Here is a 72089-nt window from a genome sequence, read left to right on the forward strand (position 1 = left end):
GAACAATATACACAATACATGGGAAAAATGAAGAGTAATTGCTACGACTAGAAGCGAGTGAACAATAAATAAATAAATAAGCCATAATCACATAGACATGTACATAGTGTGCAATATCTATACATTGCATACACACACCTATAACAAATGGTCCATGCTACTATTCCACACGCACACATACAGTGCGCCCATCCCGTCCCCATATATGAACCCTTTGTCGTCATGGTGTGAAAGACCGCTCTCAGTTGCAGTGCACAATGTATCTCATGGCCTGACAATCAAGGGACTGTTTGGCGCACCAAGTGCACAGACTGCCATTGCGCACTTCGATTGTTAGAGCCTTGAAGGCCACATGGTTTACATCCTTTGGCAGTCTTTGGGTAGAGACTGTATCTACATGACTAATGTACAGTTCACACGTAAGTGCCTGGCAAAACGTTCGTCAAACCAATTTCTCTGTAATTCTCCCATTCTACTCTCGAAGAACATGCGAGAGAAACGAAAACTTAACTTTTTCTGTGTGAGCTCTGATTTATTTTCTTTTGTTACAATGACCATTTACCCCTATGTATCTGGGTTTCAACAAAACATTTTCGCATTCTGGGGAAAAAGTTGGAGATTGAAATTTCGTGAAAAGCTCTCACCGCAACGAAAAGGTCTCAGTATTTTAACGATGCTACCAGAGCTCGTGTGTCATACACTGTGTGATCAAAAGTATCCGTACACCTGGCTGAAAATGACTTACAAGATCATAGCGCCCTCCATCGGTAATGTTCGAATTCAGTATGGTGTTGTCCTACCCTTAGCCTTGATGACAGCTTCCACTCTCGCAGGCATACGTTCAATCAGGTGCAGGAAGGTTTCTTGGGGAATGGCAGCCAGTTCTTCACTGAGGAGAGGTATCGATGTCGGTCTCTGAGGCTTGGCACGAAGTCGCCGTTCTGTAGAATTCAGGTCAGGACTCTGTGCAGGACAGTCGATTACAGGGGTGTTATCGTGCAACCACTCGGCCACAGGCCGTGAATTATGAACTGGTGCTCGATCGCTTTGAGAGATGCAGTCGCCATCCCCGAATTATTCTTCAACAATGGGAAGGAAGAAAGTGCTTCTGTGCTGTGATAGTGCCACGCAAAACAACAAGGGGTGCAAGCCCCCTCTATGGAAAACACGACTACACCATAACACCACCGCTTCCGAAATTTACTGTTGGCAGTACACTTGTGACAGATGACGTTCACCGGGCATTCGCCATACCCACACCCTGCCATCGGATCGCCACATTGTATATCGTGATTCATCACTCCACACAACGGTTTCCCGCTGTTCAATCGTCTAGTGTTCGCGCTACTTACACTATGCGAAGCTAGGCGTCTTTTGGCATTTACCGGCGTGATGTGTGGCTTATTAGCAGCCGCTCGACCGTGAAACCCACCCCCCGCGTAACTGTCATAGTACTTGCAGTGGATCTTGATGCAGATTGGAATTCCTGTGTGATGGTCTGGATAGATGTCTGCCTATTACACATCACGACCACCTTCAACTGTCGGTGGTCTCTGTCAGTCAACAGACGATTTCGGCCTGTACGCTTCACGTGTCCCTTGACGTTTCCACCTCACTATCACATCGGAAACAGTGGGCCTAGGGATGTTTAGGAGTGTTGAAATCTCTCGTTCAGACGTATGACACAAGTGACAAACAATCACCTGACCACGTTCGAAGTCCGTGAGTTCGAGGAGCGCCCCATTCTCTCTCTCACGATGTCTAATGACTACTGAGGTCGCTGATATAGAGTTTCTGGCAGTAGGTGGCAGCACAATACACCTAACACGAAAAACGTATGTTTTTGGGGATGTCCGGATACTTTTGATGACATAGTGTATCTAAGGCACTATCTTCCCTACTACGTGATAATATAGAACGAGCTTCCCTTCTATAGACTTTTTCAATGTTCTCCATCAATCCTGTATGGTAAGGATCCCTCACTGCACAACAATACTCTAACAGAGGACGGACAATCATAGTGTAGGCAATCTCTTTAGAGGACACGCTGCATCTTTTATGTGTTCTACTAATAAAATACAGTCTTTTGTTTGCTTTCGTCACCACGTTATGTACGTGATCGTTCCAGTTTAAGTTGTTTGTATTTGTTATTCCAAGGCATTTAGTTGACATGACAGTCTTCAGGCTTTTGTGACTTATCATGTAGCCAAAATATGGTTCCTTTTAGTGCTACGGATGACCTCATACTTTTCATTATGTAGGGGTCAACTGCCACCTTTAGCGCCACACAGATATATTGTCTAACTCATTTTGGAATTGGTTATAGTCTTCTGATGACTTAAATCGACGGTAAATCTCAGCATTATTGGCGAATGATCTAAAATGGGTGCTCAAATTATCTCCTAAATCATTTATATAGATTATAAACAGCAGGGGGCCTATAACACTTCTCTGAAAAACGCCAAGCATCACTTACGTTTTATTCAAGCACTATGCAGCATCTTTACGGCGTGCATACACTTTCGGCCTGAGCTCTGCAGACTCCACAGTCTGCGACCAAATGGCCTTGTCTTTCATGTCTTGAGGTGCAATACCGTAAGGATTATTAGCTACATGTCCAGACGTGATGAATAAGTTGAGATGGTACCTTTTTGCTTCATATGGATCGCAGCCATTCACAAAGTAGATCAAACTGTCTGTATCTATATTAAGTAACTTCAGTTTGGCGATGTTTGGTTTCAGAAAACTCGTAAAGGAAGTGGGACAGGTTGAGTTTCGAAAGGTCCAGTATACACGTATCTATACAGACAGGTTCCATGAACTCCGCTGAAACCTTATCCATCGGCAAAGGAATCATATATGGAAGACAGTGGCCAACAACAATTTTGTCTGGCGATGCAATCTCTTACGCCATAATGCCAATTCCAATGGTAAACTAAATGAATTTCATGATACTTCCATAGTTTTCCCCAAAACTGAATTGTTTGTTAACTTAAAAATCCTTTTCAAAATGAGAGTCCTCTTTTTGGTACTGGCGCCTACATATTGTTCCCAGTGTGACTGTTCGAGGCAGACACTGTGGGTGACATTAATAAGCTTCATTTCCAAACTGAGGCACTACTGATGGTTTCTGCAGTGCATGACGTATCTGTTTTTGTTCTCCAGTGTCAAACCCTTTGGGACGAAACCATTGCATGTGACAAGTTTCTCAGTGAGTAATCATCTCACAGGATTATTCCCCAATGAATGATTAGACTTGGTTAAGACTGGAATCGTATGAGCATACAATTTGATATGCTTTGGATCCAGAGGTAATGTTACTTCTTACCCTTGGGAACAGCAAAAGGTCTACATGTTTGGGGCGCTGACTGGTTACTTTTGAAAAATAGAGGGGTCCAAATACCATATGCTTCATATCTCTTATGTCCTACAGAGAATGCTCTTCATCTTCTTCGTCTTCTTCTTCTTCTCTGGCTTGCGATTTTATGTACGTGCAGTCTGTAAACATGAACTGAGTAGTCCAGATTTAGCATCCCTAATTTTGGCAGGTCCTGGAGTTTAATGGGGAATGCTATACCAGCGAATTTATAATGCTCAAGGATATTAGATGTTTTATATGTAATCATACGCTCTCCATATTTTGAGTAATTTCTATCACAAACTGAGAGCTACTGTGAAAAACAAAATTTATCCCCTTTAGCTGTGTTTTGCACATTAATACATTCTTTTTAGCGACAGAATGTTTTAGAAGGAGGATAAACCTGGATGACCAAATTACTGGATCACGGACAAGAAAGTACACATTGAGACAGAGTACACTACTAAGAGTTTTACCACAACTGTTTCCTATATTTCAAAAAAAATGGAGTAATGTGACACACATGGTAACTGTTCTTAACCAATCTGCAGTTGATTCACCCAGTGAAATCACACCACTATCCCTCCAAATTAGACGATGGACTTTTCCTGAATATCAGCTTCTTTTGAGGGGAGTGAGTTTGCAGTGTAACCGCACTGCACTTCATTGCAGGATACCACAGGTCGTTGACGATTCTGGGAAGCTCACTTTGCGGCAGGCATGCATTAAGAAAGTTTTAAGGGCTTCGTAGTTTTCTAAGTGAGCTTGCAAGTTGTGACCCCAAAAGTGATAGCAACCACAGAATAGTGCTATGTGGGCGTGTGATTTACCTGATAATTGCAGGGGACAGACTGCTGGGATGAAAGCACTGAGTACAATTTGAGGATACACAGAATTAATATTCATTTTCAGTGCGATAGGGTCCGCAGCTGCGATGAATTTTTTGAATGATTTCTTGAAGACCTCAGCTGCCATTTACTTTATTTCCTGAACGATTGTACAATTTCAGCCTTAGGCCATTTTCAGGTATCTAAAACGGAAGTTTCATGCATTGTATTCATTGGTGACACTTGTGATTTTGATGTAGGAACCAGTCATATCTGTAGATATACTAGGGGCATTATAACTTACTTTACGGATGATTTTCTTGGTAACAGATTATGTCATATACGTCGTTGTTCCAATGACATCATATCATGCTCATAAATTAGTTCGAGGTGTTGACGCTAGCCCGCATCTCGTGGTCGTGCGGTAGCGTTCTCGCTTCCCACGCCCGGGTTCCCGGGTTCGATTCCCGGCGGGGTCAGGGATTTTCTCTGCCTCGTGATGGCTGGGTGTTGTGTGCTGTCCTTAGGTTAGTTAGGTTTAAGTAGTTGTAAGTTCTAGGGGACTGATGACCACAGCAGTTGAGTCCCATAGTGCTCAGAGCCATTTGAACCATTTGTTGACGCTATTTTAGGAGCACGTTACATTCGAGCAGGTGTTGCAAAGCTCTTATTTATAACGTACTTAACACTAGGAAGATTATAATTATTTTACAGAATTTTGCTACTTAACCTGCATATGCTTTTGTTCTCAGTTATATTTAATTATCTGGACACATATTCATATTTTTCGTAAAATAACGACAGCAGACATAATTAGCGATAACTAGTCATGCCACCCTAGATCACACAAGTTCGCATATTTTCATTCTGTGTTACACAGACTAAACAACTTACCAATGAAAAAAGAAAATATTGAGAAAGAACTAGATCTTCTCCGGAATGTAGCTATAAGAAATGGTTATCCTAAAGAGTTAGCAGGCACGTTATCCAAACAGGAAACCAACCAAACACATGCCAGTCTCATAGACTAACTGCTCGAAAGTAACGTGCTCTTAATATAGCGTCGGCGCCACATAATGTCACCCCAAAAGATCAGGGAACCTCCACCTTGCTGCACTCGCTGGACTAAGGCGTTCAACCTGATCGGGTTGCCTCCAAACACGTCTCCGACGATTGTCTGGTTGAAGGCATATACGACACTCATCGGTGAAGAGAAGTGATGCCAATCCTGTCTATATGTACCGCGCCACATGGTTTCGTGGTTGCAAAGATGGACCTTACCATGGACGTCGGGATTGAAGTTGCGCATCATGCAGCCTAATGCGCAGAGTTTGAGTCGTAACACGATGTCCTGTGGCTGCGCGAAAAGAATTATTCAACATGGTGGCGTTGCTCTCAGGGTTCCCCGGAGCCATAATCAATTAGGTAGCGGTCGTCCATTGCATTAGTAGCTCTTGAGCTGCCTGAGCGAAGCATGTCATCGGCAGTTCCTGTCTCTCTCTGTATCTCCTCCATGTCCGAACAACATCGCTAATGTTCACTCCGAGACGCCTGGACACCTCCCTTGTTACGAGCCCTTACGGGACACAATGCGGACGCCATCGAACTGCAGTATTGACCATCTAGGCATGGTTGAACTACACAAAACACGAGCCGTGTACTTCCTTCCTGGCGGAATGACGAACTGACCGACTTTCTGACCCCGTCTGTCCAATAGGCGCTGCTCATGCGTGGTCGTTTACATCCTTGGGCTGGTTTAGTGACAACTCTGAACGGTCAAAGGGACTGTGTCTGTGATACAATATCCACAGTCAACGTCTGTTCTGGGAACCGGGGTGATGCAATACTTTTTTTTGATGTGCATACACTTAGCAATATATCTTTCAGATTTCCATATATATATATATATATATATATATATATATATATATATATATACATATACTGAAGAGTCAAAGAAACTAAGAAACTGATACACTTGCCTAATATCGTGTAGAACCCCGCAAGCACGCAGAAGTGCCGCAACGAGAAGTGACATGGACGCGATTAATGTCTGAAGTGGTGCTGGAGGGAACCGACACCCTGCAGGGCTGTCCATAAATCTGTAAGAGTATGAGGGGGAGAGGGGGGGGGGTGGAGAAGAGAAGGCACGTTGCACGACTTCCCAAATATGCTCAATAATGTTCATTTCTGAGCATTCTGGTGGCCAGCGGAAGTGTTTAAACTCAGAAGAGTGTTCCTGAGGTCACTCTGAAGCAATTATGGATGTGTCGGGTGTCTCATTATTCTGCTGGAATCGCCCAAATCCATCGGAATGCACAATGGACATGAATGGAAGCAGGTGATCGGACACGATGCTTACGTACGTGTCACCTGTCAGAGTCGTATCTGGAGTATCATGGATCCTATATCACTCCAACTGGTCACGCCCCACTCCATTACAGAGTCTCCACCAGCATGAACAGTCCGCTGTTGACATGCAGGGTCCATGGATTCATGAGGTTGTTCCCATAACCGTACACGTCCATCCGCTCCATATAATTTAAAACGACGCTCGTCCGACCAGGCAACATGTTTCCAGTCATGAAGAGTCCAATGTCGGTGTTGAATGGCCCGGGGGAGGCGTAAAGCTTTGTGTCGCGCAGCCATCAAGGACACATGATTGGGCCTCGGCTCCAAAAGCCCATATCAATGATGTTTCGTTGAATGGTTCACACGCTGACATTTGTTGATGATCCAGCATTGAAATCTGCGGCAGTCTGCGGACGGTTGGACTTCTGTCACGTTGAACGGTTGTCTTCAGTCGTTCTTGCAAGATCGTTTTCCAATATCGGAGATCTCATGTTTTACCGGATTCCTGATATTCACGGTACACTCGTGGAGCGGTCGCACGGGAAAATCCTCACTTCATCGCTACCTCGAAGATACTGTATCCCGTCGCTTGTGCGGAAAGGAACACCACGTTCAGACTCACTTAAATTTGATAACATGCCATTATAGCAGCAGTAACCGATCTGACAACTGCATCAGATCCTTATTTTCATATATAGGCGTCGCCGACCGCAGCGCCGCATTCTGCCTGTTAACATATCTCTGTATTTGAATATGTATGCCTATACCAGTTTCTTTGGCGCTTCAGTAGTATTAATATTCAACTGAATCTTGATTTAATATTAAAACCTTCTTCCTTTAAAGTATTAGACTCACATAGTTGTGCTATAATTACCTGTAAGGAATGGACTCAATTAACTTCATTGAGATGTCACAATCAAAGGACTACGTGCCTTTAGGACTTATTAAAAGCCTTAAAGTGACTGACTAATTTCTACCAAATCTTTGATGTCCGCACAAATCGTAACACAGTCTCAAATATAAAACTGTTCAAGCACAATGTTTAAATAACAACCAGGTCATTGCCAGAGCAATTCAACGAGGCTGGATGACGCACTAAGGCGGCAACCTAACCAGTGCCAAGCAAAATAATTTCAATGACATAAACGGTGTGGAGCACGAACCCACTTGAAGGTCACATCTGCAGCAGCAGGCAGGTCACCATTTAACACCATCTCCAGGCGGCAACAGCAGAAACACAGGAAGGTAGCAAGCGTTGCACCGTCCCCATGACAGTAGGTGCAGGCAGGCACAAATAGCAACTGCACGTGCTTCGTGACCACTGCCAGACCCCAGTTCCACTAGAAGGAAGACCCCCACACAGCGCTGTACAATGCAGCCAGGCCGCCACTTGTTCGCTACGTCAACTAACTGCAGCAATTGCTCTGTACCAACTCATCCCTTGCTGCCCAGCATACCCTCTCTTCAAGTGGTGGCCAACCATCCCCAGGGCTCCTCGCAGGCAGATACACTCAAGGCGATAAAAAAAAAAAAAAAACAGCAGGCAGTTACAGATCAGTGATCATTAACAGGGCAGGCTGGTGGTCTGCTGTTATGTACAGGACAGTGATGGTCCAGGGTGTAGGGACGTGGCACAGATCGCAGCAGATGTGCTGGTGTTGTCGGTCTGCACTAGGACGCTGCTGCTGCTGCTGATGATGATGATAACGATGATATCAACAAGTCTGGTCATAGTGCTGGTGACAATTACAAATGTGCGGGTGTTTTATATCCATACCAGGATGAAAAAGACGTCGATGAGCAGTTGCTAAGTGCTAGTTTTGTCAGCCTGTAAAAGGATGATGATATCGTCAATGGGTCTGCTTGCAGGTATGGTGACGATGGCAAATATTCCAATATTGCCACAAGCTCACCTCCAGATGCTTCTATCACTCCTGCAGATGAAGAATTAACAATAGAAAGTATTAACAGGTGATCTGCTGGATTTGTTACCAGTAGGTTTGTACAACACATAAATGTTATGGAGATCCTTTGGGAACCAAAACAAGAATCACTACAGGGAAAGTGACGTTCTTTTCGAGAAACAATATTGAGAAAATTTAGATAACCAGCATTTGATCCTAACTGCCGAGCGATTCTACTGACACCAACATAAACTGCTCATGAGGATCATGAAGACACGATATGAGCAACTAGCGCTCATATGGGGGCATACACAATTTTTTTCCTCGATGTATTTGCGAGTGGACCAGGAAGGGAAATGACTAGTATTGGTACGGGGTAACCTCCGCCACGCATCGTACTGTGTCCTGTGGAGTGTCTGTGTAGACGTAGATAGATCATATGTGTGATAGAGACATATACAGATGTCAATAACAATAATACTAATAATAAGAATAATGGCAATTGCCAGTGTTTAGGCGGCGAATCATGTATGTTGGTGTAGCTACATGAGGATTTCAGCCACTCATCGTTCATAGCACTGATAGAAATATGAACTTCAACATTTTGTCCAGATTGGCATCAATGTCCTGTTCAACGAGAGCAGGTGTGGTTTGATTCGAATTAATGACTTCCAATTATTCATGCAGCTTGGCATAAGCATCATTCTCAATATGAGTGAGTGTTTATCGACCCACTCCACAGATGGAGCAGTGGGTACTTCCTTCATTCCATTGTTGTAATTTTGTTGAAGAAGGGAAAGCTTTACTTAGATAACTATTTTATTATTATCCATGCACGCAGAGAGAGATTGAGACAGAGAGACATATACTTACATTCAAATTCAGGGTCGTTTAGTGAGGGCAAAGGCATGATCCCATCTCCTTCTCCATAATGGGCATGCTTGCTAGCCACATCACACTCCTCTACAGACCTGCATTTCATCTTTCGAAATGGTGTCTCCGAGCAGATTGTAAACCTAGTGATACCACTCAGCAAAGAGCCTCTTTTATATAGACTACAAGATCCTGCCTATGAGTTGAAAAGTGTGAGCCTGAGGAGATAATTTTTGAACTCGCCAGCAATGGTAAGCTAGCAGTTAATCCAACCACGCCCTGCGGCAGCTGGCCACAGCAGGCAGGACAATCATCAACTTTCGAGAGACAATACTGCGTATGGGCGGTAGCTGGTGGCAGAATGCGGCTCAGTTCAAAAATGTCTCTGAGCACTATGGGACTTAATATCTCTGGTCACCAGTCCCCTAGAACCTAGAACTACTTAAACCTAAGGACATCACACACATCCATGCCTGAGGCAGGATTCGAAGCTGCGACCGTAGCAGTCGCGCGGTTCCAGACTGAAGCGCCTAGAACCGCACGGTCACAACGGCCGGCTGCTGCGGCTCAGTGACTGGCGTGCTGTGGCCACGTCCATGGTCCCCTTCCCAGAGGGTGTGCTTCCGTTAATGTGCAGAAAGGACGTTATGAAGCAGGTACATTTCGCAGATGAGGTATGTCCTTTGTTTCACATATTAAATTATTGGGATTTTTCTCCACACGCGATAGCTCAGATGGGTTCAGGCAACAGGTCGCAATCGACCATCACTAGTTGGAACACCATACGGAGGAGACATCTAAATTTACGCATGCTTCACGAACTGAACAGGCAGTATATGAAGAAAACGAACCTGAAAACGCCTGTAAGTGGTGGAGGGGTTGAATAAATACCAAGTTTTTGTTTATTTTAAAGAAGATATTATTTACTGGTAACTTGGCTTACATGTATTATCTGAAGCATACATAAAACCAGTTCTTTTGTATTCTTCACCATACAGTAATCTGAGTCGTCTAGTTGATGGGCGGCTGTACTCTTCGAGATTTCTAATTGAACATTCTTGAAAATTTCACGCAACCACAACGCTTCTCCAATGTGCTGCAAGTGTGTTAACCACACTAGTCTTTTTTAGTCTTGCCACACGTTACTGTGTTGAACAGTTTCAGCAAGGCTACAGTTGTGGATAAGGTCGTCAATACACGTACACAGCTGTTAAATGTGAGGAATGCAACATGCTTAAAATAAAATCATTAACACGCATCATAAAAGCCTTTTACATCCACAGTGATGAGGTTTCATCATGGAATGCCTCAGGTGTAAGCAGTACCTCCAAATTTATACTTGTCACCGTACGATTCCTCTGAGAGCTAAGTAATTTATCATATGATCATGCAACAATAATGCACACTGCAGTTTATGAGGAGAAATTGTTTGATGATTCTAATTCAGTAGCGATATCTGTAGTTCTTGATTTGTTACTTTCGTTTTGCTACAAACAATTGATCACGACAACTGGCTTTAAATCATTAAACTGCTTTGGTTCGAACATGCATCCAAATTCATTGTCCTCATCGTATGACGAGCAAACCTTTGAGTACACATCGTATAGTAGGCCTATATAGTTATTTTCATAGCCAAGCTGTAGACAATTGTACGAGTAACATACAGAATTCAAGTGTACTTTTGCACTGTTTAACATACAGTTGTTGAATATCCTGGTATACTTTTCACAGTTCTCCTCCTGTCTGTTTTCAGTGTCAGAATAATTAAGTGAGGGATTTCTAGTTGAATTGATGTCTTAATCACCCAACACTATCTTCATGTTGTCGCTAGTACTGGATACTCGTGAAGTTCACTCCACATGAATGTATTCAACGCAGCTCTATTCCCTTTTTGCCCCCTCTTGAATGTAGGCATTACTATATGTAGTAAGTTATATGAGAATCGGTTCTATTTGGCGTTCACAATGACGTGTCTATCGGCCTCAAAGAACCACATGGAGATTACGAGTGGGACACATTTAAGTCATCACTTATCAATTCACCCAGCAATTTGTACAAATTTAGATTTAATGCAGTAGAAAAGTGTGTGTCCGAAGGTCGATGTGATCCCGACGTCTATTGTACCATCGACGTTGATGTCATTAAGTTCATATCTTGTTTCTTGAAACAGAAAGGTGAATTTATTTCGAATAAGTTGCTGCTGTAGGGGATTCTTCATAAATTTGCTTCCAGGTATAGGAAACTGTTGCTTGGGAGTATTAAATTACTTGGTTGTTGAATGGGAATCCTTATCTCGTTATTATTATTAAATATTGGCGAAACAAAATGTTTGTGGCAGAAAAATTTCTGGTGAGTGATCCGCCTGACATATTGTTTGTAATGTTACGTCAAGTGACATCATTACACAGTTCCGACGCTATCTAAGAAACTCGTAGTTCTTGTGTGTTATCATGTTGTTCTTCCACTGTGAAGTGGCCTACTCACGGTTGTGTACATTTGTTTTATGCTTTATATGGATGTTGCTTCAAGTAAAAACATACTATGATTTCCTCTCCTCAAAACTCGACAACATTTCCGTTCTGCCCGCAATCAGTACCGACAATGCGACGCACCAGTTGTCAGACATGTGATATTTTTACCACAATCTGCTTAGGGGGTACGTCACACCATTATCAAGTGCTATACTACAACGAAACATAGGAGTACTATACCTACACCTACTGGCAATCATGTACAAATATTTATATAGACCCATGTATAATAAAACATAAAACTTTTAGGCCATTATTTATTTGTTTATGTATTTATTGCTTATTTAGCCTGACCAGATTAGGGCTACAAAGCTCTCTTTTACACCTGATCAGGAACAACACATAGCAAAGATACTGCAAAACATTCCCAATAATGATGGTAATAATAAGGCAAAAGGGTGACGAGATTGAGCTGCACTGTGTAGGAGAGAGATGGCTATTGCGATAGAAGGTGTCTCTTGGAGTTTGGAAGGAATTTAATTTCTCTGATATTTTAGTGGAACATTGTTCTAGAGTTTGGTTTCTGATACAGAAAATGATTTAGGGGACATTTCAGTGTTGTTGGATGGTACGGAGAGAATTTTACTTTTTGAGAACGAGTATTTGTGCTGTGCTGTTCGGATAGCAGAATAAGAGTTGAAGACAAATAGGAGTGCAATGATTGAGAAAACGATAGAGCAAATGTATAGTATGATAGTCCCTATGCTTATCAGCACACAGCCATGATAATTGTTCATAAGATGGTGCGGTATGGTAGAAAAAGCACATGTCACTATTGTATCACACACAAGCATTCATCACAATTACAGGCCTGCATGAGCTTTCGTATGAAACTATTTGGAGAATTCCATCACCACAGTCAAGTAGGGGGATTTTAGTATCTCTATAAGCTGTCAAAAGTAAAAATCAAGCAGAATTATCAAACATAGCACTGTTCGTCAGATATCTCATACAGGGATGTTACACTCCTGTAAATTATAGGCAACCGCTTTCACCTACCAAAGATATTACTTTCCTGCAACTGATATGTCATAGCCTCCAATAATGTTACTGTTTATCATAAAACCTATGATCATGAAATGTCAAGTCCAAGTAAATTCTAAATATCCATACTACACATCTGTTGCAATGTGTGCATCTTCATAGAATGAGCAACCGAAATCATTAATATCACATCTCTCAAAGAGGCTACTGTCCGTCGTAAAACGGAATGGTTATGGGAATAGACTGTGTATTAGCAGGGAAGATGATGGACATCCTCTTGAAAGCACAACTGTTATAAAGAAAAATTTTAAGTAACGTGATAAAATACATATGTACTGATACGTTGATGATATACGGTGTATCACCGATATGGGGAACAAATAAATGACTTAGCGATTGACTTTAATAAAATCCTTAAGATTAAAATATTTACAGTAGAGCGAGAGCAGCAGGGAGTTTTAAATTTTCTTTAAATTTTCTTGATTTGAGCATCGAGATTAACAATAACAGGCTTGAGATACATTTACAGGTGCAGTAATTGAGACCTCATGCTCCCCCCCCCCCCCCCCCCATAAATGTAAATAAGCATTCTCCAAAAATGTTGTGCTCAAGGCCAATCCCATGCTCATAGTCCTGAGAAGAAGGATGAAGAAATGAAATCACTTAGGCAAATAGTGGTAAAAATTGTTTTGATGCAGATTTAACAGATAGGATGGATGCAGCGGTAGGACATAGAAATCAAAGAAACGAGAATAATCAGCGGAAATATAGTCATACCATGTTGGGGGATTATCATACATAAATTGGCGAGGCAATTCAGCAAAAAATCTAGTGATAAAAATTGCCGTCAGGGCCGATAATAACTGGAGCAGAGACTGAAACATAACAGTGGCACATGGGAGAAGTGGTTAAAGGAAGTAGGAATTTATGAAATAACAGGTCAGAAATGTGAAATGAATTATGTGGAGAAGGCAGGAAGAAACTTTAATGTAAGGTTTAAAGAGCATGTTGGTAAGGACGTGGCTCTTCAGTGGTGGTGAAGCAGGTCTGAATGAACAGCATTCATTGGGTAACATTACAGATAACATGAGGGTATTACAATGTGAGGCTATAAAGGGTGCCTGTTGTTAGATTTAGAGGAAGTGGAGGTTTTTTCTGCTTTAAGGAAGAAATGCGGCAGCTTATTAAATAAGAGGTTAAAAGTGTCCAAGGGAGTATCCTAGCCCGCTTGAGCGATGTATTCCTTGGAAGCAGCCACCAACTTATTTCAGTTAGCGGCGTTAGATTTACTGGTTTTAGCTGGTCGTTCTATATGATGCAATGTAGTGCTAGGAGTACATAATCCTTTGATGAAATTAAAACGAAGGGTGGTAACATTAAGAGTGCAAAGGGAATTCCACTGATAAATGCAGAGGCGAGAGTGAATAGGTGGAGAGAGTGCATTGAAACCTCTATGAGGGGGCTTGTCTGATGGCGTGATAGATAAAGAAACAGGAGTCGATTTAGAAGAGACGGGGGATCCAGTATTACAATCTGAATTTAGACCTTTGGAAGACTTACGGTCGAATAAGGCAGAAGGGATGGATAACATTCCATCATAAATTTAAAATTATGGCAAAAAATGACTACTCGCATTGGTGTGTGGAATGTATGAGGCTAGCAATATACCATTAGACTCTGGGAAAAATATCATCCGCAAAATTCTGAAGATTGCAAGTGCTGACAAGTGCGAGAATTATCACACAGTAAGCTTAATAGCCCACGCATCCAAGTTCCCGACAAGAATAATATACAGAAGAATGGGAAAAGATTGATGATGTGTTAGATGACGACCACTTTGGCTTTTGGAAAGGAAAAGGCACCGGAGAAGAAACTCTTGTGTTAAGGTTCATAATGGAAGCAAGACTAAAGAAAAATGAAGACACCTTCATGGGATCTCCCAACCTGGAAAAAGCATTCGACAGCATCAAATGATGCAAGATGTTTGAAATTCGGAGAAAAGTAGGGGATAAGCTATAGAGAAAGATGGGTAATATACAAAATGTACACTCGACAGCGCAAATAGTGGGCCACCCCTGAATTCCAATGTGTAGATGGTGCCTGAATGTATGCAACCAAAATAGCATAGCTGTGTCGCAGGTCCTCTAAGCCCCCTGCAGTACAGTCGTTTGATTGTGCATAAGAGAGTGCTACAGAACACTGCTCTTTATGGCACTCAGTTCAGATGAAAACCAATACTGTCATACAACAAATATTAGAAAACACGTCATTAGAGATGAGGCAGTCGTTAACGCTTGTAAATTAAACTTCGTTACAACGAGTGACACATCAGAAGTCTTATCACACTCATCAAATGACGTGAAGAGATGTTGTTCATGATCCGAATTTTAGCCGACTGTTAACCAAACAAAGGTTGCATGTCTGATAGAGACTCGACTAGGCACAAATAGACATAAAATATCGTAGTGTTCACCAGTATTAGTTTACAACACCGAATGTCCAAACCTGAAAATAAATGGCGATGCGATTAGCACTGCAGCGGGAACCCCATGAAGATTACACTGCCCCTGAGAAGTAACCACGAAATATATGTAATGGAGGGGCAATAGCGCCCAGTACCCACTTGAATTGCTATCTGAGCACAATCAGATGTTGGATGGTAAACGCGTTCACGAAGAGCTTGATACTGGATGTGAAACGACGATACAAAATGATGCAAATGATTTTTGCCTGATAAGGATTCGAATCCGACAGCTTTCGCTATTGTCTTTTAGCCACAAAGAGACATGAAATCTTTTTTGTTTCTTCACCAGTAGCGAGATGTGCACATGTTCGTCTGGACGTAACGCAACGAATAGTTCCGTGCTGCCAGGGTCTCCAACCTACTCATATCCTCGTTGTTGACGCCGTACAAAGAGGTTGTCAACTATCAAATTCTCTTTCGCTAGTAGTTAGGATCGCGCAGTTCGCAGAGACCCGGAGAAGTTTGGGATCATGAGGAAAGACCGAAACGATGGGACAGTGTCATCTCAAAGGGTTCACATTTGGAGAAAAACTGGGATTGGAGCCAACATTTTCATAATCTCAGGGTCACTTAAAATAATAAATGAAGGTCCTATGACGTTGTATGACGATTGGTACGTGAACTAAAATAATATTACTAGGATAAGAAATCTTACTAGAGACAGAGTTTGTGCAAACAGTGACTTCTGCCTCTGACAACAAAAACTAATCCAACCCTGTTTCAGTCAACGTCGAATAGACATGTTTAATGTTGATTTGGAACCACAGCACAGTCCCACGTTCTTTACTTGGCCTTGACTGGAGGTGAAGAGGGTGTGTTTGCGGCTGTTAAAAACTGGTACCCCCAGCAGGAATCGGACCCACATCTTAGCCATTACAGGCTAGCCTCAGTCCAACAAACCACCGAATTTCGTATTTGTTAGTATTTCATTTTTTGTCATAAAGGGGTAAGAAGTACATAGTGCGAGAAGTCTTGACTTCCACTTGAGCTGCTGTTGTGGATAACCGATTTCTGGCCTAGCAGTCAAAGCCATTTAGTACGAACGCGAAGTCGTGTATCAAACCCATCCTATTCCTTCTTTTAAGCCATATTCCACCTAAGAGCACCAGGCTGACCAAAGTACAGACACAGTTTCGTCCATCTTCTAACCAGTCCGTAATAGAAAAATCTTGTTGAAACATGTTCGTGAAAGGGCTTGCGGGTGTCTGTCGTGGTAAGACCAATTTTAGCAGCATCAGCCAGCAGTCCCTTAATACGGCCCGGCATCAGCCCAAGTGATGGCGACGCATCGGACATAGAGCCTATGATCTCCAGCTGACTTTTGTGGACTCTGATTAGCAAGTATAACGTCATGTAAGTTGCGTATGATATAACACTGTGTTTCGGCATGCTCCGTGGTGATTTTCTATAACATTTTGATATAAGCGTATTTAACTACGGTTTATTTTGTTCAAGTTTATAGTACAGCTGGTACCATGACAGCTTGAATATTTCTCATTTTTGATGTTATGGGGAGCGTCGTTTATGAATTATAAAACGGAGTCTAAAACTAAGTAAAGTCTATCGTTTGTGACATTGTGTTCTGTTTATGTTTAATAAAAGAGTGCAAGCAGTGGAGGCAAGTCGAAACACCTGTCTGGAGTGAGGGCTATCGAGAAATTCAAGTTACATCGTTTCAAGTACGATCGTTTTGACTTAAATTAATCACCACATTCAGGAAGACAAACAGCCGTTGATGAAGGACCTTTCTGTGATTTGCTACTGTGCTCAATGACAGTGTATCTGAAAACTGGCAAGTGTGACGACCAGTTGACCTTCCTGTGACACTTGCCTTCAGCAGTCATATCGAGGTTCAAGGAAGAAGGGTTACTGTACAACGTCTCGTCGCAAACGAGATTGGACGCGAGCAGAATCTCGAACTGGGAAGGATGGGGAGGAAAGTCGTCTGTGCCATTTCAAAGGGTTTATCCTGGTATTTGCCGTAACATATTTAAAGAGGTCACTGTAAACCTAAATCATTGCGGCCTGATGGTGATTTGAAATATTGTATGGTAACTTCATAAGGAGAAAATTATGGATAAGCAACAAACAACATTTTCTCAAACGATGGCCTGTATCCGACCACAAAATGTATTGTTACCGATATATATCTGTTGGTACAAAAAAGGTATTTTGTGTTATGTATTGCTTCTTCGGGGTATGTCCTTCGTAGTTGAAATTTTTTGAGAACAAGAGTAATGACTTTTGACAATCTTCAGTGCTGCTGCATAATTGACTCATTAGTAGTTGCAGATCGTCTATCGAATTTACCGCTTCTGTTATTTGAGGTGGCAGCATTTTTCTTTAAGCAAAATGAGCAGTGCTGTCACACAGTACCACACGCACACAACACTAATGTATTGTTTCCTGTCAAAATATTCCATGAAAGGTGTTACAAAATAACCAGGCTTCAAACATCAGCGGAAAACAACTTTTATCATGCAAGATGGTGTTTGCGTAGATGTAAGTTCACTATATTTAAAGATTAATCACAATCTAAGTGGAATTTATTACTTCTGAGCGGGTTCTGGGCCACCGATACAGAATTATTATTGCAATAATGACCATCAAGATTTATGTCTGTATAAAATTTCATTTTAAAACGGCAGCTGTAATATTTCACTAAGATGGCAGCTTACATAAAACAGTCCATTATCGATTCTCCTTCAGGCGCTGCTTCACTACTAACAAATAATATATATCAAATCTTTTTTGCACCTTTACTATATGCATTAACATTTGAAAGTATTTCTCAATGTTAATCGCTTATTATTCGGCATTTACCAATAAACCGCGCAGCAGATCAATAGCGTTAGTGGCTGCGCTTCATTGTAGCTGATCAGAAAACTTAACATTTATACAGGACGGGAATCATAATGAAATAAAAGTCCAAACAAAGTGCATTCATTTCAATGACACAGAAAGTCTATTTTTCAAATATTACTTAACAGTATAATACAGTTTGTTACAGACAGACCTCTGTGCTACGAGACATCGATAACACCTGATCAGTGCAACGGTTCGAACAAGAAGAATTATTCTAGAAGAATCACAGATAATAAGAGACGGAGATCTTTATAGTCTTTTTCCACGGCTATTGTCTGAGATATAATTTCTTACAGAATATTAAATTGTTCATTGACAATAATTATTTATTACCGATGAAGTCCTTCTTTTAATTAATATCACGAGTATGTCATTCGCACTCCACACACACGCTATCACGAATACGATTCTGAAAAAAAAAAATTATAGTCGTGGATATTACACCATCTCAATTAAACATGAGATCTTTTGTCATTGTAAAGAAGCTTCACCGGACTACAACATAAATACGATAATGTAACTGTGAGAGTAGTTGCTAAACGAAAGACAGGTAAAAGAGCACTCAGTGGTACAATTCCCTTAACAGGTTTGTGTAATTCAGTAGTAGTTCCTTAATGTTTTCTACTTCTTACCTCTAGATCTACGTGTTACTGAACGTAGCGAGACGTCTTAGATGACACAATTCTAAAGTTGCCGTTATAGGTGTTTGCAGCTCAGTCTCGCGCTAGTTTGGAACTGAGAGCTATAGCCTCTTAGTCTTCACAGTTCATCGATATTTTCATGGAGCAAGAGACCAACTGCAGCGATAATCGCCTCCTCATTGCCCTTGTGGTCGCTAATACAGATCATCCGCAAAGTAGACGACTTCACCCCGCAGGGTTTCGGCGTTTAGAGGACCTGTGACACAGCTACATTATGTTGGTTGCATTCAGATAAGCATTAACAAAAAGGGCATTCCTGGCCAAGAGAAATTAACTAGTATCAAACGTAGGCCTCAATTCGGGGAAGTAATTTCTGAGAATGTACGTTTGGAGCACAGCAGTGTGTGGTAGCGAAACATGAACTGTGGGAAAATACGAACAGAAGAGAATCGAAACATTTGACATGTGATGATACAGGAGAACGTTGAAAGTTAGGTGGACTGATAAAATAAGAAATGAGGAGGTTCTCTGGAGAATTTTCGAGGGAAGGAATATATGGAAAACACTGACAAGAGGAAAGGAGAGGATGGTAGGACATCTGTTAACACATTAGGGGATAACTTCCATGGCCCTAGAGGAAACTGTAGAGGGAAAAATGTGTAAAACGAGAAAGAGACTGGAATACATCCAGCAAATATTGAGGACCTAGTTTGCAAGTGCTACTCTGAGATGAAGAGGTCAGCACAGGAGAGCAATTCGTGGTTGGCTGCATCAAGCCAGTCAGAAGAGTTATGACTTGTGTCAGGTGTTGACATATAATGTTCAAATTTTCAACGGAAACCACCAATGGTACTGAGGGTTGTGACAAATCCATTGCAGGAAAGGTCAAAGCAGACACCTGTAGTTTACACGTGAGTACTGAGAGGATAACATGCCAAAATGAGATGTCCTACGAAAAATGTTATGTTTGACATGCATGTTTGCTGCTGTACTAATTTTGGCAGTGTGTAATGGCATGGAAGTCTTAAGGTGTTCCACCGGATGATATAAATATTATTATATCGTTGTCAGTATATTTAGTACTGCAACGTAGTGATTTCTTTCCTTATTTGTGGCACTTAATAATAGGATGGTATAGTCCCGAAAGCTATCCTGATAAACAACTGGCGCATTAAATTCTCAGCACCAATTCATCAGTCACAAATAAATAGTTATACCATGGCTTCGCAACGTTTAATGTGATCCACAAAGCTCAACTCGAGATGATCTAATGTCTGAACAGTCATTGGGAGTATAGCAATTGCTTGTCACCTCAACGAAATTGTGTATTGGTTCTCTGTAGGGCAGAGTCCATAGATTGTACGAATTAATCTGTCGTTCAAATACAAATTACTTGCAGTTTTACACTCGACATTGATTGTGCTAACTGAGAGTATATCCACAGCTTGATGCTTGAGAATCTCAATAGTGGTCCTACTGAACTTTCCTGGCTAAAATATATTGTCTGTTTCCTCAGTTTTATCTCCGTTTTAAATGTATGAACGTGTGCACGTCGATCAAACCCTTTCACAGAGCGTTTTACAATTGCATTTAGATCATCAGTATCATATGAGCCAGTGTGTTTCCAGAACTTGGAAATAGTTTATTGCTCACCTTGGTTACTTTAGGAATACTCTTGCATGTTTTCAGACTGATGACCGCTCCCCCTTGCTTAGATATATTGGCGTGGAGTAATTAGCATATAATATCGACGATCTTTATTTTTTTCTGACGAAATTAAGTAATTTTTATTTGTAAGTAGTATTTTCAGTAGTAAAGTTAGGGGATCTTTTTTATAAATTGTCCAAGTCCTTTCATGTACTTTTTTAAATATAATTCTGGATTATGCCTTTCAGCCTCCTGTAGTTACTCCTCTGTGTTTGTGCATTCTTTACTGTTCAGGCTAACACAGCCAATCCTCTTACAAATGAAGCAATTGCTGATAGCTCAGCAAGTACGGGGTATTTCCTCCACATGTCTTAGGGTGAGGTGGTACTGAAGGTGTTTTAACACGCTTCTTTCTTCTCACTACTTTCTGGTTCAAGGCACTTGCCACTGCTGCCATCACTGATCGGATGCACGTTTTTAAACGTCCTACAGGTTTTTTCTTCTGTCTCTTCTGTGTATCATGAGCTGTGTTATAATATGTCGGAAATTTATTCCAGCGCCCTATTTAAGTTTGGCACGCATTGCTTAATCAACTGTGAATGCTGCAATATGTTGTCACCTGCATATGTCACTTTATCGACATGTTCGTTTGGCATTTTCAGGTGAAATCCGGTCGGTGGCGTGACGTCCTGCAAGACCTTTATTTGCAGCATACGCTAAATCATATTCATAGCAGGTCTCGTCTAGTAGATATCCCTGTCACCACCACAAGTTAGACACTTCTTCAGTTTTGGTGTAGCTCCACAGTGATCAGGAATATGCAGTTCAACTGTTAACTTATCGAGATAACTGCGACCACCATGATGCACTTTCTAGCACCTATTTATGCTGTTGCAGAGTCTGAGATTTGCAAATCTGTTGTATACAACATTGCGAGTGTTTACCCAACTGTTGCACCGCAATTTAAAGCCAAGCGATTTCACTAAGGCCTTATTCCCTTGATGTCTTATGACATGCTCTGTGGTAAGTCCCATAGAACTTAGAACTACTTAAACCTAACTAACCTAAGGACATCACACAGCAAAACACTTCTGATTCAGAGCTTTTCTTTAATTCTTATGTGTAAAACCTCATAGTAATTCCTTTACCTGCACCGTCCTTTGAGATGTAAGTTTTTGGGTATGGGATTGTTTGTTGCACTTTTGACACTGTAGATACTTTCATTGACGAGTTCAACAGACAAGATTTCTGAAACATAGTCCTGTATTTTGAAATATGTACCAAATCATCTACACTGAATTTCTCCTTGGATGGATCCACCATTTTAATTTGACAGTATACTGTATTTAGAATCTCTTTGTCATAAACTTCAATAGGTTTCATTTTAATCATATGATGTTTGGTTCAGTTATACTGCCCAGTTGTTTACAGAACAATATGGAGCCATTTTCATGAACCAAAAATATTAATTCACAAACAGATATGGTTTTTTTCCTCTTCTGTTCAAAATTTTGAAATACTTGCTCTCATGAGGGAAAAGTATCGAGTAGTGGTTTATTCCATACAGCTCGATTATTTTCTTGAAATACCCATTGTAAATTCACCCCATAGTCGGTTTGAAGGTTATCAGGGAACCAATTTATCCCCTCCTGCAGCAATTGTTCAAACACTTGTGCAGCTTCCTTCTCAGTCATTGCCTTCACAGCTAGAGCCCAGGTGAAATTGGAATACATATCTGTAACCATTAAAATATATTTGAAACCTTTACTCACCCATTAATACTGTCTCATATCTATGAGATCTGCTTGCCATAAATTGTCCATACGTCATTGTCAGGCGTCTATGTGGCAATGTTTTGTGCACTGGCCTGTGGAGATAATGAACCGCTGTTAATACCTGTCTCTTGAAGCTCTGAAATGATTGATATTATTTCATTCGTGTGAACTGTATTTCCTGTGGCCACTGATGCTGTGAGCAGTTGTAAGTACGCTATAATTTCATTGTGGTTGTCGTAGTAAATACACTCCAGAAGTAAATTACTCAGTCTTAAGCTATGTTCATCAGTTATACCTAGTCTAATCACATTATTGTACTTCCTACTGTTTGAAGCTTTTATTCATCCATTTGAGGTGTTGTTTCGCCTATGTGCATTTGTCGTACTCATTGTTTTGGCATACGTTTGTATCTCTTTTGGGAAAAACTAGCTGTGGTTCGAATCTCTTAAGATTATTAGTTTCACTAAACCAATAGCTCTCTGAAATCCCTTATCCTCAACGTGTATTACATGCTTGTTTAAGTATATCAGATGCTTTTGAAGCATGTATGGTTGATCATGGCTCAAACTGTACATTACATCTACACTGCTAACACAGTGATGGTTAATGCAAACGATAATTGTATATCCTTCTCTTCCACCTCCTCCTCCTCTTCCATCCCTTCTTCCTTCCATCTGCTATGTGTGTGTAACCTCCCCCTCACTTATCGACCTTAATGACACTGAAAAATTAAACCACATGTACCTAATGGAAATTTGGGAAAAGCAATCGCCACCGAAGTTAATCTGTCGGTAAAGAGGGAGGAAAGGGTTACATCTAAATGAAAGGAAAAATGGAAATGAAACAAGTGGAAACTAGTTTTGAAAAGGGGTAAAGTTAATAAAGAAAGTAAATGTGCGGTCGTTACGTTAACAATTAACTGGAGTTAATTAGATATTTGAGATTTGGTGAAAATTACGGTCGCCAGTCCCATGGACAACTACTATAATAACTGAAAATGAAAGATTAATGTACATATATTTAGCACTAAAAGTATGGCAACTGAAGGTTGACACGTGTTGTGTGAAAACGGAATGTTTGTTAGAAATAATAAATTTCGCTACACTCTGACTTAATTTATCAAAAAAAAAAATTAATAAAACTGGAAAATTGAAAGTTAATTTAGTGACTGAAATTAATAGTGAACTTTGTTTCTGAAGCATTACGAAATTCAATAAAATAAAGTTAGTCTTGGGCTACCTCAACAATCATTTCAAAAGCTACTTGAATCTACACAATTTAGAAATAAGAGATTTAACTTTGAACTTGAATTAAATTATTCTGAACAATTAACAATAGTAAAATTTAGTACGTACCAAGCTGAGCTGCAGTCACAGATAAGCTAAAATATGGTAACAAAACTCGCACTCTTAATTTGTGCTTGTGTAATCTAAATATTGTAGCCAGTTATGAATACTTTAACTGAACTTTGAAATTAAAGCAGTGAAATGGAATGATATTACTTTAATGCTGGCGTTTGAATTTCAACGACACTCGGGTTCATTCTGGAAAAGGAAGGGACCCTGCTTGGTAATGCAATTGGGACAATGAGCAACAAAGGTTCATGCTACGTTGCTGTAATTTGTTTTAGGCAAAAAGAACAGTTTGAAAAGCTGAGGTCTGCCATACAGTTCTGAAACTTTACGTGCTTCCAGTCTTCCTTGTTGGTTGATTGAAGGTTTGAAGCTGTCGATCGAGGAGGTGGCGACAGTCACTCATTGTCGGCCGTCGCTGTTGCAGAAGCTGGATGTTGGCGCGCCTTCTCCTCGACACGGTCACCAGGCGAAACGGGCTCTTGATGTGCGCCAGCTAATGCTTCCCGTCCGAGACACCGTGTCAGAAACTATCATAGCAAGTCGAGCGCAATTACATGCTGCCAAACCCCGAGAGCGCGGCAACCCGCGGGAGCGTCACACAACACACCTGCTCCACCGCCCTACTCCAGCGAGACTCCTCCTGCTTGAGCTCCACGTGGCAGAGTTAACACTACCAAAGATCCTAAACACTTTGGTTCTCCACACGACCTATCGATGTAATCGTTCGATAGCATAGTTTCCCTAGGCCAGACCCAGAGTAAAAATACAAATGATATTTACAAAACAAACCAATTATACAGAGACATAAATGCATAAATATATATAAATAGTAAAACAATTACAATATACAAAGACACAGAAACGTCATATCTTCAGGTAACAAAATAAGGAAAAAATTTGTAGTACAATAGATGGAAATAGGAGGATATGCATTTCCGGCATTACATGTGGGAGCTGTTTAATGCTTTCGTTACTGATTTAAACGTTTCAGAGAGAAAATGATATCTCTCCAAGTGTCCTAATTTTAGCAGCTGTAATTTCCAATTTTCCTGCAGCACGATGACTAGCATTTTGTAAATATACCAGAGCATACTAAAGAGGTTTTGAGATGGTATGCAACTTGTGTGTTCCGGAATAGCTGTGATGATGAGTTGATGTCCTCTTAACTCTTCTACCTCAGATTCAGGGCGATGGAATCGCTCATTTGTGTTCTTCATCATGAATTCGTGCAATACGACTTTCATAGCTATTCCGTTGATAAAACCGTCAAGTTCCATTAATTGTACATTGAGACTTCCGTTAACTGCTTCATTTTTTTTCTCAACATATGGCTCCTATCGCTGGATTCTAGTATTCATCTGTTCCATCTTAGACTCATACATCTCATGTTTCGCAGCTGATGCCTTAACAATGCTATCCAATTCTGTTAACCTTATGTTGATTGCTTCGACATATGCCTCGCGTTGCTGCATTCTCTCATTCAAATGTTCCACTTTGGATTCATATGTCTCGCTTCCCGCAGCTGTTACCAGATAATGTTCATTATGTTGGTCTTGTGCAGATTCCATCAAGTTTTCCATCACTGTATAAACGTATGTTTGACCTGCGCACAAATTCGTTTTATGTCATCAGTCCCTACATGTGCTTGGAAAGTATTTTAAAATCACATTGTACTGTCTGAAAGCAAAAACAAGGTTTCAGTTATCCCTTACCAGCAGCTTAAGAATGCTTGAATATGTCTGGCTCAAATAGAAGACATCGAATGATGGTCAAAACAACACTGCTTCTGTATCTGATTATAGTTTTTCTCTGCAATATTGTCAAGTATGAAAACAGTGTTGGCCTTTACTTTTCAGGGGGCAGGATATCACAGCTTTCGGTAAATGTCTGGAAGGTTATTCCACCAACACTGCGCAAAATCTCCTGCAACAGTTGGTATTTTGGTTGAAATAATGTTTTTGAAATTGGTGTCACGTCAGTAGGATTCGTTATGAACAGGAAGGCAGCACAGAGAGTAAATTGTTGTGAATAGTTCAGTGACAGGGTTATTCTTATCACAATCGACCGCAAACCAACGCCGATAACAACAATTTGGGGATACATTCCGATGTCGCGAGCAGCAGATGAAGAGATAGAGAAAGTATATGAGCATATTGAATGGGTAATTCAGTACATAAAGAGAGATGAAAATCTAAATATGATGGCTGACTGGAATGCGGTTGTAGGGGAAGGAGGAGAAGAAATGGTTATGGGAGAATATTGTCTTGGTAATACACTCCTGGAAATGGAGAAAAGAACGCATTGACACCGGTGTGTCAGACCCACCATACTTGCTCCGGACACTGCGAGAGGGCTGTACAAGCAATGATCACACGCACGGCACAGCGGACACACCAGGAACCGCGGTGTTGGCCGTCGAATGGCGCTAGCTGCGCAGCATTTGTGCACCGCCGCCGTCAGTGTCAGCCAGTTTGCCGTGGCATACGGAGCTCCATCGCAGTCTTTAACACTGGTAGCATGCCGCGACAGCGTGGACGTGAACCGTATGTGCAGTTGACGGACTTTGAGCGAGGGCGTATAGTGGGCATGCGGGAGGCCGGGTGGACGTACCACCGAATTGCCCAACACGTGGGGCGTGAGGTCTCCACAGTACATCGATGTTGTCGCCAGTGGTCGGCGAAAGGTGCACGTGCCCGTCGACCTGGGACCGGACCGCAGCGACGCACGGATGCACGCCAAGACCGTCGGATCCTACGCAGTGCCGTAGGGGACCGCACCGCCACTTCCCAGCAAATTAGGGACACTGTTGCTCCTGGGGTATCGGCGAGGACCATTCGCAACCGTCTCCACGAAGCTGGGCTACGGTCCCGCACACCGTTAGGCCGTCTTCCGCTCACGCCCCAACATCGTGCAGCCCGCCTCCAGTGGTGTCGCGACAGGCGTGAATGGAGGGACGAATGGAGACGTGTCGTCTTCAGCGATGAGAGTCGCTTCTGCCTTGGTGCCAATGATGGTCGTATACGTGTTTGGCGCCGTGCAGGTGAGCGCCACAATCAGGACTGCATACGACCGAGGCACACAGGGCCAACACCCGGCATCATGGTGTGGGGAGCGATCTCCTACACTTGCCGTACACCACTGGTGATCGTCGAGGGGACACTGAATAGTGCACGGTACATCTAAACCGTCATCGAACCCATCGTTCTACCATTCCTAGACCGGCAAGGGAACTTGCTGTTCCAACAGGACAATGCACGTCCGCATGTATCCCGTGGCACCCAACGTGCTCTAGAAGGTGTAAGTCAACTACCCTGGCCAGCAAGATCTCCGGATCTGTCCCCCATTGAGGATGTTTGGGACTGGATGAAGCGTCGTCTCACGCGGTCTGCACGTCCAGCACGAACGCTGGTCCAACTGAGGCGCCAGGTGGAAATGGCATGGCAAGCCGTTCCACAGGACTACATCCAGCATCTCTACGATCGTCTCCATGGGAGAATAGCAGCCTGCATTGCTGCGAAAGTTGGATATACACTGTACTAGTGCCGACATTGTGCATGCTCTGTTGCCTGTGTCTATGTGCCTGTGGTTCTGTCAGTGTGATCATGTGATGTATCTGACCCCAGGGATGTGTCAATAAAGTTTCCCCTTCCTGGGACAATGAATTCACGGTGTTCTTATTTCAATTTCCAGGAGTGTAGATAGGAGAGAAAAAAAGATTGAGTTAAAAGATTAATTGAGTTAAAAGACTAATTGAGTTAAATTTCAGCAGGTAACAGCGAATACTCTGTTCAAGAATCAGAAGAGAAGGAGGTGTACTTGGAAAAGGCTGGGAGATTACGGTTAGCCTTCGTCGTAAGGCAGAGATTCCGAAATCAGTGTCTAGCTTGTGGTGGTGACGGGGTTATCTACTAGACGAGACCTGCTATGAGTATGATTTAGCGTATGCTGCAAATAAAGGTCTTGCAGGACGTCACGCCACCGACCGGATTTCACCTGAAAATGCCAAACGAACATGTCGATAAAGTGACAACATATTGCAGCATTCGCAGTTGACTAAGCAATGCGTCCCAAACTTAAATTGGACGCTGGAATAAATTGGATTGTAAGACGTTCCAAGGAGGATGGTCAAGATGAATCAGGCACAAAGAAGTGGGATACGGAAATACTAAGATACGAACAAAGGTTCCTGAGGCTACAGATATGGCAATAATGAATAGTGCAGCAGGGAGTTCAGTTGAAGAAAAATGGACCTCTTTAAAATGGAAACCATCGAAGTTGGAAAGAAACACGTAGGTACAAGTAAGGTAACTGCAAAGAACCCTATCGTAACAGAAAATATACTTCAGTTGATCGATGAAGAAGAAAGTAAAACAATGTTCAAGGAAATTCAGGTACACAGAAATAAAAGTCACTTAGGAATGAAATGATGTGAAGGGAAGCTAAGGCGAAATGTCCCCGTGAAAAATGCGAAGGAATCTACGTAGAGATATTGTTCGAAGGACTGATTCAGTGTATAGAAAAGCCAAAACAGACTTCGGTGAAATTAAAGGCAAGGGTGCTAACATTAACATTGCTATGGGATTTATACTGTTAAAAGCGGAGGAGAGAGTGGATAGGAGGAATGAGTACATTGAAGGGACGACGTGTTTGATGACGTGACAGAAGAAAAAGGAATCGATAAGTAAGAGATAGAGGATCCAGTATTAAGATCGGAATTTAGAAGAGCTTTGGAAAACTTACGTGAGTCTGGCGATATATAGTCTGACTTTCGGAAAAATACCATCCACCAGATTCCGAAGATTGCAAGAAATCAGAAGTGTGAGAATTATAACACAGTCAGCTAGTGAAAAAAAAAGACAACATACAATATGTACAAGAGCCAGACGGGATTAATAAAAGTGGAGGACCAAGAATGAAGTGCTTGGATTAAAAAGTGTCTAAGACAGGGATGTGGTCTTTCGCCCTCAGTGTTCAGTCTATATACATCGGAGAAGCAATGACGGAAATAAAAGAAAGTTTCAAGAGGGGAATAAACATTCAAGGTTAATGGATAACAACTAGATAAGGTTTGCTGACGACATTGCTATCCTCAATGAAAGTGAAGAGGAATTGCAGAATCTGCTGAATGGAATGAACAGTCTAACGAGTACAGAATACGGACTGAGGGTAAATCGAAGAAAGATGAAAGTAATGAGAACTAACAGAAATGAGAGCAGCGAGAAAGTTAACATCAGGACTGGTGACCACAAAGTAGATGCTGCCACCTAAGCACCAAAATAACCCATGACGGAAGATATCGAAAGTTGAATAGCAATGGCGAAAAGACCATCCCGGCCAAGAGAAATCTACTAGTATGTAATGTAGAGGAAGAAATTTCTGAAGATGTACGTCTGGAGCACAGAATGTTAGTGAAATATGGACTGTGAGGCCCCGGAACAGAAGAGAATCGAATCATTTGAGATGTAGTTCTCCGCAAGTACGTGGAAAACCGGGTGGACTGATGAGGTATGGAACGAGGTTCTTGACAGGACCTGAAAAAAAAAATAAACGTTTGGAAAACACTGACACGAAAAGGGACAGGACGGTAGGACACCTTTTAAGACATCAGAAAGTAACTTCTATGGTAGTATATTGTAAAAACTGTAGAGGAAGACAGATATTGGAAAACACTCAGCAAACAACTGAGGACGTTGGCTGCAAGTACTACTCTCTCTTAGATGAAGAGGCTGCACAGGATACGAAGTTGTGGCAGTTCGCATCAAACCAGTCAGAAGACTGGTGACGAAATAAAAAAAATTGCAACCATCACTTGATCCGTGGCAGAAGACCGGCCTCTCTTTCGAGGTGCAACGTGCTACACGACCGACAAAGCGTGGCTTAACTGTTCACGTGTTACATAAACAATTCTCGAAATATGTAGTATTGCTGCGCATAAAATTCTATAATTGAAGAATTAACAATATATCCCAAATTGCTTTAATATACTACACAGCAATTAAATGTGTAGAACGCGAAATATTTACTAACAACAACAAAGAGTGGAGAAAATGGAGTAAATTTCTTAAGGCGGCCTCTAGCGGCATTACTTCATGTGATTGTTAAGATCAGTCACTAGACTGAAGGACCGACCAAAAACAACATGTGTTCCTTGGGTACACTATCCCCTAGGTACAGTACTCTCCCCTGCTAGACTCCTGCCAGTCTGGTTAAAATGGCCACTTCACATGTGCTTCGCTGTTGCTATAATTCACAAGGTGCCAATGGACCCCACAACGGGCTGTTATTTTTGTCTGGCAAAAATAGGTTGAACCAACTCGAAAACAAGAAAAACCGTACATTGTCCCAATTCAGCATCTGCTATTAAGACGTCTATGTCGCAGCGAAGAACTCCCGATTCCATTGCATCCTGAGAATGTGACAGCTCGATGGGACGGATACACTGGCGGGGATGCGGAAGACAGCGAAGGAGATATACTTGCCGATCCAGTGCCTAAAGACCACTATCAAATGTGTTACACTTTTCGTGCCATGGAGATTTCAGCGATCTTGTTCGCGATTTGAACTTTTTGGAAGCAACAGTCCTAGCGTTCAGCTTCGTTTTTAAAAGACTGTAATCGTTTTCATCACGATATTAAAATGAGTGTTTATCTTGTTCACCACGCTGTTTTTATGAATTTTTCTCCAAGGCAGGTGACCTAGATTTTAGTATTGATATTACGTCCACCATGGATTCTCATGGCCATGATTTCATTGTAAATAAGTAGTGTTTCTTCATAGATTCCAGCAAGATTAAAGCGAAAGCAGCATTTCTCCAAAATGTGAACAAATTCCTTCTGTTCCGGTAGCTCGTGCAGTTGAGGAATATAGTAACTTTAAACTGTTACTAACCCTCAACCAGTAGGGGTCACACAAACTGAGAGCTCAGACTATTTGGAATTATTCCCGGCATGCAGCTGGGGCACAAAAACCAACGCTGCTTTCAATGTAAATGAGACAGCAGAAACAGAAAGGGACTACCATAGTGGAAAAAATTGTCTGCTCGGATGGAAGGAAGGAAGACTGCGTTTAACGTCGCGTCGACATCGAGGTCATTAGAAACGGAGCACACTTCGGATTGTGTAAGTGATGGGAAAAGAAATCGGCCGTGCCCTTTCAAAGGAACCATGCCACCATTTGCCTGGAGCAATTTAGGGAAACTACGGAAAACCTAAATGTGGAGGGCCGGACGCGGGTTTGAACGGTCGTCCTGCCGAATGCGAGTCCAGAACGTTAACCGCTGTGCCACTTACCTCGGTTGTCTGCTCGGAATGAACTACTGCCTGTGCAGAAGAATGTGGCGAACCTTCTTCTTGACTCCAAAAATATGTCTTTACCTCCTCTACACATTAAATTGGGTCCGTCAAATGTGAAACCCATGGAAAACCCTTCATGTGAATTAATGTAGTTGGGAGAGAATTTTCCAACGACCATTAAAGCAAAAATAAGGGAAGGATTATTTGTAGAATCGCAAAGTAGGACATTAAAGTATGATGAAAATTTCTTTGACTTACTGAATGACTATGAAATAATGACATGGCTCTCTTTCGCAATTGCCTGCAAGAACCGTTTAGGCAACTGTAGTGCAGAGAACTACTGCAGTATTCTATAAGGTGAGCCCAGATGAGAAAGAGATTAGGCTATATTTATTGACTTTCTTAACGTGTCCATACATTTATTGACTTTCTTAACGTGTCCATACAGCTATCTCTAAACTATAAATTCCTGTTTTGATGATTCAGAGTGGACAGTTTGATTTATACTGGCTCAACAATGGACCGATTCCGACATAAAGCAAGTTTGACAACCACAGTATACTGAAACGACAAGACGAAAATATAATCCAGGACATACCGAAGTACGACACTGTACAAATACTATAGATAATGAAATAAGAAATTACACGTCTCGGTTGCTACACTTATGGGATACTCACAATTCAATCCACGTTAATCACTATGTATCTAAATTAGCAATAACATGTTCCTATGTATTTCATGCAGGAACTATTTCAAATAAAGATATTTTAATAACAATATAATAGTTAAATTTCACTTCACATGGAACTAGTCCTTAAATTCAGTATAGATACTCCTGGGATGCTGACGGAACCAGTTTCCCACGGTGTCCTACACTTCCTTGTCACAGGTGAACCTCTGACTTTTCAGAGTTTAAGTGGCCGCAGATAAGCGACTCTTAATGTAACATATCGTGGCGGTAAGGAGGCTGCCACAAAAATTTTTCAAGGAGCTCGAGGATCGTGTTGGCTACATGTGTTCTAGCGTTGTTGTCCTAGAGAAGCACCACTCCATTCGAGAACTTGCATATACACTTGTTCTTGATGGGCTGTTTGAGCCCCAGAAATGTGTTATAATACTGTTCATCGTAGCCAGTCGAGTAGAGGTCCTTTTTCTTCGAAAATTGAGTTTCACTTTTCCGGCCTTCGGGACAGACTGAGCTTTTCCTGGACGAAGTGAGTCGGGATGCCATCACAGTATGGTCATCCGTTTGGGAGGTCGACGCAGTGTCACCACTTTTCATCACATGTCACAATCTGAGCAATGAAATGCGTTCCTCGCTCCACGTTCCTCAACAAACGAGAAAGGCAAACAACAATTCTCGCCGTTTTATGACTGTCTGAAAGATTGATGGACGTGCACTGTGCACAAACAATGCTGTAACGAAGCTTCTCATGGAATATGTGCTGCACAGTTCTTTGCTTATTGGCAGTGGATCAGCAACGTCACGATTCGTCCGTGCGAACTCTTCTACAGCCGAAATCGTGGCACTGTTGGTGACAATCGCGTCTTCCCAGAACGCGGAATGTTCTGATGTTTACATGTCTCGCCTCAAACGCTAGCACACTCGGTATTTGTGCACCGTGCGAGACATCGCTCGCCGTGCGATAAATTTGTGAAACATACTCCACTTCTGTGCGAAGAATTGATAAGGCTTCTTTGTGCCGATCTGGAGAAATACTTCATGCAACTCTGCTACAGTGAAGGTCACCTTTTCAATAGGGCGTACATTATACAAGATACACTGAGGTCATACTTCTGTCTGGGGTGTTAAGAGTCACAAACTACTTTTCTTGAGTGATAAATTGAACTTTCTCACAGATAAACTTAGGCCTTGACACCGTTAGCGCTGAAAATGTAGAACGGTCCTTTAGGACATTTTTTGACTGGAAATCCGTCATCAAGGGGAAGTATGTTGTCCCACTGACGCTGGCTTTTACGAAGCGACGTTTATGAGGGAAAATATCGCAGAAAATCGCTGTGGAAATACTTTTAAGTTTGATTGATTTTCTTTGCTCCTGCTCCTCGTTTCTTTGGCCCATTTTTGTCCGGACAGAGAGAGCTTTTTGCTGTTTGTGTTTGGAAAATGATACATAGGTTGCCACAAAAATTTACAAAAATTGTTATACGTTAAAAGTGAAGACACCATAGAAATTCGAAAATTAGGTATGAATTCAGGGATGTATTTTCTTTCAGAAAGAGTGTACATTATTCTTGTGCCCAGGGTTTCAGTTTGTTAAATATTACTGGAAATGCCACTGCCCTAGTGTAGGCCAGACCAAATATTAAGAAGTATTGGCTGTGGACAGTCTGTACGTAGTATTGGAAAGAGGAAAAGTCCTCGTTGATAACAAGTTGTCAAACAACAATATGGTCACATTTGTAGGATAATCACTTTCATCAAAATATCAGTTTTAAATTTTGGATTTAATTTTAAATCATATTGGCAAATATATTAACGAGCCTTACTATGCTAACTCCGAAATGAGACGCCAAGCCAGAGAAAACACAAATACCAAAATCACATAAAATATGTGTAATCAAGAATTGTAAATCAAATATTTGAATTCACCTGGGATACATTAAATAATATATTTCTTGCTTACTTTCTTACTGTTTTGACTATCTCTGAACAATTCAAAACAAATGTGTTAGACAAGATTTTAGTCATGAACTAGTTCGCTAGAAATTATCTGGCATAGCTTTTGTTCCGGCGTAACATCAAGCGCCGGCACTTCGGGCTGCAACGTGGAGCGGCACTACACGAAGAGAATATAAGCGCCGCTCCAGTCGGTCTCGGCCGCACTAGAAGACGGGCGCTAGAAGACGAGCTGTGATATAAACTCTATACCAGTGACTTATGAACTTGTGTGATTTGCTTGCAATTGTATACGTCGAAGGACATTGATTATTTGCATGTCGCCATTTACTTGCGACCCGTCTTTGTAGAAACGCAAAGTATTGTCAATTTAACTTATTGTAAAGAACTCCATTAATAAGATTTTCTTGAATTGTTGTCTAGCTATCCGAGAAAACAGCTTCCTAGGCACCCTAAATTAGACGAGTGGGCAGGATCTCACTACTTTAATAGTATTAAATTTTACTTTCACATGAAATCCACATTGTATGAGTACATAGGAAAACGACCGTCCATTAAGGCAAGAGGATTGAAATTTAGTCTACATAACAACTACTTACGTAAAGGAGTGAGATTTGGAATCAACTAAATATAGGAAAACGCCGTCATTATTAATTCAAAACTACTACGATTATTGGCAAATATTTTTACATACTTAATAACTTCGAAATTACTACTGATACTGTGAAAGCGTTTGCATGCTCTCGCTAATGATCTATAGCAGTCAGTCACTGCAGCAGCCGACTTCGAAAAGAGGGAAGGTGACGACGAAGTGTCGTCTCTACACAGTGATGACATGAGGTCCAATTTTGTTGCAGATGGTTATCGATCACATGACATTGCTTATAGCTGCTCGCACCCTTCAACATGTAGATATAGTCATGTTTGCATAATTCAGTGAACTCTTGCCGTCCCAGGGCCGGCAAATACTGAATGACGCACAGAATCACGGGCAAGTGTCAGCGGACATTTACTCTGCAACAGAAGTTGTTCCCCATGACATAGTGTATCGCCCCTAGGCGTTTGGTGCAAAGACTTAGAAGCACCATGTACCTAATTGCGTAATCCTACCTAATAAGGCAGCACCTGAGCAAGAATCAAGTGCCAACAAGTGCGACGTATCTATAAATCTAACTCGACACTAAAGTTGTGTGAATCCATTGATTGGAAATACAGTCAGAATAGTGAGGAAAAGCTCAAAAACAAACATGACGTACTTCAGGAATGAACTTAATACTGTCTGACAGATATAGCAGGAATGCAACAATGAAAAAGAAAATGTACAGTCCAGTGTCAAGTGTTCTCTAACAAGTTCCTGCCGAGCCCCTAACCAAACACCGGACTCCAATTACGGCAGTACCTAGTCACTTACCGCGCACCAAGCGGTGCCGTAAGTCAATTACGGGAACGTCCGTTAGTTACGTAAAGGTTTTTCCTTAAAATTTGGACTCTCTTCCCCCCACCCCCTCCTTGGTTTGGTGAGACGTGGTGGGACCCCCCTCCCCTCCCTCACATGAGGTAGTCGGATAAAAACACTAAATAAACGATTTCTTGTTTTAAACATTCGTTAAAACACTTACTAAACAGTGTTTTTAACACAAGATAAAAACGCTTCAGTTTAAACGTGCTGACCATGAGTTGTAATAGGAGTGACAGACACAGAGACGGACGGACAAAAAGGCTCTCCGAAGATATAATTAACCGTTTTAATAGAACCTTTAAAAATTGACCTTTTAGTGACATATTATATACATTAAATATGTTTGAACCTTTAATTACTTTTCACATGAAAGACAACGCTGGTTGTACCATCCTTTGAACCATATCATTAGATAGCTTTCCAGTCTCTTGAATTATACGATCACTAAGAGAATTCTTGTTGGTGAATTTCATCTTAGCTTCCTTCCACAAATGATTAACGTTTTGTTCGCACATGTGTTTCGACTTGTCAGTATGCCGCTGAACATGCCCATTGTGAATGTTTTGATAGAAATTCATTTTGTACACAATAACGTCTGTTTTATATGCGCTGCAGAATATCAAGACTGACTCACTGACTGACACGCAGTAATTTCGACTCACTGACACATGCAGTAATTTCGACCTGCAAGGCAGAGAACTTCCCTAGTGAAATCCGACACTTGTGGGACAGTTCCTTCATTTCGGGGAATCTTGAGCGTGCACACCTGTAAAGCATTCAGTTCTATTTAGAGAGGCCATAAAGATTGTTGTGCGCTTTAATATTGCCTGCTGTCGGATTAATTTTATAAAACAAAATGTTATCCGTCATGATAATGTGTATTCCGTGAATTAAAAAGTGGACGTGAGATTCACAACCCTCGCCCTTTAAATGAGATTCTGGGGGATTTTACCCGACCGCATTTTGAGCTCACGTAATTAATGGATGCCCCCTTACTTGCGTGCGGGGCTTAGTGGGTTAGGTGCGCTATGCGGGTAGCGGAGGCGGCAGGCGCCGACCATATGCTGCGATGGGGTGGGGCTGGCTAGTGTCCGCTCCGGCGTTAAATTCTGTTACGCTGCGTGCCGGGCCGCACCGGCCGACGTGTGGGCGGCAGTATCGGCGATCCGATAAACCCGGCTGCCACGTCACGCGTCAGGCTATTACGAGTCAGAGTAGCGAATATCTGAAGAAGATGGCGTAGGGGTTAAGGCTGCTAAACAAACACTACAAATCTGACAGTCAATTATAAAATCGATAAATCATACTTTTGTACCATAGTAATGCTCTTCAAAAGAGTTTGCGGTGTAAGATGCTACCTAGTACCAGCGTAAATCTCGCACTGTAACCTCCCCTCATTACTAATCAGTTAATGCAATAATATGACCATTGTCGTGTATGCCTATTGCACTTAATTTTGGATGAGGCTATCGTCTCCGAAGAAATTTTGAACGGTTAGGGGAGAGAAGTTCTAAAGAACAACCTATAATACTCCTGCCTTTCTACGTATTTGAAATTCCGTTAAATATTGCCATCATTCAAATAAGATCCTGTACCAAGTGACTCAAGGAGCACACAACAACACTAACGGAAATAATAAAGAAATAATTAATACGGTCGCCAGTCCAGTTGAGCACTTTCTGTCCACTATCTGAATAACAATGCGGATAGCAATGAATAAATGAATACGTAACCGTTTGGCTGTACGTGTGGCAACAGAAGGTGACACACGTTTCTGACAGTACGATTCTGTAGGAAATAATAAAGAATAAAGAAAGCTACTGTCTTACAACGTTAATGCTCAGATAAGTCAATTTGGAAATAGTTTTAAATAGGTATTAAGAGGTAAATGACTGACTGGAAATAGCTCTTCTGTTACAACAATAATGTACGCAACTTCAAATTAACGTTAACTTAGGTGCGTTAGATTCCTGGACATGCCAAGCAATAGATAGTACTGTAATTACTATGAACATTTACTGGAGCAAATGAGCAACTGTTGGCTTTCAACAAATTGACAACGCCGAAATACGAACCATGCCAGTAAACGATAGGGTTATTGCAATAGACAGGTATGAGATATGTGAACTTAATTTATTCCTTGATTTGAGATTATTAGAATTGTTTTATAGTTGCTTTTGAAACGTCCCCTTACAGAAATTTGTGAATTACTGTACTGGTAAACCCCTTACATTATTTGATTTTCAAACAGCTGAGCAGAAATGAACGTACTCAGACATATCTCTCTTTACTTATTCTGATCAACACTAAACTGACACACAATATTTTTAGCGCAACGCAATCTGACTTTCAATAATCCCTACAAAAGGATGGCCGTGACTAACAATAACCTATACCTTTCATGAATCACTTACCTCACAAAAATTTCGTTACTCGAACTACTGCAATACAGCGAGGGTCAATACTGCCAGCTAAATAAAAGATTCTAACTACTGAAGGCACTAACTACTGATAGGCGTAGTTAGCAAATGAAAGATTTTGATAGAGAACAAACAATGTATTTACCTTAATAATGTTCAAAAGTCATCATATATACAGGGTGCCCGTATTCGCGATGTGATTGACATGCGTAATCACACTTCCATACGTATCAAGAGGTCCGAAACGAATAATACGGTCTGCTACCATCCTGCAGCATGGGGTTCACGCCTGAGCCTCAGGACGTGCGCTAGCAGCGCATGTCGGGTGTTTCAAGCGTAAACTTCGCGTCTCAATATCTCGGGATGTAATGGGAATATTGCGATGCAATCAACGCCTTTGTGTATGTGCTTCGTCATGCTATGGACTGCTGAAGAATAAATATAGGAGGTCCATTAAAAAAAACATAAGTTTGTGTTAAAAAATACATATGCTTTCGTTTTAGAATGTTTCCAAATATGTACATTCATTGGCCCCAGCCCTACATTGATACCGGTGAAAGTCGTTTTCCAATAGCTGCTAATGTTCCAGAGATATTTTGGGTGGACAAGATAGCTGGGACACCCTGTATATCAGTTCATGATATCCAATATTACAAATTTACTCTTTCTGATGGACACACGTCCAGATCGCCCGCTCTCAAAATTCTGCCATCTCTCTCCCCACATGCACCACTGCTGGCGACTCACCTCCAACTGCGCAACGCTACGTACTGTTCACATCCAACTGCCCAACACTACAATAGCAAATATTCCAACAACGCAAACCAGCCACAGACTTCACACAGCACAGTCAGTGATTTTCATATAGAGCGCTACGTGGCGTTACCAACATAGAAACCTAAACAGCCTACTTACACTTTGCTTTGCTTTCACTCAGTTAGCGAGAATGTTTTAGGCTCTAGATCTTGATGAACAATACCCACAATTTACTGAGAGTTAATTATTAATGACTTTAAATTATCATTTTCGCAAACAAACAAACTATGCTCTTTGCCGGGCGTGGTGGCCGAGCGGTTCTAGACACTACAGTCTGGAACCGCGGGACCGCTACGGTCGCAGGTTCGAATCCTGCCTCGAGCATGGATGTGTGTGATGTCCTTAGGTTAGTTAGGTTTAAGTAGCTCTAAGTTCTAGGGGACTGATGACCTCAGATGTAACTCCCATAGTGCTCAGAGCCATTTCAACCATTTTTTTTTTTTTTACATTCAACGCTTATTACTGTTGTGTACGGTTTCGTACACAGCAGTAAGGAGAGGTGGGCTACAGAGGGGCTCGGGGGCTGTCGTCATCGGGAAACTGAACAGGAGGAGAAACGACTAGCTAAGCAGTTAACACACCCAACAGAAGGTTTATTAGCTTGTATACTCCAAACATATGAACACTCATTATGAATGATGCGACAAGAAATGGACCCCAACTGTGGGTGTCACAAAGGATGCAGCATGAACAGAGGTCTCGTAACGTAGTGGCCCCAAGAGCACGTGGTCTAAGCGGCTGTTGCCGGCCGTCCTGTACTGCGGTGGCAGAGGGCGCTCGAAGTACAGAGCTGCTGCAGGTGTGCGTGCCCGCTGCCGGCGTCTTACGGAAACTTGCAGTTCCGTTGCTACGACGCTCGTGGGGTGGTATCGATATGTGATACCACAATTAACAGTGTAAGTTTCGCTGAGAATGCCTCACAAAGTTGCTAACGTGAATGGAAATAAAACAGTCCCACAATCTGTTGCAGATGTTAAGCCGCCGTCTTCGTTGTCGTCTAGAACGGTCCCATTGCTCCAAGCAGTATTGCGGGTACTCCTTAATTCGCAATGACCAGTTAGGGAGCAGGATCTTGAAGTTATTGGAGCCTCTTACATCTGTTCGTACTCGTCACGCTTTGGTCCCTCGCTAGTAACAATTGTGACTCACATAGGTGTTACATATCATGGCACTTTCGTGTGTTCACTCTCACATCTGACGACTCGGTAAGTGTCTTGAGCGCTCTGTTTTGACGTCATACTCGCGTCCAGAGACAGCACTCCCACACAAGACTTTATTCTCTGCCAACGACATTGCTTTTCCCAACTTTCCTTAACGGCATTAATCGAGAATAAATACATCGTAACAAATATAAATTATGCAGATTACAGCACATATTCTGATTAACATGTACACTATGTGATCAGAAGTATACGGACATCCCCAAAACCATACATTTTTCATATTAGGTGCATCGTGCTGCCACCTACTGTTAGGTACTCCATATCGGCGACCTCAGTAGTCATTAGACATCATGAGACAGCAGAATGGGGCACTCCTCGGAACTCACGGGCTTCCAACATGGTGAGGTGTTTGGGTTTCACTTGTGTCATACGTCTGTACGCGAGATTTCCGCAGTCATGAACCTCCCTAGGTCGACTGTTTCTGATGTAATAGTGAAGTGGAAACGGGAACGGACACGTACAGCACAAAAGCGCACAGGCCGATCTCGTCTGTTGACTGATAGAGGCCGCCGACAGTTGAATAGGGTCGCAATGTGTAATAGGCAGACAGTACAGACAGTAACATCCCTGTAATGTACTGGCTGTAACGTCACCGGTTTTTCTAGCAGGTAGTTGATAGATTAGTACTGATCGGTCCTGCGATAGTTGTAGAGCGATGATACTGTTATTAGGTAAAGACGACGTTACAGAAAACAGTGCTGAACTGGTCGACGTGTGCATGATATTTATGTTGCGGCCAGATGTACTAAGCGTTGCTTCACGCAGTGGAGAATGGCAAACCAGAGGCACGCCGGCGACCGAAGCGTTGCGAAGTAAGCAGACATAGATAGCATTGCTGACAGCAGCAGTCTACCAACACACTGACGTAAGGTCGCACACAGACCGAGCGCCGAGCGAAGTCTGGAGAGTGCTGAGTCAGGGGAAGTGAGGCCAGCACGCTAAATTACGCTGCAACATACTACGGGAGTAATAACGAAAAGCTGCCAACGAGGGTAAGAAACGTCCTCCTGCTGGATATAAATAGTGGAGCGCAGGCAGCAACGGAGAGAAGCCATTAGGAAGCAGTTCGGACCCGAGGACGGATGTGGTCCGTGTCCGAATGTTCAGTCTTCATAGGTGACGACTTCGTAAGTCTGTTCCAGCTCGCAGGAGTCATCCATTCGCCGCCAGATGTCAACTTCAGCTCTGGAGGTCGGCCCGAGGTCGGTTGGCACCGTGGCTGACTAACTACAACGAGAACTTCCAGCAGGACCGGCCGCAGCGCGGTCTCGGTCACAGGCGCCGCCGGGGACTGACGCCCGGACTCCACGGCAACCCGGCCCCACGGCGCGTGGTCCGTCCATGACGGGAGCTCGCGGACTTCTCGACTGACGGCTTCCCAGCCGCTGGTGCAGCAGACGTCGGCAGCTGACCTCGCGGCGACGGGTTCGTCTCAACCACAGGGCATCCTGGCTTCAGTGGAGCACTGGTGGCCTGAGGCTTCCGAGTGTGATCAACGGCGCGCGTGGCGCGCGTTATCGGAGAATCTACACAGCAGCAGCCAGGCGGAGGGATCCGCAGGGCTGGCCAGCGACGACGAGGGAGAAATTGTAAAGAAAGTTCAATAAATAATTGTGAAATTCCACGCCGTCTCAGTCTTTGACGCAGCCACTGTGTCTGCTGCTAACAAGTGGTGCAGAAGTCGTAACCTCATAACATTTACTTCACCAGTTGTGACCAATATTACGCTACTCGTCGTAATTAACTCGTTTATATTCGATGGTTTAACAGTTGCTGTTAAAATATTAATGATAAGTTCAATTCAGTTCCACCGACACCAATTTCCCCATAGTTTGGTTGTAGTTTCAAATCTCTAATAAGTCATAACATTGAGATTGCTTCCTAACGTCAAAGAGTTTCTATATATGCGCCGAGCGCTTCAGTCAAATATTATCGCAGTTTTGTGTCTAAACAATTTTGTAATTTGGAATCACAAATGCGTAAATTGGCACGAAAGGGTGGTTTATTTCACAATAACAATCACTTCCTAATAAGGCCGTGAGGTAGAAGCCTTCCCAGGTGGTGGTGGTGATGGTGGTGGTGGTGGTGGTGGTGGGTGGGGGGGGGGGAGATTTATAAATTATCTGCTTTAAAACTATTGCCAAGTTCCAGAGTCCATTTGCAATCACGAATGAAGTTAATTGTCTATCACTGTTCAATGCCTAACTAGAGTTCGAGTTATCTAATTAAAAAGTTCACTTCAGTCTAATATGAGGTAGTCCTCTATCTGAATTCTAAAAGATGTTATAATTGGAGTCAGTGTTTCGTTTCACTGCGTCATAGTAGATCACAATAATTATCAATCCTCGAAAAACAACCTAACCGCGCCTACGTATACGAGTATTCAAACAAGTCTGACCAGCTGCGGCTAACTCTCGTCACGTAGTGACAATGGATCAAATTTTCCTTTGCCATTACTCACGACTCTCAAAGAGTACTCACACGAAGTACTCTTTGAGATCGTTGGTCCTACTTTGCTAATTTTAATTATAATGTTTTTGTGATTAACTTTTATTTTGAGTTTGAGTTTACTGAGATTCTATCTTTCTTTTGTAAGTTGATAAATTACTAAGTATAAGGTTCTTGTTTCAGTTACTGGTTATTACGCAAATAATAGTGTTAAATGCAACTTTGGTTACTTGTTCACTTTTCATGGAATTTGGAACTTATTTTGGGGAAATTTTTGGGGAATTGGTTGCTATTTTTTCTTTTTTCATTTTTCGTCCGAGTAAGTGGCGTTGCATGGCCTGCACAGAGTCCTGACCTGAATCCTACAGAATGCCTTTGGGAAGTTTTGGAATGGCGACTTCATGCCAGGGCTGAGCGACCGACATTGATACCTCTCCTCAGTGCAACACTCCCTGAAGAATTGGCTTCCATTCCCCAAGAAACCTTCCAGCACCTGACTGAACCTATGCCTGCGAGAGTGGAAGCTGTTATCAAGGCTAAGGATGGGCCACCACTATACTGAATTCCAGCATTACCGCTGGACGGCGTCACGAACTTGTAAGTCATTTTCAGCCAGGTGTCCGTATACTTTTAATGACATAGTCTAAAAATTTACAGAATAAAACATGTTGATCGTATTTACAGTAAACATAATGGGCAAAACTATTACGTAGCACATCTGTATTATAGTGTAACAACATTACACCCGGAAGGTGACCCTGTGTGTATAAAGAACCGTTGACTGCTCTTATAGGTAGTGACGAATAATCTCTGACACTTCAAGATACTGTTGTGCAGATTTTAAAATAGTAACGCCCAAAATGACCACTTGGTAACGCAATCTGAGTGAAAAATAAGTAGGAAATGGTCATGCAGCATACACTTTCACAAATTCAGTGGAACGAAAAGAAATGAGGCTCTGCATATATTATACGTGTAGACAGCACGAAAATTAACAGGTTCGTGAATGCAATAAGTTACTGTGAAAATGTGTTAGCATTCAGCCTATAGCGTCCAGTTGTGCAATGAGGCTGTCTCCCCTTTAGTGTACACAAATGCAGAACGTAGAACGTATTTAGTTATCAGCGTGACGAGTTGCAACCATAATTCACTTTTACATGACATTGCATCAGATACACGAGCGAACACAACGTAATCCCTCATTGCAGTAGACAGCAGACGATCTGCCTTGTATCAGCACCTGAAACCTAATTAGGCTGCCGAGAGATTCTGCTTGTTATTGTTTATGGTTCTCACTGCCGGCTCTGTAGGTGAGTCTTTGTTCATCAGGCTGACCGAGTAGCGTAGTTAACTCTTGCAACACATTGCTGCCTACCAGAGTGGCACTTTCAAATGCACCACATACAAAGAATCATATGGTTCTTGAAAACTAAAATTCGTAAGACGCGAGTTTAAGAAAACTTTGAAGGCAAGATAAAAACGTTATAGCCTCATTGGGATATTGCAATCAACATTCAACTTAACAAAACAAAGCAATGGTATCTGAAATTTGTAACTCTCATTTGTTGAAAAATTAACCTCACACTTCAGAAAAAGTTAACATTGATGAATGTAGAAGAGAATGGAATTAAATAAAGCAGTTAGTGATGCAATAACCAGATTCCAAACATTTAGTGGTAGCAGACTCTGAGGGCATATTCCACTGTTTGGAACCACGCGATCGTCTACCTAAATAATGCAAGCAGGCACGCCCAAGCTAATCTCGTCACATAAAACTAACATTCATCATTGTAAACAAATTGAACTGGTCTCACCCACTCGTTGTCCACTGCAGTGTTTGACCAAGAGTGTAGCCTCGGCCACATAAAGGCAGTTTCTCCTTCAACATCAGAAACTTAACATGAACTGGTTTATCGACAACAACATATCATATCCAAACAACGAGACCAAGAGCAATTACAAATTACCTTCAAACAAGTAAGACCATGACATGGGATAACAGGACGTGGGTATCCAGGAGTGGTGAGAGAAAAAAAAATTCTCACAACATCCAGCCTGTACACGCCAGTAATACGTACTCATGACAAACAGTATACAGATGTATGAAATAAGTGAGTACAATCACTTGTTTTACAGAAAGTAAACCTAGTTAAATAATTTCAAAAAAGACGTAAATACTACTAAACATGTACTATCTCGCCAACAGCCACGCACAGCTGGGCCCCACGTTACGCCTCCACTGGGCGTTCACTGTACACAAGGCGCGTGCCGGCCGTTGTGGCCGTGCGGTTCTAGGCGCTACAGTCTGGAGCCAAGCGTGCGCTCCGGTCGCAGGTTCGAATCCTTCCTCGGGCGTGGATGTGTGTGATGTCCTTAGGTTAGTTAGGTTTAAGCAGTTCTAAGTTCTAGGGACTGATGACCTCAGAAGTTACGTCGCATAGTGCTCAGAGCCATTTGAACCACAAGGCGCGTCGCGCCTCTGGACAGGGCGCTTAACAAGAGATAAATACAGACTTATTCCATTAGAACTACTGATGGCCTCGGGAGAGCCAGTCATGACAAAACTCCACCATCTGGTGAGCACGATGTATGAGACAGGCGAAATACCCTCAGACTTCAAGAAGAATATAATAATTCCAATCCCAAAGAAAGCAGGTGTTGACAGATGTGAAAATTACCGAACTATCAGTTTAATAAGTCACAGCTGCAAAATACTAACGCGAATTCTTTACAGACGAATGCAAAAACTGGTAAAAGCGGACCTCGGGGAAGATCAGTTTGGATTCCGTAGAAATGTTGGAACACGTGAGCCAATACTAACCTTACGACTTATCTTAGAAGAAAGGTTAAGAAAAGGCAAACCTATGTTTCTAGCATTTGTAGACCTAGAGAAAGCTTTTGTCAATGTTAACTGGAATACTCTCTTTCAAATTCTGAAGGAGGCAGGGGTAAAACACAGGGAGCGAAAGGCTATTTACAATTTGTACAGAAACCAGATGGCAGTTATAAGAGTCGAGGGGCATGAAAGGGAAGCAGTGGTTGGGAAAGGAGTGAGGCAGGGTTGTAGCCTCTCCCCGATGTTATTCAATCTGTATATTGAGCAAGTAGTAAAGGAAACAGAAGAAAAATTCGGAGTAGGTATTAAAATTCATGGAGAAGAAGTAAAAACTTTGAGGTTCGCCGTTGACATTGTAATTCTGTCAGAGACAGCAAAGGACTTGGAAGAGCAGTTGAACGGAATGGACAGTGTCTTGAAAGGAGGATATAAGATGAACATCAACAAAAGCAAAACGAGGATAATGGAATGTAGTCTAATTAAGTCGGGTGATGCTGAGGGAATTAGATTAGGAAATGAGACACTTAAAGTAGTAAAGGAGTTTTGCTATTTAGGGAGTAAAATAACTGATGATGGTCGAAGTAGAGAGGATATAAAATGTAGACTGGCAATGGCAAGGAAAGCGTTTCTGAAGAAGAGAAATTTGTTAACATCGAGTATAGATTTAAGTGTCAGGAAGTCGTTTCTGAAAGTATTTGTATGGAGTGTAGCCATGTATGGAAGTGAAACATGGAGGATAACTAGCTTGGACAAGAAGAGAATAGAAGCTTTCGAAATGTGGTGCTACAGAAGAATACTGAAGATAAGGTGGGTAGATCACGTAACTAATGAGGAGGTATTGAACAGGATTGGGGGAGAAGAGAAGTTTGTGGCACAACTTGACTAGAAGAATGGATCGGTTGGTAGGACATGTTTTGAGGCATCAAGGGATCACAAATTTAGCATTCGAGGGCACCGTGGAGGGTAAAAATCGTAGAGGGAGACCAAGAGATGAATACACTAAGCAGATTCAGAAGGATGTAGGTTGCAGTAGGTACTGGGAGATGAAGAAGCTTGCACAGGATAGAGTAGCATGGAGAGCTGCATCAAACCAGTTGAAACGTCCCCATTGAACATTTATACACGACTGTCCTTAAACTGATACACAATATTTTTTTTTAGCGCAACGCAATCTGACTTTCAAAAATCCCTACAAAAGAATGGCCCTGACTAACATTAAACTATACCTTTCACAAATCACTTACCTCACAAAAATCTTCGCTGCTCAAGCTACTGCAATACAGGAGCGCCACTACTGCCAGCTAAATGAAAGATTCAAACTACTGAAGGCACTAACTGCTGATAGGAATAGTTAGCAAATGAAAGATATTAATAGAGAACAAACAATGTATTTACCTTGATATCATCATGTATAAATATAGCAGTTCATGACAAATTACAAATCTCCGCCATCTCTCTCCCCACATCCACCACTGCTGGCGGCTCACCTCCAACTGCGCAACGCTACGCGCTGTTCACATCCAGCTGCCGCTGCCTAACACTACAATGGCAGACAACAATGCAAACTAGCCACAGACTGCACACAGCACAGCCAGTGATTTTCATATTGAGCGCTACGTAACGTTGCCAATAAGAAAACATAAACAGCCTACTTACATAGAGAAAACATAAACAGCCTACTTACATAGCCCCCATGCTCCCCACAAAAAATTTTACAAATTTTTTTTGGGCAGTGGCCAATAATGATTTGATAAAATTTTTCATAATTACAATAACAAAGATATCCAATGCACACACTTATTGATATAATGTTGGTCAAAAGCTAAAATTTTCTCACAGTCCATAAAGACAGTCCTGATCATTCATCATAATAGTAAGTACAGTTTATTTTCACAAAGTCTCATTAGTAAAAGAGAATGCACACAGTGGATTTCCATGCAGTCATGAAGAAGTAGTGGTGTCCTTCCAACGGAAAGACAGTGCTGACTCTTGACATGCTGACAGGTAATGGGCCACAATGGAGCCAACCCACAGCAGAGTCATTCGAAGTTTTGAAGAATATTGGTAGGTAGGTCATCACAGAGCAGACCCACTGGAGTCTTGGTAGAGATTGTGGTATTGGTGGGCCACCAGAGGTGCAGACCCACTGCAGTCCTTGTAGAAATAATGGTATTGGTGGGACACCAGAGGTGCAGAGCCAGTGCAGTCCTTGCAGAAATAATGGTATTGGTGGGCCATCAAAGATGCAGATGCACTGTAGTCCTTGTAGAGATGGCCAGCAGCCATCTGTTGCAATTGTGCAGGTGCACATTCACCATCAAAGAGTCTTGCGGAGAATATAGCAAGTCCATGAACCACCACTTGTGCACTCACAAAATTTTTTTGAAATGTCCTTCGAACCGGCAATGCTGTTATCCAGTCCCTTGCTGAATTATTAACACACGTGCAAACACTATCAGTCCCTACTTCTCACATATTGTCCATATACTATGACCAACAGAAACATGTGCAGTGAAATGTAACTAACAAGTTAATAATATCATGAACTGGTGACAATTACAATTTAATAACATAAGAAGACAATTACAAAGGTACAAAAACATCATTAAAGAACATAATAGTACAAATAACATTTGTAGTAATATGGGCTTTACAAAAGAATCGAAATAACATATACATCAGTGTTACAGGAATTATGACATGAGTACATACATAAAAGATCAGAGTAACTTTCGAAACATCAACTTCACACATGAGCATTAAACAGAACAGAATTAATAATATCTAACATCTTTACAAAGTAAATAACATATTATTAATGCCAATTATATTCGAGGATAACAGTATTCCTCATCATAGTGAATGTAGCTTAATATTAAAAGAAGAAAAAAATTCTATGAAATTACACAGAGACGGGAAGAAAACAAATACACAAGGGTACACAAACACATAGCGGAATAACACCAATAGGAAAGGACAGGGTTCGTTTTCAGTGTAACATGTGGTACTGCAGTCCAACCCAAAACTTCATATATCTTTCCTCTTATTTCATCCTTTGTTTCCACCAAAAAAATTCTCTCTAAGCATGCTTTCTGTATTTATATGTTCACACATTTCTCACCTCAACATTTATTTCCAAGAAAATCCTACCTAAACCTGTTTTCTGTACCTTTTTTTTTTGTATAACTTCTCTATGCATTTCTTCCAATTCATCATAACTCATTCTCTTAGAGGCTACCCCCTCTTAAGCTAACTTAAATCTACTGAGCTCAGATGCTAAAGTAAGGAACGAGGCAATACAGCAGCACAAAATAAGTAACACAAACAACAATGACCAAAAAAAATGGAAAATTGCAAAGCAAGCTACAGTAAATCTAAATTACCAAGCAATGCAACATTACAACTAATATGAGCCAATGTGCAGCAACAATAAAAATAAATCAATAGTAAAACTAGCTTAACAGAGTAATACAAAGTGAAATTTAGTAGCACTATGCCTGGCAAATAGCAGCAGAAATAACTTATATCTAAACATGACATAGCTCCAGCAGAGGAAAACATTACACTAAAGACAACAATGCAGATAAGGGAAATGTATATTCACATCTTAATGTCTACATAATTAAAGTGGTGCACCACAACAACTGATTGTAAAAGGAAATATTACCATGTACCTGAAAAGAAAATTATGTGTTACTGTTACTAGTTCCTTCTTATTGTTCTTTCCTTTCCAAGTGCTCCTTTTTAAAGAATGTGGATCATAAAATAATTATTTAATAGATCTGTTGACAGAAAGTGTTCACATTAGTAAATGCATTTTATTTTATAAAAGCAATGCTGCAACACAGCTGGAAACCAGATATCAAATGAAATAAGCAATTATGCAAACCAAAGCATAAAAATATCATTCAATAGTCATGTGGCATTTCGTAAGTCAGTAGCTCTCAACTCTCATAGAAAGACACTTGTCATAATCAGGTGTGCAGATGTACGAATATTTCCCATCAATTCATAAGCATTTCAGTAATTAGCACAAAGTACGAGTAATCATATGTTGTCAGGTAATGAGCGTGTAATATTTGCGATGCTTTCTACAAAGGAATGTCAATAACAAGGTTAATGGAAGTAATGAGGGTGTCGCATTTGCAATATTTTCTCTAAAGGAATGTCAATGGCGAGGATAAAGGCCTGCCATTTTTCCTTTTTTTTTTTCTGTGCTTCCGGAAAGGCACACCCTAATGGCTTGTTCTCCAGGTGTTTGACACAGCTGCGTGCCCACGACGCATTACGTGCAGGTGGTCACTTAACTTTCTTACGGAAATATTTACGACACCAGTTTCCGCTACAGTGACAGTCTCGCATAAAAATATTTCACAGGTCAAGAATTAGCGTTGCAAATCTGTAGAAAGAAAATCCTATGAATATAAGTGTCCAAATAAAATATTCATCAGCATTGTGATACAGTCATGCATTTACGCACATTTCATAACTCTTAAAGTACGATTCTTGGTTTCCAACAACCTTTTCCACATATCAGAGTCCCTAAACACTACTCATTATTCCTTACCTCATTATACATATACATATTCGTCGACACTTCTTCAATATTTCATCATGAGAAATACGTAGCATAATAAACATTCCTCAACAACATAATACACATCGTCGTCGTAATAATAACATCATAACACCTCAGTCAAATCTCAAAAACGTCGTAGCTTTCTGCAATAATTTCAAACCCTAAAAAAATATTCTCTGCTCATGTCAAAAGTGTCATCTGCCTCAAACGTACTTTAAAAATCATGAATCCATACCAAATACATCATTCAAAGCTCTCATAGTATCACAGTGGTTCCAAAAAAAAATATGAACAGTTTACAAAGTACAGACAAAATACAATTTCATAAGTGTGAAGTTATCCAACTCTGTAATTGCGTAAACATCTGTCACTGACGTAGTAAAAAAAAAATGTTTGTTTCTCTGTCAAATAATCAGATAGCTGTATAATTGTGTGTTAGAGAAATATGGTACCGAAGTGTAAAGTTGTATAAGCAAATACCATATTAGCTAGGGTTCCTTGTGGTTGCCACACACATGGTACACAAAGTAGGCGTATACCCCCCTGAGGATTAATATAATTATGCCCTCAGGTGTTACAGATTACAGCAATGAAATGAAATGTATCACTGAAAACCTTTGTATCATTGTACTTTGAATATCTTTAAAAATAAATGTTTTAAGTACAAAATTAATCACTCAAATGCGTGTCCTGTAGCGCTAAATGTGCGTCTTGCTGTAAGATAATTCTGTGGAAGTGTCGTACTTATCGTCCTCCGAAAGCTAAGTTCTGCAGAAGTCAATGTACTTACCTCATGATAAAAAAAAGTGAAATGCTATATGTATAGATATCTTAGTTATTACGCTTATTGCCATGATGAAGAAAGTACTGTGCTGTAACGTATTGTTGTGCTACGGAAAAGGCAATCTCATTGTAGCTATACCACAAAAGTTACTACTAAAATACGTTTTACTTTGCAGAATAAAACAGAAAACTGTGCAGATATAAAACAGAAACACTGCAAAAGCAACATTGTAAATTTTCACTCATTAGTAGCGTCGTGATAAAACCGTGTAGTTGTCACATAAACTAACCACTGTGTCGTCTGGTATCTCACAGAAAGTACTTTAAACCCAGAATGTATTTTCAAGTAAACCAAAATGTTGCATTAAAATCTCATTAGCAGTACTGGTAAATGTTCTAAGTATGTGAGCCTTATAGTCGTTACGTAATCGTGCAACTAACAAGCAAGAATGTACAAATACAACACTGTGTCGTCTGTTCACTACAACAATGCATTCGTAATTTCTGTTTAAAAATGTTCCCTAGGTTCTAGACTGGATATTTAACTTCAAACATAGTTGTATGTTAACAGTTTCTTAAGTCTGACACAGCATACTAGTAATGTAAAGTGAAAAGTTATATGACAAAGACAAAGTTAAAAAGCAGATTATCTTTCAATAAACGGTTTTACATGTGAAATGTGGTGTAAACCTTTACTCTTCCTAGTACGCAGAGTTTCAACTTCAACGCAATTATCATGTGGTATACGTCGGATTCTGTAAGGTCCATTGTAAACTAGAAAGAATTTGTGACTCAAGTGTTTCTTCTTATGTGACAATGAATGAGCTTTAATGAGAACTTTCTGACCAATATACAATTTCTTTGCACTTGCTTTACCGTGTAGTTTTCTCCTTTTGTCTGCTGCAGATTTTATATTTTTAAGAGCCAAATCAATTATGTCTTTGTGTCGAAGTTTACGTGTATTCGGGAGAGGTACAAGCTCTCTGATTCTGTTCGGTGGTTCTTCATTCTTCAGTACAAGAGTAGGTGGTAAAGCAGTGGAATCATGAGGCATTTCATTCAGCACGTTTTGAAATAAGTGTAAATATCTGTCCCAATGCTGATGCTTTCTGTGACAATAAAGCCTGCAAAGCTTATTGATTTCTTTCATAATCCGTTCGGAGGGGTTACAATGTGGTGAGTACAATGAAATAAAAACAGGTTTGATTTTATGGTTGCGAAGCATGCGTGACCAAACAGCAGATCTAAATTGCGGTCCGTTATCTGAAATGACTTTAGCAACGTGGCCAACTTCACGTAAGAAATTTTTAACAAAGGCGTTGGATACAGACCGTCCAGTGGCTTTACGTAACGGTGTGAAAGAAACAAATTTTGAAGTAAGTTCAACAGCGACTAGAACGTACGAAAATCCATTAGATGTTCTGACAAGTGGTCCCAAGAGATCAACAGCAGCAAATTCTTTTAATTTAGAAGGAATAATAGGAAATAACGGAGCACGATGTGAGACAGTAGATGGTTTCGCCTTTTGACAAAGTTTACAAATAGACAAGACTCTTCGAATTCGCTTTTCCATATTGTTAAAATAACAAGTCGTTCGAAGAATATGATAACATTTTCGTGGGCCAAAATGTGCGTAGCTGAAATGAATGTACCAAATGAGCTTATTAACAAAATCGTCAGGAATGCAAAGTACCCATAGCCTGTCATCAACAGTGCAGCGTTTGAACAGTATGTTGTTTCTAACCAGATAATAATGCCGAATCTGTGTGTGTGTCTTTTCATGCCATTTGCTCTTGATGTCTTTCCAAGTCGGATCTTTATCTTGTTCATGAGCAATGTCCTTTAAAGATGTGGTGATGAAGTTTTCAAAGGCGACTTTCTGAATGTAAAGAATACTGAAATTTTTCTCAATGTTGCCTTCTGTGTTACTTTTCTCAAGCCCAGCCGGTGCGCGTGACAGTGCGTCCGCAACAATGTTCACCTTACCGGGAATGTAGACTATTGTGAAGCGGAATTCTTGCAGAAACAATGCCCAACGTTTTAACCTGTCATGATTTAATTTTGAAGACATAAGAAATTGTAATGCACGATGATCACTGTATACTTTTACGTGCTTACCAGAAAGAAAGAAACGGAATTTGTTAAATGCCCAAACGATAGCCAAAGCTTCTAATTCAGTAACGGAATAATTTTTTTCAGATTTTGTTAGCACTCGGCTAGCAAAAGCAATGGTTTTCTGAACGGTAGTGTCATTTTCTATGGCTTCTTAAAATAAATGGGCACCAAGACCGACTTTAGAAGAATCCGTGCTAAGGCAGAAATCTTGTGACAGATCTGGATGAGCTAGTATTGGCGCGTTAAGTAGCGATTCTTTCAAAGAATTGAATTCCAACTGTGCTTGTTCGTCCCAGTTCCAAATAGTATTTTTTCCAGTGAGAGAACAAAGTTTTGGTGTAACAAGAATTTGCATATTCAGAAAACGACGGTAAAAATTTACGAGACCTAGAAAACTGCGGACTTGTCTTTTTGTGGATGGAACTGGAATGGCTCTGATTGCTTCTAACTTTTCAGGATCCGGCTGAATGCCTTCAGAAGAAATAATATGTCCCAAAAACCTCACCTTTGACCTACCGAATTCAGACTTTTCCAAGTTAACTGTAATTCCAGATTCTGCAAAAATACGTAACAAACTGTTGAGGATGCGATTATGTAGTTCCCATGAAGCTTCTGCTATTAGAATATCGTCCACATATAAGGTGGTGTGACGTTTTAAGAATTCAGGTAATATGGAATTTAGCCCGCGAATGAATGCTGCTGAAGAAATGTTCAAACCAAAAGGAAGTTTCCGAAACTGATAACAAACGCCGAAACAAAGGAAAGCTGTGTATTTTCTACATTCTGGATGAAGTTCGATCTGATAAAAGCTGGATCTGAGATCAATGGAAGACAACACTTTTACACAATTAAAATTTTGAAGAAGTTCTTCCATCGTCTGCGGCCTGTCTGTTTCAGGAATAATGATAGTATTGATTTGTCTCGAATCTAAGACAAGCCTGATCGATCCATTTTTCTTCTCAACAACATGTAACGGATTGTTGTATGAGCTTACTGCAGGCTCAATAATGCCCTCGTCAAGCATAGATTGTATTTCTGTTCTAACACGATCCCTATAATGTGCTGGAATTACGTATGGTCTAACACAAAATTTAGTATGCTCACGAACAAGAAATTGGTATTGAAATCCCTTGATTGTTCCTGTTTTGTGAGTAAAAACTGTGGAATGTGCTTGTAAAATCTCAAAAAGGTCCTGCCTATCAGTGTCATTACAATTCTCAATTGATTGAATTTTATTCTGAATTAACTTATTAGTGTCAAATGCGCCGTCGATATCATCCCTGTCAGTACTTGCAGAATGATTGTTAGCGTCAAGTTCCGTCGAAAATTCCGAACTGTTGTCTAACAGGAGGTAAAGCCGATTAATTTCTTCGTCATGGTTTGAGAGCCAATCTTCAAATTTCAAAGCTACTGACTTACCTTCTTTTTCTAAAGTTATTTCAGCATCGTGAAAGTTTAAGATTGCTTTGTATTCATTCAAAAAGTCTACTCCCAGTATAATTTCCGTCGACAATAATGGAACAATAAGAAAGTTCATACAGAAGCTGTGGCTTTGACAAAAGAATTCTAAGTTGGTTTGTTGGCGTACATTTACACTTTTTTCAAAGATTACACCTTGTAATTTAATCTTACGTAACGGAAGTGTGGGGCAATCGTTCGATTTGTTGCATTTGCTAAAGGCTGTTTCACTGATTACTGAAATGGGACTGCCAGAGTCAAGTACTGCCGTAAATTTTACGTCATTTACTGTAATGTGAATCACAGGATATGCAATGTTGTTATGTTTTACGTCGTGTTCTTGGAGTAAGATGTCCCTAATGTCTTCCATTTTTACGTAATTACTAGCTACGGCAGCTGCGTCGTCAGTTTCATAAGTACGTTTTGTGGCTGCCAGCGGTGTGAGTCATTGCCTATGGTCTCATTGTTGGCGCGTGTCGTTATTGGGATTTGGAGACCTAACTTCTACAAATTCACAGTGACGAGAAGGCCCTGCTCTGTTTGAATCCCGCCAGTTCTGATGCAATTCAGATCTGTCGTTACGATCACATCGTCTGTCGTCATGTCGATAGTTCCTGTAGTTTCTTTCTTGTCGGTTAAGTGGTGGAGAATTTCTCCCTGAATCGTAACTGCGCGCTGGACCGTTGCGTCTAAAGTTATTCTGTCTCCCTTGATAATAATTGTTTTGGTTCCCATATTGTCTGGTTCTCTGATTGTCTCTGTGATAGTCATTACCACGGAGAGGTGATCTTTCCCCGTAATTATTACTACTCTGCCAACGGTTGTCATACGGGTGGTGTCTGTTTTGGTCACGATATGTGTTGTGAGAATAGCCTCGTCGTGTCCAGTTATTATTTCTTTCATCGTGGAATTGTGACAGATGTGACCTGTAATTGTTGTGCTCCTGTTTCCGCGTTCCCCGATTGTCAGTGTCAATTTCCAATTCTTGTAACAGACCCTGAAAAGCTTCAATGTCATCTTTGCAACGTCCTGCTAAAATAATATGTCGTAAATGTTCAGGCAATTTGATTAAGCAAATGCCGATGAGTTCTGAGGGGCTGTATGGGTTTGAAAGATACTGATTCTTATGCAACATGTCTTCAAAATATTTCACAAGACTGGAAAATTCAGATTTTTCGAAATGTTTCATCATTATGATGCCATGTTTTCTCGGTCTTGTGTGGCTTGAGACCAATATGCTGAGAGGAAGGCATGGTAAAACTCTCCTTCACTGTGGCAATCGTGAATTACCGATCGCATTCTTACAGCTGGTTCATTCTCCAAGTAGCCACACAAAAAATTCTAATCTGTGTTCTAACGACCAGTTGGGAGGAAAACAATGAGAGAATTGATGGAGCCATGCTTGTGGATGAATGTCGTTGCCAGAATTCTTAAATGTTTTGAATTTACGTGTAGTAATGAACAGCTTATAGTCAAAGTCATCATGTCGGCGAGTCGCATATCGGTCATTGTTACATCGTTTCGGCGGTTCCATTTCAAAATTCGATGCGAAGTGTCCGGTGTTATTATTTTGTGGTTGTTCCGTATTTCTATGTCCCTCTTCCCGTATTGGAGCGCGAGTGTCCTCTGAAATACGTAATTCTTGTATTACCTGCGTCAACTGATCTTGTACTTCCCGGATTTCTCTTTTGTACTGTGTATTGATTTGATTTTGATTTTGTTTGAATTTTCTTATTTGTTCATACTCTTCTGTGTCAGTGAAGGCTACGGGTCTTGTGTCATTCAGATCATCATCTATCTTTGTAGATAAGTTAGTGACCTGCTATGTAAGTAGGCTGTTTATGTTTTCTCTATGTAAGTAGGCTGTTTATGTTTTCTTATTGGCAACGTTACGTAGCGCTCAATATGAAAATCACTGGCTGTGCTGTGTGCAGTCTGTGGCTAGTTTGCATTGTTGTCTGCCATTGTAGCGTTGGGCAGCGGCAGCTGGATGTGAACAGCGCGTAGCGTTGCGCAGTTGGAGGTGAGCCGCCAGCAGTGGTGGATGTGGGGAGAGAGATGGCGGAGATTTGTAATTTGTCATGAACTGCTATATTTATACATGATGATATCAAGGTAAATACATTGTTTGTTCTCTATTAATATCTTTCATTTGCTACCTATCCCTATCAGCAGTTAGTGCCTTCAGTAGTTTGAATCTTTCATTTAGCTGGCAGTAGTGGCGCTCCTGTATTGCAGTAGCTTGAGCAGCGAAGATTTTTGTGAGGTAAGTGATTTGTGAAAGGTATAGTTTAATGTTAGTCAGGGCCATTCTTTTGTAGGGATTTTTGAAAGTCAGATTGCGTTGCGCTAAAAAAAAATATTGTGTATCAGTTTAAGGACAGTCGTGTATAAATGTTCAATGGGGACGTTTCATATATGAAACCTCCCCATCGCACCCCCCTCAGATTTAGTTATAAGTTGACACTGTGGATAGGACTTGAAAAACTGAACACAGATCAATCAAGAAAACAGGAAGAAGTTGTGTGGAACTATGAAAAAAATTAGTAAAATGTACAAACTGAGTAGTCCATGCGCAAGATAGGCAACATCATGGAGAATGTGGGCTCAGGATCGCCGTGGTCCCGTGGTTAGCGTGAGTAACTGCGGAGCGAGAGGTTCTTGGTTCAAGTCTTCCCTCGACTCAAAATTTTACTTCTTTTATTTTCGCAAAGTTATGATCTGTCCGTTCGTTCATTGACGTCTCTGTTCACTGTAACAAGTTTGGTGTCTGTGTTTTGCGACCTCACCGCACAACCGTGCCATTAGTAAACGAAAGGACGTGCCTCTCCAATGGGAACCAAAAACATTTGATCGCAAGGTCATAGATTAACCGATTCTTCCACAGGAAAACAGATCTGATATATTCTGTACGATACTGGTGACGGCATGTGCGTCACATGACAGGAATATGTTGTCAACCCACCTAACTTGTACAATTGGCGAATGGGTAAAAATATTCTTCTAACCTGCCCGATTTAGGTTTTCTTGTGGATGTGATAATTACTCCCAAAAAAGTGATGAAAACATAAGAGTTTGTCACATAAACTGAAAATAAAAAATTAAACTTTTCACTCGATGGAAGACTTGAACCTAGGACCTCTCGTTCCGTAGTTGCTCTCGCTAATGATGTTGCGTATCTTCGCATGGACTACTCAGTTTGTACGAGGTGCATTCAAGTTCTAAGGCCTCCGATTTTTTTTCTCCGGACTGGAAAGAGATAGAAACATGTGCATTGTTTTGAAATGAGGCCGCGTTCATTGTCAATACGTCCCAGAGATGGCAGCACCGCACGGCAGATGGAATTTTACCGCCAGCGGCGAGAATGAGAACTGTTTTAAATACTTAAAATGATGACGTTCTCCTTGCTTGAACAGCGTGCAATCATTCGTTTTCTGAATTTGCGTGGTGTGAAACCAATTGAAATTCATCGACAGTTGAAGGAGACATGTGGTGATGGAGTTATGGATGTGTCGAAAGTGCGTTCGTCGGTGCGACAGTTTAATGAAGGAAGAACATCGTGTGACAATAAACCGAAACAACCTCAGGCTCGCACATTCCGGTCTGACGACATGATCGAGAAAGTGGAGAGAATTGTTTTGGGGGATCGCCGAATGACTGTTGAACAGATCGCCTCCAGAGTTGGCATTTCTGTGGATTTTGTGCACACAATCCTGCATGGCGACCTGAAAACGCGGAAAGTGTCATCCAGGTGGCTGCCACGAATGCTGACGGACGACCACATGGCTGCCCGTGTGGCATGTTGCCAAGCAATAATGACGCGCAACAACAGCATGAATGGGACTTTCTTTTCGTCGGTTGTGACAAGGATGAGATGTGGATGCCATTTTTCAATCCAGAAACAAAGCGCCAGTCAGCTCAATGGAAGCACACAGATTCACCGCCACGAAAAAAATTTCGGGTAACCACCAGTGCTGAAAAAATGATGGCGTCCATGTTCTGGGACAGCGAGGGCGTAATCCTTACCCATTGCGTTCCAAAGGGCACTACGGTAACAGGTGCATTCTACGAAAATGTTTTGAAGAACAAATTCCTTCCTGCACTGCAACAAAAACGTCCGGGAAGGGCCGCGCGTGTGCTGTTTCACCAAGACAACGCACCTGCACATCGAGCTAACGTTACGCAACAGTTTCTTCGTGATAACAACTTTGAAGTGATTCCTCATGCTCCCTACTCACCTGACCTGGCTCCTAGTGACTTTTGGCTTTTTCCAACAATGAAAGACACTCTCCGTGGCCGCACATTCATCAGCCGTGCTGCTATTGCCTCAGCGATTTTCCAGTGGTCAAAACAGACTCATAAAGAAGCCTTCGCCGCTGCCATGGAATCATGGCGTCAGCGTTGTGAAAAATGTGTACGTCTGCAGGGCGATTACGTCGAGAAGTAACGCCAGTTTCATCGATTTCGGGTGAGTAGTTAATTAGAAAAAAAATCGGAGGCCTTAGAACTTGAATGCACCTCGTATATTTTACTAATATTTTTCATAGTTCCACACAATTTCTTCCTGTTTTCTCGATTGATCTGTGTTCAGTTTTTCAAGGCCTATCCAGTGTGCCAACTTATAACTAAATCTGAGGGGGGTGCGATGGGGAGGTTCCCTTGTAAGGACAAAGCGCTAATCAACGTAACGGTAACAGCTAATGGGGGACGGAACGGAAGCATAGCTCTGAAATCTACTAGCCCTTCCTGATCACAGTTTCAACTTTTGGCAAGGACGGACTGATGCAGTGCTCATCAGAACAAGAAACACAAGATGGCACAAGCAGGCTCATCATTTTCAAACTGACGTCGGTACGAATATAGCCCGCCAGCCAACGAGCACCGGTCGTCTCCACAGTACGGTCTGACTCGCACCGCAGAAGGTACCACGCAGTGCGACAAGTATGTTAGGTGTTCCAGTAGAAGGGTGACGACCAGTCCTTCCACCCGTTCTTCTGCGCTGCGCTCCGAACTTCCCGTGACGGACCGTCCACCTGGCCCTCGTCCGCCACAGCACTCTCACTCACCCACTCTCACTGTCTCTCTTTCTCTCACTCTCTCTCCGCGTACGCGCATGCGCACGCATTGGCCCTTAACTTCTCACGAGCGCCAATGGCGGCCTCTTGTTCCGGTAACAGGAAATCAGCACCCCGCGAGGACAAACTCTGGCCGTGAGTAGCGATACCGACGTATCAGAGCACATGACTACACCCGCAAACGAATACTAATGTTAGAGAGAAAACTGACTCGCCAAAGACTTAAATTTGTCGCAGTGACCAAGCAAAGAGTTAGCTAAAAGAGGTTGAGTCGATAAATCGAAATATGTATCTGTTAGATTATAGCTAATATAAGCATGGTGATACACGAAATGGGAAAATAAACTGTCACGAAACGGAAGTGCCGTTTAGCAGACACTTTTCGCACCCTACAACGAAACTTTCGTTGAAAGTTTTCTCTTTTAGTAATGTAAACACCAGTATTTTACAGGGTGTTTCAAAAATGACCGGTATATTTGAAACGGCAATAAAAACTAAACGAGCAGCGATAGAAATACACCATTTGTTGCAATATGCTTGGGACAACAGTACATTTTCAGGCAGACAAACTTTCGAAATTACAGTAGTTACAATTTTCAACAACAGATGGCGCTGCAAGTGATGTGAAAGATATAGAAGACAACGCAGTCTGTGGGTGCGCCATTCTGTACGTCGTCTTTCTGCTGTAAGCGTGTGCTGTTCACAACGTGCAAGTGTGCTGTAGACAACATGGTTTATTCCTTAGAACAGAGGATTTTTCTGGTGTTGGAATTCCACCGCCTAGAACACAGTGTTGTTGCAACAAGACGAAGTTTTCAACAGAGGTTTAATGTAACCAAAGGACCGAAAAGCGATACAATAAAGGATCTGTTTGAAAAATTTCAACAGACTGGGAACGTGACGGATGAACGTGCTGGAAAGGTAGGGCGACCGCGTACGGCAACCACAGAGGGCAACGCGCAGCTAGTGCAGCAGGTGATCCAACAGCGGCCTCGGGTTTCCGTTCACCGTGTTGCAGCTGCGGTCCAAATGACGCCAACGTCCATGCGCCAGAGTTTACACCTCTATCCATACAAAATTCCGCTACCATTGCTGCACGAGAAACATTCGCTAACGATATAGTGCACAGGATTGATGACGGCGATATGCATGTGGGCAGCATTTGGTTTACTGACGAAGCTTATTTTTACCTGGACGGCTTCGTCAATAAACAAAACTGGCGCATATGGGGAACCGAAAAGCCCCATGTTGCAGTCCCATCGTCCCTGCATCCTCAAAAAGTACTGATCTGGGCCGCCATTTCTCCCAAAGGAATCATTGGCCCATTTTTCAGATCCGAAACGATTACTGCATCACGCTGTCTGGACATTCTTCGTGAATTTGTGGCGGTACAAACTGCCTTACACGACACTGCGAACACCTCGTGGTTTATGCAAGATGGTGCCTGGCCACATCGTACCGCCGACGTCTTTAATTTCCTGAATGAATATTTCGATGATCGTGTGATTGCTTTGGGCAATCTGAAACATACAGGAGGCGGCGTGGATTGGCCTCCCTATTCGCCAGACATGAACCCCTGTGACTTCTTTCTGTGGGAACACTTGAAAGACCAGGTGTACCGCCAGAATCCAGAAACAATTGAACAGCTGAAGCAGTACATCTCATCTGCATGTGAAGCCATTCCACCAGACACGTTATCAAAGGTTTCGGGTAATTTCATTCAGAGACTACGCCATATTATTGCTACGCATGGTGGATATGTGGGAAATATCGTACTATAGAGTTTCCCAGACCGCAGCGCCATCTGTTGTTGAAAATTGTAACTACTGTAATTTCGAAAGTTTGTCTGCCTGAAAATGTACTGTTGTCCCAAGCATATTGCAACAAACGGTGTATTTCTATCGCTGCTCGTTTAGTTTTTATTGCCGTTTCAAATATACCGGTCATTTTTGAAACACCCTGTATTTATTTCAATGTATTAACATTTTAGAAGCTATAGCAGCTAACAAAGGGAGCGCCAGCTGTGCTTTGCTGTGTGCCTGAGCGGGAGCGAATGCAGGGCAGATCGCTCAGCATGGCATCATGTCAGGCGCTGCCAACGCCCTACTGGAGCCCTAGGCTACCTGGGGAGGTGAGGATGCGTCTTATTCACACTCCTATCAGGATAAGGCGTCCGCGGATTTCAGCTGGAGGCGAATCAGGACACAATGTATGGTTTGCCAGACGCCCCCCCCCCTCCCCCCCTACTTCATGACAGTCGCTTATTATAAAACGCTACTCAAATAAGACAGTGTGCCGTTTCTACTAGTCAAACAAGCTAAACAACTTTACCAGATATTCACTCCAACATTCTAAAGACTGTGGCGATGGAAGTGTTTCTTAAACGTACTACAAAGGGCATTGTATGCGTGCTGTGGCAGGTATATCGTTGATTTCTTGGGTTTTGAGTCATCAGTCTTCGACTGGTTTGATGCAGCTTGACAAGAATTCCTCTCCTGTGCCAAACTCTTCACCTCATAGTAGCACTAGCAACCTACGTCCTCAATTATTTGCTGGATGTATTCCAATCTCTGTCTTCCTCCACAGTTTTTGCCCTCTGCAGCTCCCTCTAGTACGGTGGAAGTCATTCGCTGATGTACCTCAGTGGCAAAAAACAGTCAATACCATTACTGCGCGATAGCGATGGAAATGTTACCGATAATGGTGCCACTAAAGCGGTTATTAAATACAGTTTTCCGTAATTCTTTCACGAATGAAGACGAAGTAAATATTCCAGAATTCGAAACCAGAACAGCTGTTAGCATGAGTGACATAAAAGTAGATATCTTAGGTGTTGGGAAACAACTCGGATCACTTAAGTAAGGCAAGTCTTCCGGTCAACATGGTATATCAATCAGGTTCCTCTCAGAGTATGCAGACACAATAGCGCCTTTCTTAGCAATCGTATACAACCACTCACTTGACGAAAGGTCTGTAGAAAAGTAGCACAGGTCACACCAATATTCAAGAAAGGAAATAGGAATAACCCATTGAATTACAGACCCATATCACTGACCTCAATTTGCAGTAGGATTTTGGAGCATATACTGCACTCGAACATTATGAATCACCTTGAAGAAAATGACTTATTGATACATAACCAACACGGATTCAGAAAATATCGTTCTTGTGCAACACAGCTAGCTCTTTATTCCCATGAAGTAATGAGTACTGTCGACAAGGGATCTCAGATCGATTCTATACTCCTAGATTCCCAGAAGGCTTTCGATACCGTTCCTCACAAGCGACTATTAATCAAATTGCGTGCATATGGAGTATCGTCTCAGTTGTGTGACTGGATTCGTGATTTCCTCTCAGAGAGGTCACAGTTTGTGGTGATAGACCGTAAATCATCGAGTAGAACGGAAGTGGTACCTGACGTTCCTCAAGGTGGTGTCACAGGCCCTCTGCTGTTCCTGATCTATATAAATGATCTAGGTTATAATCTGAGCAGCTCCCTTAGATTGTTTGCAGATGATGCTGTAATTTATCGTCTAGTAAAATCATCAGACGATCAATTCCAATTACAAAATGATCTAGAGAGAATTTCTATACGGTGTGAAAAGTGGCAATAGCACTAAACAAAGAAAAGTGGGAGGTCATCCACATGGGTACTACTATAAATCCGATAAATTTTTGGTATACGATAAATCGCACAAATCTAAGGGCTGTAAATTCGACTAAATACCTAGGAATTACAATTGCGAGCAACTTAAATTGGAAAGACCACATAGATAATATTGTGGGGAAGGTGAAATAAAGACTGCGCTTTCTTGGCAGAACACTTAGAAGATGAGACAAACTCACTAAAGAGACAGCCTACATTACACTTGTCCGTCCTCTGCTGGAATATTGCTGCGAGGTGTGGGATTCGTACAAGGTAGGATTGACGGAGGACATCGAAAAAGTGCAAAGAAGGGCAGCTCGTATCGTGTTATCGCGCAATAGGGGTGAGAGTGTCACTGATATGATACACGGGTTGGGGTGGCAGTCACTGAAAGAAAGGCGGTTTTCTTTGCGGCGAGATCTATTTACAAAATTTCAATCACCAACTTTCTCTTCCGAGTGCGTAAATATTTTGCTGACACCCACCTGCGTAGGGAGGAATGATCATGATAATAAAATAAGAGAAATCAAAGGTCGAACGGAAAGATTTAGGTGTTCCTTTTTCCCACGCGCCATTCGAGAGTGGAATGGTAGATAAGTAGTATGAAAATGGTTCGATGAACCCTGTGCCAGGCACTTCAGTGTGAATTGCAGAGTAACCGTGTAGATGTAGATGTCTTAACACAGGCCCTATCATTCTGTACCTTCTCGTTGCCAGTGTTTTCCACATATTCCTTTCTTCTCCGGTTCTGCACAGAACCTCCTAATTCCTTTACCTTATCAGTGTACTTAATTTTCAACATTCGTCTGTAACGCCACAGAATTCCTTAACGTCATTAGCTTCGTGAACTCAGTTATGACTTAAATTTCACGTTGTTCTTATTTCTGAAAGTTCTCATTACTTTCGCCTTTCTTCGATTTACTCTTAATCCACATTCTGTACTAATTAGACTTTTCAGATCATGTGACCTTCACTTTCACTCAGGATAGCAATGTCATCAGCGAATCATATAACTGATATTCTCTCACTTTAATTTTAACTCCACTCCTTAACATTCCCTTTATTTCCACCATTGCTTCTTCGATGTACAGATGGACCAGAAGGGGGAAAGACTACACCCCTGTCTTACACTCTTCTTAATCCAAACACTTCGTTGTTGTTCGTCCACTCTTATTATTCCCTCTTGGCTCTTGTAAGTATTGTATATTACCAGTCTCTGAAACTTAGTGGCAGATTAAAACTGCGTGCCCGACCGAGACTCGAACTCGGAACCTTTGCCTTTCGCGGGCAAGTGCTCTACCATCTGAGCTACCGAAGCACGACTCACGCCCGGTACTCACAGCTTTACTTCTGCCAGTCTCTCCTTTAAGCTTGCCCCTACTTTTCCCAGAATTTCGAACATATTGCACCATTTTACATTGTCTGACGCATTTTCCAGGTCGACAAATCCTATGACCCTGCTTTGGTTTTACTTTAATCTTGCTTCCATTATGAACCACAATGTCAGAATTGACACTCTTGTGCCTTTACCTTTCCTAAAGCCAAACTGATCGTCATCTAACACATCCTCAATTTCCTTTTCCAATCTTCTGTATATTATTCTTGTCAGCAACTTGGATGCATGAGCTGTTAAGCTGATTGTGCGATAATTCTCGCACGCGTCGACTGTGGAAGTCTTCGGAATTCTGTGAATGATATTTTTCCGAAAGTCAGATGGTATTCGCCAGGTCCATAAGTTCTACACACCAGCTTGAATAATTATTTTGTCGCAACTGCCCCCAATGATTGTAGAAATTCAAAAAAAATGGTTCAAATGGCTCTGAGCACTATGGGACTTAACATCTGTTGTCATCAGTCCCCTAGAACTTAGAATTACTTAAACCTAACTAACCTAAGGACATCACACACATCCATGCCCGAGGCAGGATTCGAACCTGCGACCGTAGCAGTCCCGCGGTTCCGGACTGAGCGCCTGAACCGCTAGACCACCGCGGCCGGCTAGAAATTCGGAAGGAATGTTATCTATCCCTTAAGCCTTATTATATCTTAAGTCCTCAAAATGTCTCTTAAATTCTGATTCTAATTCCTGCCACTACCGTTAGTTACAAGCTACGGAAGTCTGTGGTGTCCAGCTGAGGCCAATGGGTTTTTGAGTGGAGGAGTGTAGAGCGGCGAGGTGCCGGGCAGTGCCGACGTGGCTGTTAGAATAAACCGGGCTGGTGAGTGCTGGCGGCGGCAGCCCACGTTTAGACATCACGGAGTGGAGGTTCGCTTAGTCATGTGAGTACTGAGAGAACCTGGAGCAAGGCCGTGCTGCTCACTGCTGCCCTAGAGGAATTGCTAGCCTTATGAAAAGCTCACTTTCAGAAATACATAAGCGGGGAACCCGTTGTTTTCGCTCACCTTTCTGTTCACTGCCAGTGTAACAGCTGTGAGGACTGCCTGGTGTAGGCGCTCCAGCCAGTGCGGCTACTGTATGTTTATTGCGTTGGTGCATACGGTCAGATATTCTCAGACACGATTATGTGCAAGTAGTGCTCCTTAATGTAGATGTATGAAATGATAGCTCTTGCATAGTACCAGTCATTTCCAGTATCTAAATAATTGGTATTGAGTTTTTCCCTTGAAGGCGTTTCTTGATTAGTTAACTATAAAAGTAAAAAGTAAAATACTTTGTGACAGTGTCTAACTGTTTTAGTAAGTTGCAGGTAACGTTCATTTCATTTGGCCTGGAAGCGCACGAGTCACTGATTTGTGCCAGACTTACGGACCTGCTGTTCGTACCAATTTTGTTAATGTTCAGACGCATTTGCAGTGACCTTAGTAGAGCAGAGCTGTGTCCACTGTTGTCAGTGCTTCGAGCTAAGATGATCGTATTCTGTTCTTTGTATTTTCTGCATTACTGTAACTTGCTGAGTTCTCCAGTTTACGTGCGAAAGCACTGTTCTAAGTTAACAATTGTCAGCTGAGCCCAGGTGTCAGTTACTCGGTGGCTCAGTTCAAATTTGCATCGTTCATGCCATTCTGCTTTGCAGTGCGACGTGTTCTCTAGTCGCTATTATCGAGAACTGTAATTAAGGTGTTTGTGTATAGGCTGGTCGACGCCCGCTAGGTAATTTAGTTCCTTGAATAGCAGTATCTCGAGGATTTAACATCATGCTTTAAGGCTAACTAATATCATTTCGGCAGTGGGCGTTGTACCAACGCAGTTAGAACTTACCAGTCAATCAAAACCTGCTTTGACACTTGATGATGCCACTGGAATAATTGGCACTAAGTTTTTATTGCTAGGGCTCCCGTGTGGAGTGGTGATTATTACAAAATTTTGACAGACTGATTTAATGAAGCCCTGTATTTGACACTTGGCGTTGATTGTCTCACACACAGCCTCGGTTGTTGAAGGTTTCTTGTTCTGTCCTATTGAGACGCAGGCGGTGTTCATTATTTTCCACGTCCGACACGAGTATTAACTGTTAAATAACAAGAAGGGACCACGGCCAGTTAATTTAAATTTGATATAGTTTTAAGTAAAAGTGCTGTATTTCTTTAAGCCTTGGGGCGACATAAGTCACGTCTAAGCTATATTAAACATTTTAATTCAGTTTAACTAAAATTCTGTTTTCTTAACAAAGGTATGCGTCACGCCTAGTCACGTTCTCCCTCCTGGTTCTGTTTAACCAATTCCTGTTTGTCTAGAGTAACATATCTCACGTTTGGCTATTTAGTATCTTTGATTCAGTTTAAGTAAAGTCACCTTTTTATACATGGTGACTTGTCAGTCACGTTTTGATAAATTGTACTTATATGCTATGAAAGTAAATGCACATGTTGCTTAAAGATTTTTATGCCGTTAGAGTAAATGCCAATTTTGTTTAAGGGAAACACGTGTCCATCTGTCCACTGGAATATTTCTGTATAGCAATCTTCAATGGATTTAGGCCAGTGACCTGGGATAGTATGGTTAATGTTTTGATGAAAGATATCTTTTAATGGTTTTATAAAAATTGTTTGTACCAAAAAATTTTTGATAATTGTTTACATAAAAATTTTGTTTTTACGTTAATTCTCTTTTGAACTAGTACCTTAGTATTCCCCTCACCTGCTACCATGCCATTTCAATATGTTGATTTAGGCGGGTGCTGGTCACATGCTTTCGAACGCAAACGGCTGGAGACCTGCAGACACTATTATTGGTTTGTCACCAAAACTGACAGCACTAGTTAGAATACATAGGCTGCTATGTACTGCCAAAGTATGTGTTTCTTTTAAAAAGGTTTGCTCAAGGTTGCTGTCTCCACAAGCGCTCCAGATGGTTACACGATTTCGCCATCCAAAGGTAGAAAGCTGAGAGTGTGGATTAGTTATCTGGGCTATTACCTACTTATTTGCTTAGTACCACAGGGGAAGGTTCACAAAGAACTGTTGACAGTGTTGTTACCACGATAAGTAGTGTAATGTCAGGACTTGACTGTGTTTCCGTTTTCGTTTCCAGTCATGTGTCTTATTAAAACAAAACATGAATTACCTATGAAATATGAAGACCCATAAGTTTTATGAGAGATTATATGTAATAAATATTGTAGGGCAGGACATACGGGTAGATTTCAATTAGATTACGTCATGACCAGACGAAGATTCCGAAATCAGGTATTAGATGCAGCAGGAGCAGATAGAGACTTAGATAAAGATTTAGTGATGATGAAGAGTAGACGGAAGTATAAGAAACTAGTCAAAAAGAATCAGTGTACAAAGAAGTGGCATTCAGAAATACCAATCACTGAAGAGATAAGCTTGAAGTTCTCTGCCGCATGGATACTATGTACTAATGTACAGAGAAGTGTCAATCAGAAATACCACGGATTGAACAGATATTTTACTATAAAAATACAGTGACCAGCCACTTTTTTTAATGCGTTTTATTTATGCCAATATGCATTTCGGGTTTGCACCCATCTTCAGCTGGAAAATTACATGTATCTTCAGTTTCTACAGTGGTACAATATCGACAGCAGATTGGATGCTGCAGCTGGCATTCTCCTTTCCTTGTTTTTTCTTGGCCTTTCTTCTTTTTTGTAACATTACAAACACTTTTTGTCACGTATTTTACGCAGGCGCACTGCGTATCCGCCACCTAAGAAAATGGCTGGAAAATTGGACTTGTCTTTATTATGTAACCAATTTCAAGCATGTGTGTTCGCCACTGGGTCTGGACTCCTAATGGCTTAGTTCATATCGTCGCGACCAGAGAGCGCCATTGTGACGTCAGTTCATGACGCAAGTACCGTTATTCAAGATGGCTGCACCCAGTGTATCCACCACACGGATTAGTACACAGAGGATGCCGTCATGACGTCAGATTATCACGCGAGTACAGTTATTCAAGACTGCTCTGACATCCCGGACACGCCACGCCCTCCGACATTTCGCGAGCACGTTGCGGCTGTTGACAGCTGCCACGTCGCCTGACAGTTAGCGACCACGTGGGACTGCCCGGTCGCCGCAGCCGGCGCATGGGCCCGCGCCAATAGCGCGCCGTGCTCCTGCCTGCTGCGGCAGCTTAGCTGTGCATCACTGCTTCACCCCACAGCCTCGAGCCCGCACCTTTATACTCACGCCGTCCGTACTCTTCTGTAAATATGCTAACTAAAGCAACACCCACATCGCGCATCTAACCTACCAGTTACCTAAGTGCTTAATTCCATTTCAATTTTAATCATATTCAATAATTCAAATTACAATTTCAATATTCAATGATCGAATGAAAAGTTCCACATTTTCCCGCTACCAGCGCGGTGTTCATTCATGTCTTAGCACCCCCCTCCCCACCCCCACCCCCACCGATAGAATGCTATTGGCCATGTGATTCGACTTCATATAGGTACGAAAAGGTGTTCACTATACTTTCAACTACCTAGTTTCAACTACTTTTCAAGGTCCAGACCGCCACCTCTTCCTAGGAACCGCCGCCGAGTTTGAATTTTGGCAGTAAAGAAAGGCCACTTGCGCTTTCGCCACCAACCTAAGAAAATTGTTGTAAACAAAGCTCCCCACCACTAACCTAAGCCTCCAGGGCGCAACCTCTTCGTAGGGGTTGGTGGTAAAAGGACGCACCCACCCTAGGCTGACAGAGAGAGGAAGGAATGTACTTTATTTATTTGGGAGCAATTTATTTAGGGATGGAGTATATGTATCACAGAACACAAGCTCAGACATGTCCCACATCATACAGACCTGCAAACTACTCCTACATAACTCATCGATAACGCTCTACACACACACTTGCTAATTGTAAACCGTAAAAAATAACTTACTGCACAACCTACAGACATGCGAACCACTCGTAAATATTGCAAAGCATTTACCTCCAGATAGCCAAACAACAGACATGCCGAAAACAGAGCATGCGCTCCCCGAATGTGGAGGTGACTAGATACATTCGAGTACAGTGCTATATTACGCCTCCTGATTAGTGCATTTCGACCGGGTGTTGGCAGCTGTGTTAAATTTTCAGGCAATTTTAGAATCCAGAACGAGCGGTTACGTCGTGATAGCATGTCATAAAATCGATAGAATTGCGAAAACTGTCTAGCGAATAAGTATAAATTGATCGAATATACACCGAAATGCGGGGAAATTGAGGAAGTACTTGTGTATGTTCTGGTTCGCGCCGAACAGTTTGTATATGGGATCAAGTATGCTCCAACAAGAGGAATGCGAGAAAACGTAGTCAATTTTTTCCCGTTGAGTCAGTATTATACTGTATGTCTATTGAGGTACCAGTGATACACGCGAGCTGACTATTGCAATTCGTGCTTTAGAGGAGTGCAGACATCGTTTCACCTCTAAACTTACTTGAATCTGCGTAAAAGGATAAGAGAGTGGACCGGGTGATCGATTGAGAAAGAGCTGTAACGCGGTCTGATTTAATGGCTGACAGATTTCTTTCTAGAGAAGGATAAGTTGATGGAGGTCAATTTTTTTTCTTTTTTCAAGTGTTCTGTCCGGATGCATCAGTGACGTGACATAGCCCTTGTTCTACTCGTATACAGCTACGTGTTCCCTATGTGTTTTAAAGCACTGTCTACTTGCGATCGTTAACGGTAAACCTGTCTGTCATCAGAGGATTACCATCTCATGTGTGAAGAAACTTGACACATTCCTCTAAACGAATTTTTATTTTATGCGATCCCCCTGTCGCATATTGTGTGTGTATTATCGAGACTTAAGCGTCATACTTAACTTAGCGGTAAGAGATTGTGAGGCGCTACAATCCCTGTGTACACATTTGCCGTACCGATGTGCTGCTTACAGAGTTAGTGACGGAATGACTTGCAATTTTCACATGTCGCATGTTGCTGCTATGCATTTATCTGTTTCTTGTGGGATGTATCCCCCGCTACTAACTATCATTTTATATATAGGCCTGATGCAGGCACAGTATAATTTCTGAACCATGATCGGATTTGAACAGTGGACACTAGACGCCTCCGCAAAGCTATATTGTGCTCGTATCATGCAACGCAAATGATTTACGATTCGATAAGATAGTTCAGCGCAGAGAAACGGGGGAAAATGTTCAGATGTGTGTGAAATCTTATGGGACTTAACTGCTAAGGTCATCAGTCCCTAAGCTTACACACTACTTAACCTAATTATCCTAAGGACAAACACACACACCCATGCCCGAGGGAGGACTTCAACCTCCACCGGGACCAGCCGCACAGTCTATGACTGCAGCGCCCAAGACCGCTCGGCTAATCCCGGGCGGCTGAGAAACGGGGAAGAAGCATGTGTTTCTGATAGGTCGAAAACGTATGCGATCTAACATTTTAGCCAGTTTTTAAGTGCAGAACGTTGTAGTCTTCAGAGTGCGTTTGTTTATGTTCTCTCTCTTAGGAATACCTTCCAGGTGCGGATCCTAGACGCTAGAACAATACTATAGAGTTGATAGCTTGGTTGATTTGCGTAAAAATGCGTTGAACTCCATCCGCCTGGGGCTCCATCGCGTATGAAAATCAATCCTTTGCTGTTGTTCTTCACTGTCTGCTACTATATGATCGCACTTTGGAATGTGTTACGACGCATCGATAAGGGGTGCTAAGCTGCTCGACATGGTCCCACCTCGAGAAATCTCGTGCACTTGGACGGGTGAGGTCTTGAAAAGCTCAATTCATTCACGAGATGTGGAGTGCAGAGGTCTTCTTATGGTCGGTTCCAGATTAATTAGCTAATTGTGCTGCAGGGCTGGTTGGTCAATGACAGTGTGAAGATGGTCTTTTAGCCTAAGACTGCGAGAATGCTCTGTGACTTCCATACGCTGAGAGATAGATCGTGTATAGATTGACGGAACTGTCGGTGGAATTTAGCAATCTTTGCAAAATAACGACAGAAATGACCAGAAAGAAAATTCTCGATTGATTGTGGTGGGATATAGTGGCAGTGAGAACATCTGCGTATGTTGAGAGCAGGAAGGCTATCACATTATATCCAGGGCGATATTTTGGTAAACAGGTTCTGTTAGGGCAGGAATTTTGGCGCATACAAGCTGAGACAACAAGAAAGCGAGCGTTAACTATTTATGGGACACTATAAAATTACGGAGAGCTCGACTTGGCTAATTTTTTTTTCACAAAGGCATGTGACGTAAGAATAACATTGAGAAAGATTTAGATGGCGATGTGTCAGTCAAGCTGGGATGGGTATGTGCGGTTGAACACGTATGTCAACCCGGTCTGTGCTATTCTGCCTTCAGTGGTAAAGACAAGTGGCGCCTGGAGATGCCTCGAATATGAGAGTGGCGTGAACGCTCTTTGGAATGCTATGAGAGTATCACGGTGACTGTATAGAGACATTCAACTGTCACCGGTGTTCGACGACGGCGGATCAGGGACTGTGACAGAGCATGCGGGACCTGAGCTGTGGCTGCCTCACTTTGAGCGTGTTGTGGCATGCGGCCGTAAATGGAGGTCTGTGAGTGCTTTGACAGCTGACAGCCACACGACCGTACTTGCGATCGCGTCATCATTGGTGTCTAACAGATAGGAATTTCTCAGGTGTTATGTGTGAATGGGGGTGCCGCCACCTCATGCTTGGAGAAGCCGAGCAGGGGCTGTGCGCAGTTTGTCATCTGACTGATGCATCATTTATCGCTACCTCCTGGGTGCTCTGCTGGACAGGGGGTTGTGGACTGTGCTTGCGCGTGTTGATTGCCTTATTTCGCGAGCGGCTCTGTAGGCCCTGCTATGCGCTATTTGGACAGTTTACAAGTACTGAGCGTGTCTACACATCAGTGTGAAGAATTATTTAGGAGCAGTTTGCTATTGTGTACTGGAATTACGAGTTGGTTGCGTGTCTGTGGGATGTGCAATATGGCCCCAGGCACATCAGGGTGGATATTTTGTATCAGTGTGATAGATATACTCTATTGTTAAATAAGTTGTTTGAAAATAAATAGAGTGCACTCCATCCTTACTCGCCACAGTAGCCCAGAGCAGCTACAGACGTTTTCCCTCACCATCTTCGTTTAAGTCACGAAAAGGACGGCAGCGTCCTCTGCTGGTGGTACTGAGTACTAGACCTCGTGGAGAACACATGGTTTGCCGCCATCATGGATAACTGTACTTGCGTCATCAGCTGGTGTCACGGAGGCGTCCTCTGGCAGA

This window comes from Schistocerca piceifrons, chromosome 6 (assembly GCF_021461385.2).
Source record: "Schistocerca piceifrons isolate TAMUIC-IGC-003096 chromosome 6, iqSchPice1.1, whole genome shotgun sequence".
Taxonomy (NCBI): domain Eukaryota; kingdom Metazoa; phylum Arthropoda; class Insecta; order Orthoptera; family Acrididae; genus Schistocerca; species Schistocerca piceifrons.